Source organism: Chrysoperla carnea, chromosome 1 (genome assembly GCF_905475395.1).
Source record: "Chrysoperla carnea chromosome 1, inChrCarn1.1, whole genome shotgun sequence".
In the NCBI taxonomy this organism is placed as follows: Eukaryota; Metazoa; Arthropoda; class Insecta; order Neuroptera; family Chrysopidae; genus Chrysoperla; species Chrysoperla carnea.
The window spans coordinates 11,227,866-11,288,813 of NC_058337.1; the positions used below are offsets into that span (position 1 = coordinate 11,227,866).

General features: G+C 31.0%; 1 protein-coding gene across 1 annotated transcript; it reads left to right on the top strand.

The window, feature by feature from the left end:
• The first annotated feature begins 8,552 nt into the window (after window positions 1-8,552).
• Window positions 8,553-59,883, top strand: LOC123290730 (acetylcholine receptor subunit alpha-like). The gene is made up of 7 exons (XM_044871020.1): window positions 8,553-8,668; window positions 20,603-20,771; window positions 43,114-43,250; window positions 54,710-54,856; window positions 54,955-55,113; window positions 59,002-59,242; window positions 59,722-59,883. The coding sequence occupies exons 1-7, from the start codon at window positions 8,568-8,570 to the stop codon at window positions 59,881-59,883; spliced, it is 1,116 nt and encodes a 371-aa protein (XP_044726955.1). The 5' UTR covers window positions 8,553-8,567.
• Window positions 59,884-60,948: the final 1,065 nt, after the last annotated feature.

A 60,948-nucleotide genomic window follows, 5' to 3' on the forward strand; every position in this document is an offset into this window, starting at 1 on the left:
GACCGTGAAAATCAGGATGATGTGGTGAAAAAAGAGGATGAAAGTTTATGGATTTTAATAGATAAACTGAAAACTACTTAGCCGATTTTAAACAAGTGGAAACAAATTATTGACTGAATTAATTGTTGAAATACCATGTAATGAGAGTGTAAATTGTTTGTTTTTTTGTTTTTTTCGTCATAAGAGTACATAAAGAAAGATATCCAGACATACATACATGTCACACACACATATAACTGATGTTGCCATATATTACATACTATATGATTTGCGACTAATTTACGCTCTCACGAGTAAACATTTAAACATTTGTTTTATCTCTAACGGTTTACAAGATGGGTCCTACGGATCCAAGAACCAATTGATCCATGTTGTTCATTTAACTAGACCACATTCATGTCCTGAGCACGCTATAAAAATTTCAACTTGATATCTTATTTCTTTTTTCAGTTATCGTGCTGACAGATAGACAGATGACAGACAACTAGAAATTGACTAATTTGGTGATTTTATGAACACATATATCCAAATTTGGTTCGTAGCATGAATATTTTTGAGCGTTACAAACTTGGGAATAAACTTTGTATGTCTTGTTATATTTCATAAATGCATGGTATAAAAATTTCACGTATAGAAAGCTGCAATATCAGCAAGTAACATGGGCTGTTTTCAATAAAATGAGGGTCCCACTATTAAAAACTAAAACCAACCAAATTTTGAACAAAAGCGGGATAGGTAACGGCAAATAAAGTGAAGTTTATAGTAAATAATCTTTCTATTTAATCTTTCTATCGAAGTTGTCCAGCGAAGCGGGAAGTTAACAGCTAGTGTTTTTATATTGCAGGCTATTTTATAAAATGTTTCAAATTTATCATTCATTTTTATACCCTGTATATTTGTAATATATATCAAGGTACACCAAGTTTAGTTCCAAGTTTGTAACACCTAAAAATATTGATGCTATACGAACAAAATTTCGGTATAGGTGTTCATAAAATCACCTTATTAGTTCATTTCCGTCTTTCTGTCTGTCTGTGACCACGATAACTCAAAAACATAAAAAGATATCAAGCTGAAATTTAGAAAGCGTGCTCAGGACGTAAAAAGTGAAGCTTAGTTGGTAAATGAACATTGGTGAATTTGTTCTTGGATCTTGGATCCGTAGAACCCATCTTGTAAATCGTTGGAGATACCTAGAACAAAAATTTAATTATAAAAAAATTAACAAATTAGGACAATATTTTGGTGTCCATTTTCTCCAAAAATATAAATGATATAGATGTCAGGTAGCTTCAACTAGTGACCTTGTGATACATTCTCAAAAAACGAAAAAAAAATTCTAAAAAATAGGAATGATATATATTTATACCATGTATATATGAAATATACATATTATACCATGTATATATGAAATATACATAGTATATTAAGTTTCGTCCCAAGTTTGTAACGCTTAAAAATATTGATGCTACGAACAAAATTTTGGTATAGATGTTCATAGAATCACCTAATTAATCCATTTCTGGTTGTCCGTCCGTCCGTCCGTCCGTCGGTCCGTCGGTCTGTGGACACGACAACTCAAAAACGAAAAAAGATATCGATCTGAAATTTTTACAGCGTACTCAGGACGTAAAAAGTCAGGTCAAGTTCGTAAATGAGCATCATAGGTCAATTGGGTCTTGGATCCGAAGGATCCATCTTGTAAACCGTTAGAGATAGAACAAAAGTTTTAATGTAAAAAATGTTGCTTATAAAAAAATAATAAACTTTTGTTTGAAACATTTTTTTGTAAACATCACTGTTTACCCACGAGGGCGTTAATTAGGTGCAAATTTTATAGTATGTATTAATATAGGAATATCAAAGTGAATATCTTTTGTTATTTACGTGACGTCAAAAAAACAAACGATTGCGCATCAACACTTGCGCATTATATGAGAATATCAGTTAAATATGTCAGATATGTATGTATGTGAAATGTGACAGAGTTATCAACACTGCCTATACATGGTATTTCAACAGTTAACTCAGTCAATTGTTTGTTTTCACTTGTTTTTATATTTAATTTTTTTGTTGTCATTCAATTTTTTTATGTTTAACTTTTTTGTGTGTCACTGTTTTGGTAGCTACACTTATTGGTATTGGAAACATTTTTGATCGTTTGACGTATCATATGTTTCAACTCTAATAACGAATATAAAATGCATATAGCATACATACATGCATTCATACATTTGTCTAATATTATTATTATTATTATTTGAAAGTGTAAAGTTAATATAATTTAATTTACTTGGAAATATTATCACTGATACACCTGAGAATATTTAATTACAAAAGTTTTTCAACTAATATTTATTTTCAAAATTTAAAATGGTGGTCGGTATATAGTAACTTTGACACTGCAACTTTTAAAGGCATTCTTCACGTACGACCTTTATCATGCTTTTCTTTTTATCATGAAGAAGACCGATTTGCTATACTATTGTATATAGAACTAAAATTTAGGCAGGGTGGTCAAAATAGAAACAGTATCTTCCTTCCAAGTCCACACGAATAACTTCCCAACATAAAAAAATAGTTTAAAAAAAATTTAAAACTCTTCCGAATCGAAACGTATCGACCAAATATTATGAACTTCTTTTCGGATCACATTGCCGTTATTACGCTTCGTTCGATACCTCACAGAAATAGACATCATTTTTTGCTCCCGCGAAATCAATTAGGAAAAAATTTTCAAAAAAAACTCGCCCGACTCAAAACGACTCGACCGAATGTTAGGAAATTCTTTTCGGATCATATTGCCGTTAATACTTTTCGAGCGACACCTCAACGAAGATGATATCATTTTTTGTTCGCACGATGTCGATCAGGAACGAAATTTTCGAGTCGCCCGAGTTTCAGGAACGAAACTCGGGCGACTCGAAACGACTCGATTGAATGTTATGAAATTCCTTTTGGATCATATTTCTGTGGACGAAGGAAATGTCACACACACACACACACATCCACACCCACATACTCCTTCTCAAAATAGGAGTTAAAGCATTGTCTTAACCATGAAACTTATCTTAACCTTAAGATATGTTGAAAATTTCGATTTAGAAAATCAGACCCATAAATATAACTTCCTATACTGGGAAGCTAGAAAAAATTTTATCTTTAAAATAGAGTTTCGTGAAAATGATTTTTAAAAAACTATTAGAAAAGTGAGTCAAGATGGCGCACTCGCATGCAAGACTATTCGTACGCAGTTTTTTGCTTCTCAATTGTGATAATTTCAGTACGTAAAAATACATGGTGCCAACAAATATGGAGATTTAGAAAATATTACGACACGACTTTTGTTATTTCGCATCTTTTTTAGTTACAGTACCTAGTGCTCCTACATTCGATAAAATCTACAGTAATTTTGTCTACTTAACTTTGTATGAAAAGGTCTTTTTGATAAAATTCATTGAAAGTTACTGTGCACAAACTGACATAAGTGCATTTTTGAAAAATTCGCCATATTCAATAAAAATCAACTCTCAGTGGTTGGTTGAAGCGTAAACAATTATGTACGAAGTATTCTTAAGGTGCCAGGTTCAATTCCCGCCCAAACAACAAAAAGTAATTGATTTAATAGTTGTGATGGGCTGGTGTAGTTGGCATAACTTAGAAATAATATTATATTGAAATTAAGGCACAAATTCAAAACTTAGAAACAGCACTGAGTTTTGGTCGTTCTTATTATGCTTTCACTGACCTGCTTCACAAGTAATAAAGCAGTGATAATACTTGTGGCAAGTAGTCTAATAGCATCCTCGCAGACGTGAAATTTAAGTTTTACGTGGTACTAAAATGAATTTATTTAAGCTGAAAATTGTTATGCAGTTTGTATAATGCATATAAATAACAGTTATGATTGTCATTCAATTTAGAATGACAACATATAAATAACAGCTACAACAGTCAGTCAGTAAAATGTTAGAACAGGGATGGTCAGTCAGCCCTTATTTGTGAACAATAAATGAATAAGATTCATTTATGATTTTCGACCGTTTATAACCGTTTCGATAACATGTTTCAGACCCCTTTCCTGTCTGGCCGCAGTATGTGTGTACACAACTACTATAACCAAACCGCAAATGATCAGCTTTAGTAAATTTAACGTATTTTTTCGGTCTGACTCTTCCATTAGAACGGTATCTGGATTGTATATGACACAAGCATTTTTGCTGAACTTTTTTATAAGATTGCGTGAAGAAGGCTTTCGATTGAATAAAATATAGATAATTTATATCATTAATTTATAGGGAATTTCCTCTTCAACGATGATGGTGCCTTTTTTTTGTCTATTCACGCATATACGATCAAAATTATTTGAGCGTTTACAAGCGGGGTTAAGAGATACCTGAAATAACGCCGTTTCATTTGAATGTGTTGATTAATATTAGTAAAATTGAAATGTTTACAATTTAAGAAAAGCTTTGCAGATCACTGATACAAATTTTTTTTCGCACTTTCTTACTATTTCTTACAATATCATCAATACTTAAAACCGGAACTTCCTACGCATTTTTATTTTATTAAATTCTAGAATTACTCAACAAGTGTAACTTATTACTTAGTAAGTGTAAGTAATTATTCCTCAGAGAGAATTAATTTACTACTCATAGTTCTTGCGTGATGAATTTATTGGTAAAATTTCATACTATCAAAACATTAATCAACTTGAAAACATCCTGATGTTATAATCTTTCATATTTGTAGGTATAATAATATTATATAGTACTAGCTTGATACCCGCCCGCTTCACTGGACTTAAAAGTAAAAACCAACGCTTTATAGCTTCCACATCTATTAATCTCACTTATGCTACTTGCATAACATTCGAAGGGATTGTTTTATACAGCTAAAATATATTCAGTTTTCAATTTTTTAACTTTAAAAGAGTCATAATTCATAGATTATTTCAGAAAAGATGCTCATAAATTTTTTTACAGTTACTATTTTAAATTTTTGCCTAAATCTTTAATTTATGGTTTAACATGATAATAATAGGTGGAGCCGTAAAATGCCAGAATAAATTTAATTTAAAAAAATATATATCTTTATAAATTACAGCTCACGTGTTATTCGGATCTATGAGCTATATTGTTGTACAGTTTCATTCAAATCCATGTATTAAAACAAACAAGCAAACAAAAAAACAGCCTTACTTTCACATTTATAATATAAAGGGATAGAAATAGAGATTTTGACAAAACAATTGAAGTCATAACAAATTAAAATAGATTGACGTTTAATACGTCATTATATTCGCATTCGTATGGGAGATATATATATCAAGAGCAGAAATTCTAGCATAATAATAATATATATTCCACCAGTCAGAGACAGGTCGTTATGAGTAGATATTATTGTCAAGCATTTTAAATTTGTGTTTGATATAAAAAAATTCTATACTTTAATCCAGCAAATAAAACTCAAAAAACAGTCTGACTCTGGAAAAAACTCCGTGCTGGTAGACTTTTATGGGAGCCAATGGAAAATGTTTACATGAGTTCGATTTAAGCCCATAAACTGGGGCAAAAGAATCCTACTTCCGGACACCATATTTTCTTTATTTAAAAAAACTAAACATTTCAAGAAACCAAATATTTTAAATTGTATTATATAATTGAACAACTCTAAGCATTTGTTTATACTTGACTTTTTTTAACCTAATCTCACCGTTTTCGAGATATAAGCATTTGGAAAAGAACACGGATTTTCGGCGAAAACGCATTATTGGCGAAAATAAAGAAACGTTTATGATTCCGGTCAAAAGTTCGAAGCATTTTTTGGCACTTGACAATGTTCACCAAACCTCACCGTTTTCGATATATAAGCGTTTGGAAAAACGTATATTTTTGCCTCAATTTTAGCTATACATACAAAAAAATATATATATTTTGGCATTAATTATGAATTTTGATACTTAAGTTATAAAATGTTTACATTTTACATTTTTCTAAGACTTTCCTCATTTTTTAAGCAGCCTCTCTTGTGAAAAATTAGCATTTTTACAAATGACAATTATATATCGAAAACGGTAAGAGTGAGCAAATTATCAAAACTCTAAAAACGTTCAAAATAAAATCCAATTTTTTAATGTTAAATAAAGATAATGTGGTTTCCGAAATCAGCACACTTCGAAATCAGCGGATCCCGTAAAAACGTACTAGGAGGAAACGTACGGAGGATTATTTTGGGTTGAATGACTTATTTCCTCGGCTACAACTAATATGTATAGACGTATAACAAATGTTTTGGTAGTGGCACTTTAATTCTCCCATAAGATTATTTTAAAAACGAAGTTTTTAAAATCTAAATGTCACACATAAGTTCCAACCCTTTCATTGTTAAAAAATCTGGAGCAAGGATGGATACACTCAACTTTATCATTACAACTTATATAGTTTTTCCACGGATCGAGTTATGAAAAGGACAATGGACCTTTGTAAATTTTACGACAAACACTATACTTCATTTACGACAATTTTTAATAGGGAATATTCATGTATTTTTTTAATATTTTTAATTCATTGTTTGCATCGTTAGAACAAAGTAAAAATATAAATACTGCTTAAAAATGCTGTAATTCAGTGGAAAAAATATTTAAAATACATCATAATTTTGAGATATTTAAACGCAGTTTTTTGGCGCTTTCTATTGATGACGTATAAGTATGTGATCTGTCAACTGGCGACAGTTCAATGTATGACAATGTACACTTTTAAGTAATAAATGCCATACAGTATGTCAACAAATTTGACAAGCAAGTGCTATGATGTCACGTCCATTTAAAAATTTGAATTTCCCGTTTTAGAAATTTTGAGTTTTTCTCACTGAATTTGCACTTTTATTAATTAATTTTAAGTTATTAAAAATTAATTAATTACTAAAATAATGGTTTATTTGAATTGTCCAGCCAATAAAGTTACGGAAAAAAAATTTTGAACCAAATTTCAATTTCATGAATATTCCCTATTTCCGGTAAACACTATTCTTCTATTCAAGGGCGTCATATAACAGACTTTTAACCGACTCCAAGATATCTTGAAATTAAAATTTTTTATATAAGTATATCATATCCAAAAAATGGTATCAATCATAAAGCCTTTATTTGTCGAAAAAATAACATTACAATATAAAACTCTAAATCTTATCTAAACAAGTGAAAACAAACAATTGATTGAGTTAATTGTTGAAATACCATGCGTAGTGTTGATTTCTTTATCACATTACACATACAAACATGTGACACATACATACATAACTAATAAAGTATAGTACATATGTAAATGACTTTATAGGTTTCTGCATTACCGACCGACATTTAGTGTATAGTTTGTACACATATTATAAAATTTCCGCCTAATTGGCGCCCTCACGGGTAAACAGTGATGTTTACGAAAAAATGTTTCAAACTAAAGTTGTTTAATTTTTGATAAGAAACATTTTTTACATTTAAACTTTTGTTATATCTCTAACGGTTTATAAGATGGGTCCTACGGACCCAAGACCCAATTGACCTATGATGCTCATTTACGAACTTGACCTCACTTTTTACGTCCTGAGTACGCTGTAAAAATTTCAGCTCGATATCTTTTTTCGTTTTTGAGTTATCGTGTCCACAGACGGACGGACGGACGGACAACCGGAAATGGACTAATTAGGTGATTCTATGAACACCTATGACAAAATTTTTTTCCTAGTATCATTATTTTTAAGCGTTACAAACTTGGGACTAAACTTAATATACTATGTATATTTCATGTATGCATGGTATAAAAATCAGTTTCAATTTTTTAGCTCTAAAAATTACTATTTCAACCTCTTACAGCTCTTTTTCGCATTAAAAAATAACATATGTCCTTTCTGAGTTTTTAGACGATTTCTGTAATAAAAACTCTATACATTATTAAATAAAAACTCCAAACTTTACATTATTTACATTATTATTAACTGATGTCCATAAATTGTATCTCCAACACCCTGTGTTTTAAAGTGTCAAAACAAAAAATATAATTTTTTCCACTCCTTAGGCCAGACTTAGTTATCCGCTCACTTCAATTTCTTAGGTGAAGTAAATTATATTTGAAAAAGGACGGACATATTACATATCCCCCATTTCCGTAAAAGATTCCTCACACCCCTATTACATAATGATCACAACATTGGAAGGATTACAGTTCACAAGCAAAACTCATATCTGTCTTTTCACCAAATGGGACATTTCCAGGTGGCCCCGTATATTTTTAGCATAAATATTGCTTCACATTATTGTAAATTAAGTTTTCAATAAAACAATATTTTATTTTCATTGATTTATTTTTGTGTATCATATTGAATGTTTATTTATTTTTTCATCAAAACATCATCATTTAGGATACAATAGCATTAAACCTTACAGATTTTATATGTGTGTGTGTCTACTAGTGTTTTTTTTTAATTTTTTAATTTCAACAACATAAGCAATATTTACTAATATGTTTGTTTCTTCATATTTTATCTTCATTTAGGTGGATTTGAGACACATGGATGAGAAAGTAGGCAGCAATGTTGTGGATGTTGGAGTCGACTTATCGGAATTCTACATGTCAGTTGAGTGGGATATCCTGGAAGTTCCAGCAGTACGGTACGTGTAATATTTTTAAATAATTTTTTAACCAATTAAATTTCATGATGAGTGCCATCACTAAATCTTACATCGTCTTTATCGTAAACACTTGAATTTTGCTCTGTGCTTTCTTCTTCTGACACATTGGTTTTGGTTTTTTTGCATTAACTGCTTCTGTCTAGCATACTTGGTGTTGCACCTTGATCTTACTCTTACACATATACAAGACCAAACAAGACCAAGACCAATGAGTTAGATAAAGATGCTAAACCCGTCCCACTAAATTCGTTAAACAAAGAAAGTCTATACAAATTTTCATTTTAACCTTTGTTAAAAATTTTCCTCATAAAATTATACACAAAAATTTGCGTAACATTTTTTAAATTTCAATTCCAAATCTCAAAAAAGGAACAAATATATTTTGACCAAACCCGCGCATTCGTTTGTTCGATTGAAGTTAGTCTTTTACTGCATGAGTCTCATTAGGTGAATATAGTGTGATTATTTTTATTGAATGTTAACATATTAATTCGATGACAATTTACGCATGTTATTAACGATAGTCAAAGTTTTTATTTTTACATATAAGCCAGTCGATCTATATTGAGACCAACTTTTTTAAGATATACACTTTGCGACCATAGAGGATGGTTTTTTAATGTTATAAAAAAATAAAATTTCAAAAAAGTTGCACAAAAATTTGCCTCGGAACGATTTTTTTGGCAGGTTTTTTGAAAATTTTTGAAAAAAGCCAGTTTTTTTGGGTTTCTTAGTAAAACTATTGATTTTCATTCGACCCTGTACCCTTACCTGTTCTCTAGTTATAAGTAATTGAAGTTCGGTTTGTTTTTAAAAATTGATGGACCGCCGCTGACAATGGAGGGGGCTAGCGACCAAAATGAATCACCTCAGTCCGAAGTATGACTAAATATCTACAAAATCAGCAAATCCAATTTTTTTACTAACTTGCCTGGCAGTAATTGCAGAATTAACATTTATGGCATTCTTCGAAGAGAACAAAGTAAAAAAAAATTTTAACAAAAAGAAAACCGACTTCAAAAGAAAAACTTTTCCAAAGTAAATTAATATGCACTAAAATGTAAAAAAAAAATAACGATAATATAATGTAGTTAAAATTATTGATATTTTTAGAGTCGGTGTCAGCCAACAGAACAGTTTGCTACATAAGCTTTGCTGATACCGACTCCAAAAATAACAATAATTTTAACTAATGCTGTGACTAATTGTCACTAAAAAAGAATCATCGAAATCGGTGGGTTATTCGTCCTCTTGTCTTACAGGATGCCGTTGTCAGAACTGAACCAAAATGAAATGAGACCACACGAGAAGCACCAGCTTTCTAAAGGTTCTCGATGTTGTACGAGTCCGAAAAAACCAATTCCGATGAAAAATTTAATGGCTTTAAGAAACATCTAGATGTAACTTTGATTCTACTCTCCCTATTCTTAGAACATTGAAATTTCATTTTGATTTTTGAATGTCACAGAGAATAATTGTAAAAATTTCTTCAACTGATGAAAGTTAAAAAGGTTCGATTCTTAAACCATTAATATTTCTAAAACAAGCAACCGATCCAAATTCTATTTATTGAAAATTTAAAACGCTTTCGAAACAGGAAAAAAAGATATCAAATGCTTTACAAAAATGGATTTTAAGATAAAAAACAAGTGAAAACAAACAATTGACTGAGTTAATTGTTGATATACCATGTATAATCAGTGTTGATTTCTTTATCACATTACATATACCAACATGTGACACATACATAACTGATAATCAAGTATAGTACATATTATAAAATTTCCGCCCTAATTGTCGCCCTCACGGGTAAACAGTGATGTTTACGAAAAAATGTTTCAAACTAAAGTTGTTTAATTTTTGATAAGGAACATTTTTTACATTTAAACTTTTGTTCTATCTCTAACGGTTTACAAGATGGGTCCTACGGACCTAAGTCCCAATTGACCTATGATGCTCATTTACGAACTTGACCTCACTTTTTACGTCCTAAGCACGCTGTAAAAATTTCAGCTTGATATCTTTTTTCGTTTTTGAGTAATCGTGACCACAGACGGACGGACGGACGGACGGACGGTCGGACGGACAACCGGAAATAGATTAATTAGGTGATTTTATGAACACCTATACCAATTTTTTTTTTGTAGCATCAATATTTTTAGGCGTTACAAACTTGGGACTAAACTTATAATACTATGTATATTTTATATATACATGGTATAAAAAACGATAGATACCTACCTATACATATACATCTATAAAAGTGAATAAAAATTCTAACCCGTATCACTCTTTTTTGTTAACACCAGAAGGATATTCAAGTGAGCTATAAACGTCAATTGTAAGAAGGGATAAACTATTTATACTTTCAAGTTAGGAAAAAGAGCATTTTGGGCTTTTACACATAACGACAGCTTTCATTGTCAAATAGAAATGAACATTTATATTTACTTATAGGGTGAACTTTTATTTATTTATTTATTTTAATTGTTATTTACGAGTGTAGAATTGTTATGCTACTGCATGAAACGTGTTAAAGGATTTAACCTTTTATTTACTTTTTGGTTGAAATTTCTGTCAACTTTCGGTGGAGGATAATACTGGCATCCTGATAAAAAGTATAAATGGGCGAAACCCTTTTTAACAATTCATTTCGGAAATATAACCCTTTAAATACCCAAAATTCGAGTTTCGAATTTCTATAGAAATTAATCATATGAATAGATTATTTAATGTTCAACAAACATGTAAAAAAAAGAGCCGCCTCTAACATTCATGTAAGCTGCACCATGTTGAAATAAAGTAAAAATACTTTCAAACAATTTCTTCATGATTGGAACAAGTAAAGCTAAATATTTGTATTCACAATAGCATGAGATTGAATTTAAAATATGAATTGATTGATACAAAATCACTGAAGTTAAATAAATAAAGTCATTACTTCTATGAGAGATATAAATATTATCGAAGATGATAAATGAGAACTCTAGGATATATCGAAATAAATTTCGATTTTGGCCCCAATTTCCTAGATCAGTTTTTTGTATTTATAAAATACGTATTTTCGACTACCAAGTAGTCATCATCAGTAAGAATTAGCTAGTGATTACTCTTATTATGAATGTTACTCTTTGCTAATTTGGTGATCAACTTCCATCAGTTGACTAGTGCTTGGTCAATGAGCGTGATACTTGCGCAAGCCTATTCGAGTATTTTTTACGTTTAAAATAATAAATTACAAATCAAACCTAAATTAAAAAACTATAAATAAATAATAAAAATACATAATCCTTTATTTTTACAACGTATTAACAATTTTTAGAAATTCAACCTTGATTTTGCAATTTTTATTAGATCCTAATTTGGATCCTTTGTCCAAGTTCATTGTTTCATTACCCAGCTTTTCAATAAAGATACTTTCATAAGCGTCTAATTCGCAAGGATAGGGTACTGATTTCAGGAGCTTAAGGTTTGATCAATTCTCAATGCTTATTCTTACTGATGATGACTACTTGGTAGTCGAAAATACGTATTTTAAAAATACAAAAAACTGATCTAGGAAATTGGGGCATAGAGATAGAACTTCTATCTCTAACGGTTTACAAGACCCAAATGACTTATCTTGCTCATTTACAAACTTGACCTCACTTTTTACGTCTTCAGTACGCTATAAAAATTTCAGCTTTATATCTCTCTTCGTTTTTGAGTAATCGTGATCACAAACAGACAGACGACAGACGACAGGCGACAGACAGACAGACAACCGGAAATGGACTAATTAGGTGATTTTATGAACACCTATACCAAAATTTTTTACTTAGCATCAATATTTTTAAGCGTTACAAACTTGGGACTAAACTTAATGTACCTTGCATATTACATATATGCATGGTATAAAAAGTAGAAAAATATCGCAATTATAAAAGACTTGGAGAGCAAATGTGGCACAGTACATTTAAATTTATAATGAAATAGGCATCTTTAGAATTTATCAAAAAGAGATATCAAGCTGAAATTTTTATAGTGTGCTTAAGGCGTAAAAAATGAGGTCAAGTTCGTAAATGAGCAACATAGTTCAATTGGGTCTTGGATCCGCAGGACCCATCTTGTAAACCCTTAGAGATAGAACAAAGGTTTAAATGTAAAAAATATTCTTTATAAACAACTTTTGTTTGAAACATTTTCTAGTAAACATCACTGTTTACCCACAAGGGCGCTAATTAGGTGGAAATTTTGTAGTATGTATTAATATGGGAATATCAGTTATGTATGTGTGGCTATATAAGAGTGGAAATCTTTCTTCATTTACATGACGTCAAAAAACAAACGATTGTGTCATCAAAACTGTCTTTACATGGTATTTCAACAATCAACTCAGTCAATTGTTTGTTTTCACCTTTTTTTTCTTAATTTTTTATACTGAAAGGTCCTTTAAAGTTCCAACATTTGTTGTATCTCTAACGCTTTACAAGATGAGTCAGTCCTTCCATGAAAGTACTCCCTTAAATTTTTTTGAACAGTGTATAGATTATGTGCCAAGCAATACTGCTTATAATATTTTAACCACTTTGTATCTAATATAATTTACAAAATCTTCACATCGTCTTTCTACAGAAATTTATGACTGACTCATGTTTTGTAACACAAAACACGACAGCTAATGTTTTCCCTCCCATAGTTAATAGCAATCAATGATAACGATGAAAATACTTTTAGATACCTAGACATAAGATATTTAAAAACATACTTACAAGATGGTTCAGGTTTTAGTATTTTTAATATATCAACTTTAGGCAAAAACAGAAACATCTATTAAGCGTAAACTTCACGGAAAGATAAAAATTGTTTTAGTTTCCAAATTGTTTTAGTATTTACCTCTAAAAACAGTTTGCAGCAACCTTTTGCTTGTGCTGTATATGTTTTAGCTTGACAAACATTATACTATTTTACAAATTAAAGAACAGAAAATTCTTCGTCAAAGAAAATTTGGGACTTTTAATACTTTTAAACGAAGAAAATTTAAAACTTTAACAAGTCGGATGAAATATTAAGTTTATTAGTTTCTTTTGCGATTTATTCTAATATCAATATTTAGTGTGTAATTATATATGCCCGGTGTATGCTGATGACTTTGACTTAAATTTTATAGTTGATATAATTTTTATTGGATTCATTTTACTAAAAAAAAATTTGGAAAACGGTTGACCCTGCAGGTCATCCCTGTAACTTCCCGCTAAGTATTGACTCATAACGTGTAAAAAATTTTATCTATTCTGATGTTATATCCAATTTTCAAATCGCGATAATTTTAGAATGAATAAACCGATTTTCACGCGGTTGGTGACATTCGACGCAGTTTTTGAAGCTTCATGAAGAATCTTTAAGTTTCAATTGATAGAACAAAAAATTTTGAGGTTATTCCGGAAAAACGCTTTTTTGGGTTTTCTTTCGTCAACGATAACTCACGAACGAATCAACCGATTTTGACCGGACTGGTGGTGATCAACGTGGTTTTTTGATGTTGAGAGCTGATTAGTTTTTGGAATTGATCGATATAGCCGTTTAAAAGTTATTCAAAAAAAACCACTTTAAAAAAAAATTTTTTTTGCAGTTTTTTTTTATATTTCTCGAAATCTATCGGTTCGAATCGGTCCAAATCTAAGTTTGGTCAAGCCCTTTCGAATGGCACCAACCGCGATCAAATCGGACAAGTCGTTCAAAAGTTATGAGAGGTTTACATACATTAACACACACACACACACACACACACACACCACACACACACACACACACACTCTCATACATACATACAGCCATAAAAACACCCTCGCGGAAGTAGTCAGGGAAGCTTCCTGACACCTTAAAACGTCGAGATCTGATGAAAACTCGATTTTGGCAAAACGGGGTGAAAACAATAACTTCCCTATTTTCTTAGCGGGAAGTTAAAAAAGTGTATGAAAAAACAGATATAACTACAGTCGGCCAACAAAAAATAATCATTATGAAAATTGGGAAAAAAGAGTTAAAAATTTATTTCTTTATAACAAATTGTTTTTTAACTTCCCACTATAGGAAGTTATTGTAATGGGTACGATTTTCAAAATCGAAATTTTCAACTTTACTATAAGTTTCATGGCTAGGGCAAGGCATTAACACTAGTTTGGAGAAGATGTATGTGTATGTGTGTGTGTGTCACAAATACGTACCAGTTTACCCACCCCCTTCGTTCGGCAACTGTAATTTTAGATACTATTATATTATAAAATTATTGCGTCATAAAATTTAACTTCCTTTGCCATCACTTCACGACGCTTTTTTTATTTTTGGTGGCACGTTCTAATTTTTATTTTTATTTTTTGTTATTAAAATACAGCTCATGAATGATACTCGCTGATAATGTTCTTTCTAAATAATGTATTTAATGTACATTTATATAAATGTATCCAGACACTTTCGCCACCTTAGAAGTTAAATTTTCAAAACTCTTTCCTTAGGCTCATCTATAGTGTCAAAAAATCCACATTCAAATTGACATGGTCCTAACACTAGGAATTTTGGTTATGCGTTGATTTGTCAGTCAGTCAGCTATTCTTATCAATTATATACACATATAATAGTACACATAAAATAAAAAAAAAAAAGCGGTCTAGGTGCGAGACCCGAAAGGTCCACACGACTAACCTCCCAGTGGAAAGGATAAAAAAAAATAATTCCCAATTAATAATAAGTGGAAATAAGTGGGGGTTTTTAAATTATTATTTTAATAAAAGACTACGATTCTAATAAAAAAACATTCGCATATCTATTAAACAATGCATTTTTATAATAATTTTTTAAGCAAAATGAGATAAAAATTTAAAAAATTATTTTCACATAGCTTCCGATAATAGAAAAATGGATGATCAATAGTGGTACACAAAAATATTATTTTTCAGTGAATAATTGATCTTTTTTAACTATGTAAATTGTTAATTAAAAAAAATAAAAATGACAATTTTTAAAAATTGTCAACGGGAGTCTATTTTAATGCTTTTTATAAATAGCTACATGGAATGAAAAATTTTCAAATTCATTAACACACTTGCTAAACAATTATCACACTTGCCATGTTCATGCTATTGCATAACTTGTTCATGGGAAAAATTTTTAATTAGCTATTGCATAACTCATTGAAAAATTGCATAACTCATTGAATTTTTTATTTTTTTAAGTGTCGGAAGTGAGCGTGACTTATGTTCAAGCTTGAATACCCCGTTTTCGGTCGTATTTTCAGCTCTCTGTGATAATTAAAATACATATTGATATTCGTAGGAGCTTAAGATAGGGGAGTAAAAATGTTTGAGCTCTTGAACGGGTGAATCGTTTGAGGATTTAATTCTTCATAAGAACTTTTAGTATAACTCCTTCATGTATTCGTTCAACTTATTCACCACCTACTTGCAATCATACTGCGAGCCGGTCTTACCTAATATAGAATACCAACAGATGTATACCTAAGTAATTCGGCAAGTAATTCGGTAAGCTTAATGTTAAATGATCTTTAAATATCAAAAAATATTAAATTTATTTAAAATGTATGTTTAGATAAGCTATGATCAATTCGTACAATATATTAAGTAATTGATTTTATCTCTAACTTTTTTTTAAATTATTAGTATAAATATTTAAAATTTCTTTGTTTAGCAATTGCGGTAAACAACTTTTCCATGAGTATGGAAAAATACAATCATAAAATAAGTAAAAAACTTCACAAAAAGTATTACCGAATCAGGAGAATATTTTTTGAAAAGTTTTTTACCAGTTTTCTCGAATGTTATTGAATTAAGAAAACAAAAAATTTTGTTTTGAAATTGTTGAAAAATTAATCATTATTAAAAAAATAAAATAATGAGGGAAAACATTGGGAATGGCGTTAAAATTAAGCACAGAGTCAGAGCTTTAATTAGATATTCATGCCGGTAAAAAATTATTATTTTTTTCAATAAACAAATAATTAAATAAAATAAAATAAAAACCTACATATCTAATGGACGAATGGAGAAAAAAGAAATTTTTTTATATGTACTTACATCAACGAACTAGCATGATACCCGCCCGCTTCGCTTAGTATTGTGTTAAAAATGTTTATGCAAAATTTTTAAGTAGATTGGATCAAGGAATCACGTAGTCCCATACAAACTTTGGCCCCGTTTTTCATCGCCTGGGGAGTTTCGGAAAGTTCTTCGGAAAATTTCTTATCAGATGCCTACGCAACCATTCAAGTTTCAGGTCTCTACGATCTGCGGTTTAGGCTGTGCGTTGATCCGTCAGACAGCCATTCAGGGCCAAGCATTTTATATCTAAAGATTAATGATGAGTAGATGAGTAAAAAAAGAGTAGAAACTCCTCTTGTTATACTCCCGAGTTAAACTTCGGTGTCTACACGTTCTTTGGTTTAACTTAAGCGATACAGCGATACAGTAATGCCATCTTCCGGTTAAATCGTCATGTGACCGATTCAAATACGTTAAATACTACTATGAATCAATTCTTGTTAGAGTGATGTATGCTCTTATCGTCATGGAACCTACATTCACAGATAATTGAAATTTTCGCTCGCAGATTTCAAGTTAAGAAAGATTTAATCTTTAGATCTCTATCTCTTTTTCAAATATCGTGAACGGCTATGTTTGATTATTGTCAATGAATTTTGATTACAATCATTCTGAACCATCCTGTACACCACTAAAATGTTCATTTCACGCGTCACTTAAATTTTGCGGTACGTTAAGTTTGACGTTTAAGTTTCCATTTTAATAAATTCATATTATCTGCTAGTACCTTCTACTACTATTAATTTTCATCATAAAAAATAACACACCAAGAGATACCAACCGGACCATTCATATTATTTCCGCGATGTTACACGATGGCATATGAGTAAACGAAGAAGAAAGGTAAAGAAAAGGCATTGTTTTATCCTAATTTGTATTAAATAATAATTAAATTCATTCATATTCACACTATTTTTTTAATGCTAAAAGCATGATGTTCTTCTTTTTTATCTTCTTTTTCAAAAATTATCTTTATATTTGCAATTTATTATTTCAATTTTTTTCGAAAAAAAAAATATTGTAAACTATTGTATGTATAGGTTTACTCGAGATCGTATATTCGAAAATGCAAATACCTTTTTACATGGTTTTCTGTTTTCGGTCTTATGTGACAAATTCATATTAATTCTCTGTACAGTTTAATTAAAGAGAATTGAAAAAAATTCACTCTAACCAGGACTCGAGCCCGGACCTCTTGTATTCATGCCAAGGACCTGAATCCATGACATGAATCCAAGAGGTCTGGGTTCGAGTGTATTTTTTTCAATTCTCTTTAATTAAGATTACTAGACAAATAAATATTTGTCAATATTTAGTTTACGCTGTATGCATCATATTCAAATCGCCAATTATAATCGAGAGACTTTGATGTAAATAAATATCGTATACATGATTAAAAGTAAGCTACACAAAAAAAAACTTACTAACTACTAAGTTCTATCGCTAATATTTCGGAGCTCCAGTAAAAAACTTGAAAATAAGTTTTAATTTCCCCTTTCATATGCAAAATAAGTATAATAATAAACTTTTGTTGGATAATATGCAGCATTTGCTATAGTGTGTTTTCCTTCTGCTTAAAGATGTAATATGCAAATTTAAACATGTAATGAAAAACGTTATTTAATCGTGTATTGGTTTAAAAATTTTTTTATATCTACATTATAAAGTCATTTCGTACAGTAATTCAATTTTATTTAACATCAAATGTCTTATCAACTCTTACACCTACAGCTACAACCACTGATTATCTCATCAAATTCAAATTTCTTGATAGATCAATTTATATCCTTATTTTGAAATTGTCTTATTACAAATGTCTTTTTGGATGAATCCTTGTAAATAATATGTTTTTGATTATGCAAGTCAATGGTTGTACGTACAGAAAAGACTTTAAAGGTATATCATAAATATTTTATGATAATGTTCTTTCTACCAGATTCATAATGACAGGCGGTATTTATAAGACCAGATTTTTCACATTTTTCGAAAAAGATAGAGAATTTTTCCCGCTTCAAATTTGATTAATTTTCAAAAACATTTAAATAATTGAAACAAATCATTGATGTTGGTTTAAGATACGAATTAGGGTCGACCTTCACCCATCTGTTTATCGAATGAAAGTTACTTATTATAAAATACAAAATGTTAACAAATTATTTCTCCAATTTAAAAGAATCCGCAATTGAATCACAAAAAAGCACGGTGAACTTGAAGAAAGCGTTGGCTTGCTTTTCAACTCTGACAGAACAGTTTGCTACATTAGCTTGGCTGATACCGACTCCAAAAATAACAAAAATTTTAACTACATTATATTATCCTTATTTTTTAACACTTTAGTACATTTTAACTTGTTTTGGGAAAATTTATCTTTTTGTTTACTTTCTTAAAAGTTTTTATTTATTTTGAGATTTTTAGTGAATCTGAAGTACCTACACTTACTAATTTGTCACTAAAAAAAGAATCATCGAAATCGGTTGGCGTGATGTTGAGTTATTTGTCCTCTTGTCGTGCATACTTAATGCAAATTTAAGACTTTTATGGTTTTCTTATGGATGCCGTTGTCCTAACTGGACCAAAATGAAATGCGACCACACGAGAAGCACCAGCTTTCAAATAGATAAAATTAGCAAAATCGGTTCACCCAGTCGAAAGTTCTGAGATAACAAACATAAAAAAAAAACATTCGAATTGATAACCTCCTTCTTTTTTGTTTGAAGTTGGCTAATAAGAGAAAGAAAAAAGTGATCATAATAAGCAAAATATTTGCCCTTTGTACAGGCGTGAACTTAAGTTATAGATTTAAACAGGCTAAATTTCACGAAAGTGGATAAAAAGGGATGTGAAAATCTCTATTTTCTTGATAAAATGACGCTTACGAAAAACTATTTAAACAAATTGTTTCTTCCATAATTATGTTTATTTTGGTTTTTTATAAGAGTTTGAGCATAGAAATTGACCGATATATGCTACTTTTAGGTGTATTTTTTTACAGGTCTCACATAAAACTTGAAAATACATTTTATCGAAAATAGTGTGGTGATACAAAATAAAGTTTTAAAAAAAAAGATTATCAGTCATGGGGACTGTTGACGTAGATGAAAACTTAAAACTTTGGAATAACTGACCTTCGGCCTTTGGTCTGACCGTCGGCCTACCTGGAGCTTTCGCATATAGCTCTAATAGATACCTATTCACAATACTTGAATAATAATAAATAATACTTGAATAAGATTTAAATAGCTGTTCACAATTCTAGATAAATATGGTGGGAGCGCATTTAAATACATTTGAATAATAAGATAAATGCAATATAATTTTTCTATGCGTTTCCACCATGTATTTCATAGGTTTGAATTTTTTGATGACGCGAGTTCCATGATTTTTGTTCATCCAAAAAGTGCGCAACGTATCAAAAAAAGTTTTCACTTCAAAAACAAAGGGTGGTTATTATTCGGTAAAACTTTTGTGCATGGTTTTTTTAAGTAAGATATATGTAAAATCACGTTGAGTAGTGGATAGCATAGGTACAAATTGCAAACTTACTTTACCGGGAAAAATACTAGCATTTAACGAATCAACGTTAACAACGAAATTGTTCTAAATACACTTACAATATACTTCATTTTCTCTCCGACTAAATATTCATTGAGGGAAAGTTGTAAGACATCTTGGCCACACCTTAAACTTACACACTACCAAATTTCCAGCCGTTTTAAAATAAAGGTCAAATACTGCGTCTGGCTCTATCAAGTAAAATTTTATGATAAGAAATTTGTAATTTATGAATTTAATTAAATGAAATTTTTATTTTGTTTCACAGAAATGAAAAATTTTACACATGCTGTGATGAGCCTTATTTGGATATAACGTTTAACATAACGATGCGTCGAAAAACATTATTTTACACTGTGAACATCATCATTCCATGTATGGGTATATCGTTCTTAACGGTTTTAACATTTTATCTACCTTCAGATAGTGGAGAAAAGGTATGTAACATTTTAGTATATTATGTAGATATTTTAAAATTTCATTTTTATATAGCTAGTTCTACTTGGAAAATCAGATCAAAACATAAATAACATAATTGATAATATTTGGTATAGGGTTTCTGGTTTCTTGACCTTTTTTATTTCGCAAAGCAAAAGAATTCTCGACCAGAATTTCTCGAGTATCTCGAGAAATATTAAAATTTATAATAAAAGACATGTTATTCTGAAATTTTGCTTTATTACAAATTAGACTGATAGATGATAAACTTAATTCAATAAATTGATAAATTTTTAGTAACCGCAAATTTTTTCTTATTAATTAACAAATCAATAATAAACAATAAATTGAACAAACTATACTAGGTATATGAAAAGTAAAGAATAGAGCAGTACTTAAGGTAGTACTATCGGTAGTAGACTTTGCATTCAGAATTTAATGAAACTTAGCATAGTTGTCCATTATTATATCATAATTAACCAGTTAAATTTTTAGGGGCCTTCAGAGAACTGAAAAAAAGATATTTTAACATTGATCCTTATGGGAAATCACAGATTTTATTTTATATCACAAAACTGGACGTTCAGATTTTTTGTTCTAAGGTTCTCGAGAAACATCAATAATTAAATATTTGAATCATTTATAGAATCCATTAAAATGAATCATTTTGACGAGTGAAGCCATGTTAAAAATATATGCTAGTTTAAAAACATATCTTTAAAAACATACATTTTATAATTGAATCAATTTTAGGAGGCAGGAATCTCAATTACCTGATTGATAAATAAGCATTCCATTTGATTGAACAATTAAATTTATTTATTTATTTAGTTATTATACATCAATAATTTTTCATAACCATATTCTACATATTGTCCAATAGAAATGTAATTTTCCGACAAATTGGCGTATAAATGCAGAGTTTTGGTTTAAAAGGATGCCTATAAGTATGTTTTAAACATTAGTCATGAAAAATAAATTTTTTTTATTTATTTATATAACATAAATATATTACATACATAAATACAAACAAAAATCATTTTTCGTTTTTTGTTTTTTTTTATTCAAATTCAAGCATTAAATCATTGATAGAATATATTATTAATTGCGTAATATATTTATTTTAACCATATTTTACGTTTGGCATGTTTAACAAATGAGGCGCTGTAGCAAACCATTAAATTTTCCAAATACCATTTTGATTTATACATTTTTTAGTTCAGATTCGAATTCCGAGAGCTCGAAAATGACTTTGCTGTCTTTATCTATAATTTTTCTTTTTTATACGTTTCCCCATTTTGGAGGCTTAAGAGTCGAACCTCCGAAAAGGAGACTCAGTTTTTCGACTAAGAGGGCTCAAAACGGTTAATAACCAAAACGTAATTAACAATTACCGAAATAATTTTATAATACTTCGTGTCTTTTAAACTTTTAAACTTCTTTCTTTGTTGGGTATCGTAAATAAAGCAAATGAAAAGGGAATTACAAAAATAAATATAAGTTATATGTTTTAATTAACAATAATTCTGTTATAAAAGTGCCGGGACACTAAAAATCAAACTAACCATTAAAAAATAAAAAACTCTACTGAAATTAAATAATGGCGATAAAAAAACAAGACGAATTGAGTATAAAAACTTAAATTAAATGAAACTAAAAGCAAAGTAAATTCTACCTCGGTTTAACAGACAATATTATGAGCTGAAAGCCTAAGTTAAATTCCCGCATTAAGTTTAGTGGCAGGTCGTGCGCATTAATTTGCCCTCGGTTTATAATTTACAATTGAGTCTCGCCTGCTCCTAAACTTAATACGGGTATTTAACTTAGTCTTTCAGCTAATACTAAAATCTGTTAAACCGAAGTATATTTTACTTTGTTTATATATTTAATTTCAGTTGGGTTTTTTATTTTTATAATTCTTTATTTTTTTGTCCATAAAATTATTAATTGATACCAAGGATCTATTCATATGTAATGATTTAGTTATGTATAAAGTTTGAAAACGAGCGACTGAAAAAACAGCTTCATGATGAGTAATAAGTGAATGATTTATATATATAAAGGCAAAGTTTTTAATTACGACAGAAAATCATAATTTGTATATTCTGTATGGTTTCTATAAATATAATATAATATGCAAAACAATTTTCATAAACAAAAACTTTATATCGTTGTCCTCATAATAATAATAATCATCATCATCATAATAATAATAATCATAATAATAACAATAATAATAATCATAATAATAACAATAATAATAATAATCATAATAATAACAATAATTCTGGAATTTCTCGTTTCTAACTACCAGGCAGCTCCTGCTACTAAGCCTGATATAGTGCTCCAGGATATCTCATCTAAGACTATGTACGTCATCGAGTTCTTTGCGCCTGCAGAAACGAACATAGTCACGAAGCAGGAGCAAAAACGGACTAAATATCTAGATCTCTTACAAGAACTACGACAACTACACCCTGGCTACCCAGTCAAAATGGTTGTCCTCATTATCGGTTGCCTAGGCGGAATTCGTCCCACTCTCGAGACGAATCTTTCTCAAATTCCGGTCTGCAGGTCTCCTCTTCGCCACCTTATCTCTTCTATGCAGAAGGCTGTCATTATAGGCACCCTTCGTACATTGAGATCGCATCAGACTGTCTTCAAGTAACAGCCCTTGAAGTTTCTTTTTTCTTTCTTTTAGTAGGTTCCACACCGCTGCGGTGCAAGGACGGAACCTGCTTGACCAGGACATTAGACAGACTTACGTACCACCGACTCGGAAAACAGACGGACCAACGGACGTCGCGTGGACTGACGGACGTACAGACTACACGGCCACAAGTCAGTGAACTTTCTTCAAAAGACGTAGCTGCCTTGTGAAGATTTATGTCTCTCAAGGAGATGGGAGGCTCTGGGGTGTAGATCCTGTATCCTCTCTCCCTCCTTGGCAGGCATGAATTCGTTATTATCAAATTTTAAATAACAATAATAATAATAATTTCTTACAAAAACTACGACAACTACACCTTGGCTACTCAGTCAAAATGGTTGTTCTCATCATCGGTTGCCTTGTGCGGAATTGATCCCACTGTCGAGACGAGTCTTTCTCAAATTCCGATCTGCAGGTCTCATTTTCGTCACCTTATCTCTGCCATGCAGACGGCTGTCATCATAGGCACCTGTCGTACATTGAGATCGCATAACATTTTCTTCAAGCTCTTGAAGTTTCTCTATTTTTCTTTTTTTCTCTTAGTAGGTTCCACATCGTTGCGTGCAGGGACGGAGCCTGCTTGACTAGGACATCAGACAGACTAACGTACCTCCAACTCGGAAACAGGCGGACCAACGGACGTCGTATGGGCTGAAGACCTCAAGACTACACGGCCAGCATACTTTCTTCAAAAGACGTGGCTGCCTTGTGGAGATTTATGTTTCTCAAGAATATGGGTAGCTCTGAGATGTAAACTCTCTACCTTCTCGTATAAATTCGTATTTTTAATTTTTTCATTATTTTGGTCTTAACTCAGAATTATTCAAGCTTATTGAAATATTTGATCATCACACAATAAAATTGTCAATTTGTCCACTTTTTACATTCCATAGCACATAGAAATTATTAAATTTTTTCCTAGAAACTCATTTAACAGTGTGTAAAATTACGTCAGCTAGAACTTTTATTTGAAACTTATTTTCATTTAACTCATGGATTTCAAGTTAGTTGGATAAAACTGATTTTTTTAGATAGAAAATCCACTCTTACTCCCTTACTGGAAATGTCACGATAGACACCGTCCTATGAAAATTACTGTTTGGGTTCATAGAACATTCGTACTAAGCGGTATCGTCAAATAAAAAAAAGCAAGATCGATATCGTTTCCGCGCTTATGACCCTTACTATGCTGCGCTATTTTTACAGGATCAGTCGCAAGGACTCAAACACATTATAGCTATATTTGGTCTAAGCTGAGTCAAAGGCTTTGTTTATACATAGACCAAACCTATCTACAGTGAATTTGTGCCTTAAAAGTTTTATTAAAAATAGCAAATTCTTTAAAACATTATTCATTCTTAAAACACGTCGTTAACGTTTTTGTACATAAAAATTATATTTCTATGAAAATTTTTTCTATATAAAAATAGCATGCTTTTAAAAATATTTTATTATACTTTTGCCGTGAAAAAAATTTTCAACCACAAGACCTCCATATGAATACAAAAAATAACAATTCGACACTGATTATGACATTGTAGATACTCACTCTCGCAATGACACACTTGAACACGAAGATACTCATCATATACGATGGTGAAGGAGACAGATAAATCGACCACAGCGCTTTTTTCTAACTACTTATTTTCAATTGTTTACAATCATGTAAACGGTAGTTTACATGAAAATAACAGACTATTCAGTTAGTATCTAGTTAGTATCTATTCAGTTTTGGCAAAAAGGTTCATTAGTGAAAAGCAAAAGAGCGTACAATGGGGTTGATAAGATTTTAAACCAATTAAAGCGGCGCATTCTGCAGAATCCAGCAATGTTTTGAGAATGATATTTTGATTTTAGAAAAAAGGATGCGTAGCAAAGTGTGGCCGCAAGAAAAGTAGCGTTCATTGCTCACCTGTCTGCACTGTATGCGGTCATTACGTTAATCACCCATTACTTGATGAAGAAGCAATTTTGAAGTTGTAACGATATATATAATTAAATCAAGATAACTACTACCAGAAATGCCTGAATTAAAACCTAAGTTACAATAATGAAAATTAAAATCAAAGAAATAAGTTCGACGATATACATCGACATGACATTGTCGTTCAATAAATATTATAAATGTAATTATACTTATATTAAATAAATTAATTATCAAGAAATGAAATGGTTACAAAGTCAAAATAATGATGAAAATTAAATTTTCTTATTTTAATTATTATAATTATATTGTTATGATAATGAAAATAAATATAACTAATTATATTTTATTTAATTAATATAATTTTAGTACAAATAATAGTTTTAATCATTCGTTATGAAGCATTCTGTATTCGCTAGTTATATTTCTAAGGAACCACGATATCTGTGACGTCTAAATTTGATATCAATGAGGTCTTACTTTGTTTATAGGTAAGAGGCGTATAGAGGTAAGATATACTATTATATGATATAGTTTTGTCGGTGATTATCGACGTGTCCTTATATCGTCTACAAGCCTCGTTTTGTCATATGTACATTTTTAATTCATAATAAAATGTCTAAAATCAAACGTTAGCTACTTTTATACTTGACCTCGGGGTATATTTCTGGTAGACAATCGCGCTAGTAGTTATAACCGGGCATAATAACCGATAATGGCACCTTAAGTATAAGCCAAATTCTCGAAAGGTGGCTAGTCACGAAAGATGTGCTTACTGTAGTGTTTGGTGTGCCTAATTTGGTCTTGATTAGCAATCATCAAACCTCCTGTGTCAAGAAATAGCCCCCCGAAGCTCAGCTAGGCGTGCGACGCTAAAATGTCGATGCCATTTATTACGACTTTGAAGAGGAATCTCTCATGCAAAGATTCCCCTTTCCATTGTCTAATTTTTCTACGTTTTTTATTAAAAGTGAAAACCTTGTTGGCTTGTCTTATAATGTACATATGCCGTCTTTTGTTTTTTATAAAAGTACTGTCGCTTGCTGTTAATTGTGCCAGTTCCTGATAACCAACCCACACTTTGTTACTGCCGTGTCAATCTTTCTGTCGCTGATTTCGGGTAGTGGATGCGGTAGTTAGTTTTCAGTACTCGAGTCCTAGTTTCGATGCTTGTCAAGTTCGTTAAAGTTCATTTAGTTTCTCCGAAAGAGTACGCCACTTACCGAACAGATAAGGTTGGTACTTACAGAATAGGATAGGTTGGTTAGTTGAGGGTGGTCACATTTTTTTTACCATTAAGACGAATTATGTGTACGCGCTTTTGTGGCTGCTTTAGATGTTGAATAAACCCCAAGATAGTGGTATGTCCCACCATCTTAGACGAATTCCGCCTTAGAAGTATTGCACCCGGCACTTGTTGAGCCCGAAGTCTTTTCTATATCAAGTGTGGCCTCCTCGGTAGTTCCTAACTGGTGTTCATTAGCGGCGTAGATCTTCATCTTTATCAGAACTTAACCGATTTTTAATGACATCTTTATTTTAAGGTAAATGAGATACAAGTACCAAAGGAAGACTAGTCGAAAATAGAAGACCGCTTTAAATTAAAGTTTTCCTTAATAAAAAATTAATATTTTTATTTGAAAAAATGTTTTTTAAATATGAATAGATTCGACAGAAATTGAATGTGAAAATCTATCTATGCATGCAATTGTCTGGCAATTTTGAAACTCTATTTGATCATGGGATAGGGATTTTTGTTAATATTTTGTAGCTACACTTCAAACTTTGCGAGTGCGTGTGTCAACTTCTTTACTACAAATTGAAAGCTTGTAAAATATTTTAGCATATTCTCAAAATTCATGGCAAGCTGAAACAATGAAAACATTTTCACTTTCCTAGGCAACCTACATGCCGGATTTTGAGGTTATTTTTATTTGTTGCATTTTTTTTTTTGTTTGGTTTTACCTCCCAACCAGCGAACAAATCATAACGTGCGATAAGGAACATAGTTCCAAAAAAAACACCCGGTAGAATAAGGAGAAATTAAAACGAATCTTTAGAATAATGAACATTGATTTTTCATTTAGAAAACTCTGAATTACTTCGTATATAGAGGCAATAAAAAACCATCTATATAACAGTTATTACTATTATCTTCAAAAGTTATATTTGAATAAAAAACACAACGGCTGTGTTTTTTTTTTTTCAGAAGTCATGAATTGAATAAAAAGTTTTTTTAATGGCATTTTATTGTATCATTTCTTCGTACCAAAGTATGCAAACTTATTTTTATGTTTGTTTGTTCCATTAACATATGATGGCATATTTTTAATGATAGACGTGAGTTGTGTTCACAGTTTCCACCGAGAAATTAAATAATTATATTAAATTTTAAGTTTTTCATAAATGGGGTGTTTGTTAATAGAGAACTTGCGTTAAGTTTTTTTTTGCCACAAATTCATATTTAAAAGAAAGAATAATTCATCAAAAGTATATTTAAGTTATTTTTGTTATACCATGTACATATGGAATATATCACAGTATATTAAATTTAGTCCTAAGTTTGTACCTAAAGCTTAAAAATATTGATGCTACGCTAAGAATTTTAGTATGGGTGTTCAATCACCTAATTAGTCCATTTCCGGTTATCTATCCGCCTGTCCGTCTGTCCACTGAAACATTTTTTACATTTAAACTTTTGTTCTATCTACAACGGTTTACAAGATGGGTCCTACGGACCCAAGACTTAATTGACCTTTGTTGCTCATTTAAGAACTCGACCTTACTTTTTACGTCCTGAGCATGCTGTAAAAATCAGCTTGATATCTTTTTTCGTTTTTGAGTTATCGTGTTCACAGACGGGCGGACGGGAGGACAACCGAAAATGGACCAAATATTTTATGAACACGTTACAAACTTGGGACTAAACTTAGTATACCTTGATCGGGGACACGGTAGTGCCCCCGCCAAATCGAGCGCGAAGCAAACACTGCCGTACCATCCTTTACCTATTTGAGAATCTCTGGATAAACCCAGAACGCAGAAAGGTATTATCATCATCCAGTATTTCGTCATCCAGTAAGCTATAATCACATACTTAAAATCCAAAATTTCAAATCTGTAGGTCGTTTAGTTTCGAAGTTACGCGAAAGCAAAGTTTCGCATTTATGACACTCACTCACTCACCCATGATCATCAGAATAGAACTAGTACTTTCCATAAACTCAGAGAGCTGAAATTTGGTACAGAGGTAGGGAAAACTAGGATAATCGAAGATGTAAAGTACCTGGTGATCCTGAAAAAAAATAAATCAATATGCTCACGTTTCTACAAAAAGAAGTGAAATGCCACCAAAAACATTCTGTAAAAAACTAGCCAAGTCCCGATGGAGCTGCTTGTTTATCTCTAAAAAGTAATGAAATCTAAACAAAGTCGTGCCAAGTCTAAGGTTCCTTACTGCGATTTATTGATTATTATAGCTAATGATTTGTGATTTGTCCGTTAAAGGGTACACACGGGTACAAAACCAGGTGCTCCATGACACCATTGCACCAATCTAAAACCACGTCAACGTCCACGGCCAAGTCACACAACATTAAGTATAATAATTAAGAAATCGCAGTAAGGAACCTTAGACTTGGCACGACTTTGTCTAGGTTTCATTACTTTTTAGAGATAAACAAGCAGCTCCATCGAGACTTGGCTAGTTTTTTACAGAATGTTTTTGGTGGGATATATATTACATATACACATGGTATAATAATTATAAAGAAATGGTTGGCATGCTCATTTTTGCTTTGTTTTCGAATAGAAATCGTTTTTCCAGAAAATGGTTACCTTGTAAATATACTAAAATTATCAAATAAAATATTGTGGATTAGTTAGTCAAGGTAGAATCTCATTGAAAATGCACCAAATAAATAATATATCGTACATATTTCAAGTTGCTATCAATGCAGTAACATTTTCCAAGCTGAGTATGCAATTTAAAGGAAATAAAATAAATACCAAATAAGAAAAACAGATAATCGTCTATTTTCAAAAAATGTATGGTTGTAATAGTCATCGCGTTACACAATGTATGAGATGTTATTATGGGTCATTTGTCATTTCCACACGATCTACTTCTACAACTAAATTTTACCATTATTCAATGGAAAATTTTCACACAAATAATGTACATGGGTATGATATATGTATAGGTAAGAAACAAACAAGTTGTTGATGATTGTTAAACGTCAGACCATCGACTTTCCAGTTAAGTAAAGTATTAAAATTATTTATGGATTTTAATGTTGGAATTATTGTAAAAAGTTTGAATTGATTTATAAAGAAATTGACCATTTTCTCACAAACAAAGTTCAAAAATCTCAAAATAAAAATTTTGATTTAATTTCCAAAATTAATTTAATATGTTCAGGCTCCGCTATGAAAATCAAAATCGTAAAAGTGAAGAACAGATTTTTTATTTTAGTAAACTCAACTTTAATGAAAATTTGCCCTACTACAAAAGTAAATTTATATCCCTATCCCTATCCCTTTATATTATAAATGTGAAAGTAAAGATGTTTGTTTGTTTGTCACGCTTTCACGCACAAACTAAGAATGGATTTGAATGAAACTTAACAATAATATAGCTCATACGTCAGAATAACACATAGCTATAATTTATAAAAATATATTTTTTTTTAAATTAGAAATTAAATTTAATTTGACATTACCATAAATTACAGATATCGGTAAAATAGTTCTGATATACTCCATGAATTATGACTATTTTACATTTAAAGGAATAGAAAACCGTATATATATTTTACCTGTGTAATCAATTCCTACCATTATTTCGAGTGTCAATCCTAGTAGCTTAGTTGGTTAAGGCGTACCCAATTCCACTCGCGGTATGCCTAGGGTAGCGGGTTCATTTCCCGCCGTCACAACAAAAATCAATTTAATTAATAGTTGTGATGGGCTGGTGGTATATGCATGAAGGAGGTGGACTCAGCCTCTGAAAATTTTTGAGGAGCTGATAAATGAAATTATCAGCGAGAAAGGTGGTAAAACACATATCTGGTATCACAATGGTCTCTATAGCCTAAGTGTGTCCTTCGTGGACAGCCAATATAACCTAATCTAACCTAACTATTACTTCGAGTGTTATGGAAAGGGGATAGGTGAGAGCAAGAGAGGTGAAGGCTATAACACAGTGGTCTCTATCAATCTTTACTTTAAGCCCAGCGAAGCGGGTGGATATCACGCTAGTTGCATATTTACACTCTACTTTCTAATGTAGAAAAAACATACCTTTTACGAAAATGTGAGCTAGGAATAAGTAACATACCTATATTAATAATTTCTTGAGTATCAATTTTTTTAAATCAATATGACGGTAGCATTTTCAATTCAAACTAATCGAAGGAATACTAACTGCAAAAAATCCGGTTTTTTGTTATGATTAGTGTAGCATTTCCAAGAGTGTAACTGATTAGAAGAGTGAGAGTGGTTATCCTGGGGTACGAAACACTTAGACAACAAGGACCGTTGTGATACCGAAAAAGGGATGCACCTTTTAAGCACATTGGTCTGCTTAAAAACGGCAGCTCCTGCAATAGTCGTGATATTTTGTCAGGCCCAGGCGTTCGTATTTTACTAATATTAGTTGAAAAATTTCAAATTGTGAGCTTTTTTGTCACTTTTACCACACTAATGACAGTGTCAATTATGGCGTTCATAATCCAGTAGATATTTTTAAGCAATTTTCACTCTTATTTTAAACTAACCAGGAAATTTAAAAGAATAACACTAGTTTAACATTAAGATCATCGTGTTTTTATAACATTTAAAAGCCATGTAGTACGGACGTTAGTAACAACAACTTTTAATTGCAACCTGACGGGCAAAAGGATTATGGGTTGAAGGTACATACCCTAACATTACTTCAACGTGGTGTCAAATCTGGTGATATTAGGTTAATATTATTTGAACAAGGCGTCGGACGACGTTCCGCAGAATCAGTACATTTCTCATTGAAAGCAGTACATTTCAAAGCTTAATCCAACCTCCCACCCGTAGAAAGACAATAAATAAATAATAGGGGCCTCGTGGCCCTATTTTTGGGTCACGAGGCTCCGGATGGTCACCAAAAGAAGCCCTCTTCTTAAACATTCACAAACATTCACATGTGAAAAAAAGTTCTTAAATGAGTAAATTGGAATTTTAACAACTTTTTCAATAACAAAATAAAAACAAAATGAAAAACACGACACAAACGAAACAAAACATAAACGAATTTTGGTTTTGACGCTTTTACGATATTTTATTGCATTTTCTTACATTTCCGTCATACCAATTGCATAGTTGACTATTTGACTAGTCACGTGACAGCCGAACCACTTTAATTCAGTGAAGGGTAGTCATTTTGATAACATACAACAAACATAATGTATCAATTCTAGCTAGACAATCAAAAAATTCACAAGTATAATAGATATGATAAAAGTTTGGTCTTCAATTTTCGGAGTTCTAACGGCCACTTAGTATAAGAAAGTTAATATATTATGTAAGTCTGTGTGCATATATTATTACTTTACTATACGTAGTTTTATATATTGAATGAAAGATGTATTAAACGATGAAAGGTACCAACCAATAAATTTACATAACAACATTTTGTATGATACATTATTATACATACAGGAACAACAATAATAACAACAACAAACCATCATCTTGGTTAAAACTTGAAAAAAGTACTTTTTTGTAGGTGATTCGTACATTATTTATGCAAAGTGTCGTAGTCGCAAAAAAGTATATATTACATTGCATATATGTTTTCAGATTATACATTTTAAATGAAAACAAGTGAAAACAAACAATTGACTGAGTTAATTGTTGAAATACCATGTATAGACAGTGTTGATTACTCTGTCACATTACACAAACATACATGTCACACATATATAACTGATAATCCCATATTATTACATAGGTACTATAATACATAGTGTTGATGCGCAATCGTTTGTTTTTTTGACGTCACGTAAATAACAAAAGATATTCACTTTTAAATACACACACACACACACACACACACAACTGATATTCCTATATTAATACATACTATAAAATTTGCACCTAATTAACGCCCTCGTGGGTAAACAGTGATGTTTACAAAAAAATGTTTCAAACAAAAGTTTTTTATTTTTTTATAAGGAACATTTTTTACATTTAAACTTTTGTTCTATCTCTAACGGTTTACAAGATGGGTCCTACGGACCCAAGACCCAATTGACCTATGATGCTCATTTACGAACTTGACCTCACTTTTTACGTCCTGAGTACGCTGTAAGAATTTCAGCTCGATATCTTTTTTCGTTTTTGAGTTATCGTGTCCACAGACGGACGGACGGACGGACAACCGGAAATGGACTAATTAGGTGATTCTATGAACATCTATGACAAAATTTTTTTCCTAGCATCATTATTTTTAAGCGTTACAAACTTGGGACTAAACTTAATATACTATGTATATTTCATATATACATGGTATAAAAAATAACACGAAATGATCTCTCGTTGTTTAAAGTGAGCCATTAAAGCCATCTAGTAGTATGTTTGTCGATAGGTGGCTTCCACGTGATCGAATAAATGGTTGAACTTGTGATACGTAGCAAAAACATTAATTTTACTGCTTATGATCTATGGTAAAACAAGTTTCTACCTACAATTTTTGTATTCTTAGCTACTGCGCCTTTTGCCTTTTGGTAGTCACAACTCCTAACACTGCCATCTCATTCAAAGTAACTTTTTTAACGATTTTTATTGGATCATAAACCAATAAAACTTTTGTAAGGTGTGTTGTCAAGGAAAAAATAGCCGCAGGAACTTGCAATTTGGAATAGATTTTGGGGATATTATCAAATGAGAAAAGCCAATATGAAACTTTAAATACCTTCTTGCAAATGAAACCTAAATTAACAAAATTGCAAGTGGTCTTAATAGATTTATTGAAAAATACTTATTAAAATTTTTGTACTTTTCTAAACTCGAAGTTAAGAATAACATGTCTCATCATTTCAACCCTCAGTACAAATGATTTTGAGAAATAGATTCCAAAAATAGAAAGTGCAAGTTTAAAATGAGCTCTTTACATAAGACAGACAGGGAAATGTACGTCGATACTTTTCAAAATTTACTGCCAGTAAGGGATTCGGTCCCTCCCACCTCAAAGAAACAGTTAGACCAATTAGTGGAAACCCTTATTACGGCATGCAATGAAGCTACTAGAGCATCATGTCCAACAAGGATAAACAAGGGGAAATCAAAACCTCCATGTTGGTCTCCCGAAATGGACATCCTAAGAAAAAATTGCCGACGCTTATTCAATCAAGCCAAAAAACCAATGAGTAGAACGCTTATAAAGCCAGCTTGATCACTTTCAAAAAAGCATTAAGGCTTGTAAAAAGGACCGCTTGGGCACACTTTTGTGTCCAGTGGCTCCAGAACATCTGGAAGACCCTATAACTGGCCAAAGGACGGAATCAAGCTTTAGCACTCGGGAGCATCTAGTGAATCAACATTTCCCTGGCCAAGAGCAGCGGGAATATGATGGCTTAGAGGCTACATCTAATTCGTATAACTTCGCCCAAGCGCTGATCGATAAAGAAAAGATCAAATGGACTATTTCTGTGTGTGAGCCATATAAATCTCCAGAATTAAATGGCATCATCCCAGCAGAAATGCAAGAGATCTCTAATAGAATGACTCCATGGCTGGAAGTCATCTACAAGGCCTGCATAGACTTGACTCACATTGCCAAAAAATGGAGACAGGTCAAGGTAGTTTTTATACCCAAAGGGAGACGTGCCTCACAAAGAACCCCCAAGGACTTAGTGTGCCAGGTGCCAGGTAGTGTGCCAGGTACAATATGGACTAAGTGTGCCAGGGTTTATCCTGGCAGAAATATTTTTTGTCAGGATTTTTTTATTTTTTACTGGTGTGACAGATGCTTTGGTCAAGTTTTGAGCTGAAACACCGAGATATTTCGAAAGTAGAACTCAAAACGAAAATAGTCTCTGACAAATTAATTTCCATATTTCTGCCAGTGTAAATCCTGACACACCTAGTACTAATTGTACCTATCTATTAAATAGCATTGATTCCATGAGTGAAATTTCGAGATTCGTGTAAGTGTAGCTGTTACTGTCCGGGGCTCCCCGTTTATTATATATTAACAAAACATAGTAGATACTTTTTACTTCTGTAAACTAAGCGAGCAAAACTAACGACCTTTAGTGGTACCTAAAGTTGATAATATCTATTTTAAAAACCCCCAAACCCCCACAACCCCTCCCGTGCGCAAGGGATGGGTTTTAGAGGGTCAAAACCCCTCTAAATAAATTTTGCACTGACAATATAGTCCTGTAAATGCACCCATTTATAACACTCGTTTCCACTGACGAATCAAATATTGATACATATTTTGAGCTGGGTACATTCTTAGACTTTGTCTTTGAGTCGAGTACTTCAAAAAGAAAACCTGGATCTTGGCGAGGCTATCAAACTAACTGATGCAAAACATATTTTGCTTGAAAAAAGAAGAAATGTTGGATAAGAGTTCAGGAAAATTTTCAAAACTATAAGCGATATCTGCGATGAATACTACATAGAAGTGCGGAAGCCAATATTGGCGTCATAACAGACTCAATGCTCGAATATACACACTGATTCAGTTAAATTTTGAATCATCGCAATATTTTATCAAATTTAGATTGCCTTTTTCTCAATAAAATGAAAAATTTTGAAGAAAAATCTTGCTCGACTTTTTGAACTAGAATATTCAATTTTGTACGGAATTTTACCTTTAGCGAATACGCAATGCTGGATGGGGTGCCAAAAATTCACTCGAAGCACTCTATATTTGCAATAAAGATGTGTTTCTGAAAGTCTACTAAATAATTTACGTTCTGGCAGTTTTGTCTGTGACAACCGTGACGAATGAACGCTTCTTTTCAACCTTGCGTTGTCTCAAAACACACCTTAGATCGAGAAGGTCTGAAAATCGGCTGAACGGTTTAATCCTCGTGCAATATACACTGCGTTGTGGAGGTCGATGCACACAGAATTTTGGAAAAGTTTTTTTCTGTACCTCGCAGAATTCATTTATTGAAAAACAGTGACTGAAGTTCACATTTTGACCTTATTGAGTGTTATCTTACTCGAAAAAAAAATTTCTTGTTGGGCCGCCTTTTCACTAGTTCCAATTTAGATCACCTGATTGCTTACAATTTATCAATAACAAATTTTGAAACTATTATTTTAATAATTACGTACGAAATACCTTTCCCGAACTTTAACAAGATCATCAGTATTCTCATTAAAGACTGGTGTTTTTATCCTATAATCTAAAGCCGTTGATTTTAGATCACTATAAATTTAAATTGCCGTCTCCAACACACAAATGGACATCGAATGGATGTTAGAAAACGGTTACTTGTATTAATGGTTGTATTAATGAATAATAAACTTAAAATAACAATAACAATGATGAATAAGCATCCTAGTTGCGATTCTCTGATGTTGTAAGTAACTAACTGAGGAGCAAGCATTCTTATCATTATTGTTGTTCCGTTCACAACACACATTCATTTACAAAGTACTCATTTGTTCACTTGGTGTTAGAAAGTTATTGTGTCTACCCACGAAGTCGAAATTCAGAATTATATATTACCATTAAGTTTTAAGGTCTAATGTATAATAGGTTAGGTTAGGTTATATTGGCTGTCCACGAAAGACACACTTAAGCTATAGAGCCCATTGTGATACCATACATGTGTTTTACCACCTTTTCCCCTGATAATTTCATTTGCACTACACCAGCCCATCACAACTTTTAATTAAATTATTTTTTGTTGTTACGGCGGGAATCGAACCCGCCACCCTAGGCATACCGTGAACGGAATTGGTGACGTCTCGTATTTCTCGACTCTATGGCAAACGGACTTTAAGCTACGCGATGCATAAAAAATTTTCAACATCGCTTCGTAGGCTCTACACAAAGGTGGACTCGCATCAAGATATTACCAAAGTAAGAAATTTAAAACAATAGTCTGAGGCATATCGTCTCTATCAAAGATATCGAAAATATACGACTTTGCTAATTACAAGAAAGTGCAGAAAGTACAGGAGAGAAAATTCACAAGTACAAGAAAGTACAGAAAGAGAAATGTACTGACTTAATGTCTTTTCAAGTCAGCAATCTAAGCAGAATTGCATCACCCCGGTAAGGGAGAATGTATTCAAGTTCTGCTGAACCATGTTGTGCGATAAGTTCATCCTTTTCTTGCGTTTTGATAGGCTTGCCCGTTCGAGTCGTTTGCCCGTTAGTGATATAGCCTTTTATGACTAATAATTGGTGATTGATGCAAAATCTCGAAAATATTTGATATCTTAGTGCACAAAGGAGTGCACCAGTGCACCTTTTACGTTCGTAAAAACAAATCAAAATGGATTTAGGGATTATCAAAATAGATCCTTCCGTTGAAAAGTCGACATCGAATGTGAGAACGAAATCTTGCTTAGTAGTAGAAGAAAGAAATATAATAATTTAAGCATTGATGAACATTTTGTAAGTCAAGTCAAAATGTATTATTCATCATTTTTATGGAAACATTTATAATATTAACCTGCATAAACATTTACATAGTGTTAATTGCAGTATTTATGAACAGATGCTATTTTTCTCGCAAATGAATCCGCACGTATTTCTATTAAAATGATGATGATAGTTTTTCCATTTTGATATAAAAAATTGAACAAGGATCGAAATCAAATTTCGAATCCGATCTGACAACCACGTAGCCACATGACAGATTTAAGCAATATGTTTCAAATAAAAATTACTAGCTCGATACTCGCCCGCTTCACTAGGCTTAAAAGTAAAAACCACCGCTTTATAGCCTCCACCTCTCTTGATCTCACTTATCCCCCCTCCAAAACACTCGAAGATATTGTTTTATACAGCTAAAAATAGTTTTCAATTGTTTTAAGTGTATAATAATTCATTGAGTATATCAGAAAAGATGGTCATGAATTGTCTTACATTTACTATTATAAATTTTTACAGAAATCTTTAATTTATGGTTCAAAATGATTATCATAGATGAAGCAGTAAAATGTCAGATTAAATTTAAATTTATTTTTTATTTTAAATATATCTTTTGTAAATTATAGCTCATAAGTTATTCTTTTGTATGAGCTATATATTGTTGTACAGTTGCATTCAAATCCATTCAGTAATTTTTGCGTGAAAGCGTAACAAACCAACAAACAAACAAACATCCTTACTTTCATCTTTATAATATATAGAGATATCGTAGTAAACAAACTGTTCAATCATTTTTTTTTTTTAATTTTAAAAACAAATATGTGAAAAGATATTTTATCTGAAATTGATTGGCCTGACATTTGCAGGTTTCACACACTACCACACAAATATTGAGTGATCTGTATACAATTTGTCTACCGTAAATACTAAAATATAGGATGGAGCGAAGAATTGTGCGATTTTGAAAATGCCTTAAAAAGAGCCTTATAATTATCAGACTAAAAGCATTTAAGAAAACTAATTACTGAAGAAAATTGATTGTATTAAGTAAACTGTGTTAATTAGGTAAATGTAGTTTAATTCCTTCTAATGAACTACGCCCATCTTAGCGTGGAAATTTTTACAGGTGAGTTTCAAAGTTATGCACTGCATCCCGTAATAATTTTCGAAAAGCCTAAAAGCAATGCTAAGGTATCTATCGCTCCATTGTAACTGAATGGATGACAAGAAAAACCATATTGACGAAAAATATATTAATTTAGAAACGCAATACAATTTTCTTAAAAACAGAATTAATTTTCTTTCGTTCGTAATTTTTTTAAATGCGTTTTTTTATAAAATTGAGGGTGGTCAAATGTAATTTGTGATAATGGGAATATTCATGAAATTTAAATTTGATTCAAATATTTTTCTTCCGTAACTTTATTGACTGGACATTTCAACTAAACCATTATTTCAGTAATAAATATCTTTTTATTACTTTTATTTGAGGGCATTTAAAAATTTCTAAAACGGAAATTCAGATTTGTATACGGACGTGACATCATAATACTGGCTTGTCAAATTTCTTGACATACTGTATGATATTAATTACTTACAAATTATATTATATTTCATTAAATTATACTGTTCTACGGTTTTTTATAAGAAAACTTAATAATAACGAGTGTAAATTCTGTGTTGTAAATTCATTTTTTAGCATGTAAAGTATACTTTGAACTGTCACCAAATGACAGATCCCGTACTTATGCGCCATCAACATAGAGCGCCAAAAGACTGCGTTTAAAAATCTCAAAATATACTGTATTTTAAATATTTTTTTACACTTAATTATAGCATATTTAAACAGTATTTATATTTTTACTTTGTTATAGCGGTGTAAACAATGAATTAAAAATATACAAAAAATACATGAATATTCCCTATTGAAGAGATTTCATTTTACAGCATTATCAAAACCACACGCTTCTCTGCGTCACCCTATACAATGAAAACGAACTAAATCGATCAATCTTGACACTTGAAGAAGAAAATGTGAATAACATTTTAATTATAGAATGTACAGTTAATGTATAGAGTGTCCTCATTCTATTTTATAAAATAAATTAATGTTTTGAACAGAAGATTGATTAAGAGGGAAAAAACTTTGCTTTTACTTGACGATTTTTTTAATATTTGTTACGGGATAGTATTCGCTGTGAGTGCAGGTTTATATAAAAGGCATCAGTAATACATGCGAATGTGAAAAGATGAGTTCGTCGGAGTATTCAATAAATAAAAATAATTAATAATAAAATAATTAATAAGTATTCATTCCAACGAACCTAAGTTTGGGAAAAGTATACCTGGTTCTACAAGATACGTAGCGGGCTTCGTTGTACAATTTATAAATAATACAAAAGAAAATTTTTATTCACGTCAGTCTGTTTTACCATGAAGATAGTTCTTCCTAAAGATTTTTTGCGTAGTTCGTCCCGATATTTATAAAACTAGATGACTACAATTTATTTTAACTATTAATTTTAACTATTAGTCGGCGGTTATTAATCTTAACTAACCTGCAGCTTCAATTCATTTATAGCTCGGAACCATATCTGAAAAATAAATATGGTGGGAGCACAAATAAATACATAAGTATATAGTAAAGTAATATAATGAATTAAGAGTCAGGCCAAGAAGCTTTTAACGATATCTCATTTGTCAAATTATGATAAGTAGTTTAGAAGCTAGGTGCGATCTGATGAACATACATACCGGTCAAACACATAGCCCTCGCCATTGTATGGTCGGGGTAAAAAGTATTTTCATTCTAGAGATTGAATCCGCATGGAATATCATGTAAAAATATATGTAATGTTTTATCATCCTTTTCACTCTATTTGTAGGAATTAACTCGTGAAGCTTAAAAATACTTTCAACTAGTCCATACGATGCTAGACCTCCAAATAACTCAATTCAATTTTTCAATCAATAACTTTGAGCTCATTGGTCATTGTCATCAGGTGTGTTACGAATGGTCTTATATTAAGAATTTTGCCAAAGTTTAATTTATACAGAATCATTTTGATAGAAACAGTGCACTTTATGTTTCATTAAAAATTCACAATATGTGCAGGCATGGTATTTTGTTATCCCTGGTCCTGTTATTCCCTACCAAGACTTTTAAGAGTAAAGTCATGTCAGCTTGAAGATGAACTGTCGAATAAGCCGATAGACGCGTTGTTATGGCAATCGAAAATTTAAGATTATTTATAAAAGGACAAAATATTTAATGTTTGTTGTCCTAGCAAACTACACGTGTCACCTACTTTAATGAAAACTGTTTTTTTTTACCTCCAATGTGAGGTGCGCATTTTAGTCGTTGCATAGTTTGCTGAGTTGGATTAAGGACAAAAGTTGCAAATTTTGATTGGGGACATCTAGTTCTGACATCAGATTGAACCAAGTTTTCTGGGTTGCTTTGATAGTTAATTTAGATCCTAAAAATAGAAAGAAAAGCACTTTAAATTAGAAAATTGATTCTCATCAAAATTATTGCATATAATTAGAAGAAAACACACTTGCTAGAGAAAAATGCTCTAGCTAAAAATTGTCAGAGGCGATAGAGTTCATTCACCTGTGTCCATCACTTTAACCTGAAATTCTAGTTTCAAGGTCATTTAATCCTTATCTTCAAATTATCTTGAAAATTAACATAGACAAATTACCTTTATTGTCCTTGATAACTTAAGTTTAACAAATTTTTCTAAAACTAGAGTTTTAGAAAAGACTTTCTTTCGATTAACTGCAATAATGACATATTTTTAAGTCGCCATTTCCTCCGAAAGCTATCGACTTTCGAAAAAATGTTTTAAATAAAAAATGTTAGTTTTTTTATGAGGATCAACTTTTTAATTTAATGTGTTTTTTTATTTCATACTTTTTAGAATCGAAAGTGGTTATGAGAACAACCCGAAGAAGTGGGTCCAATTTGATGTCAGAGCGTGATGTCCCCCATCAAACTCTGCCACTTTTGTTGAATTTATTTTTTGATTGGTTAACTTCAAAACGAGCTATTAGCCATAATAAGATAAATGGTTCACGATGTAAAATTTGTTTTCGTGTTTTGCATACAATTGAGGATATTCTGAGATATGTGAATTTTTCAAAATCACTAACGTAAACATATCCATGAAAAATAATATGACAATGAGATGCACTTAACACTTGCATTGCCTTGTCAGGCAAGGATTGGGCTATTTTTACTTTTATCAATATTGTTGAATATCCGATGGCAAACATCGGTTCTTTGAGTTTATTGCATTAGCACCTCTTCAAGCTGATGTCTCTTTTTATTGACCCTTAAAACGAGCCCTTATAAAGTTCCAAACGGCCACAAATAACAAAGTAACATGCCTGCAAATGTTATGTATTTTTAGCCACGCAAAATGTATCGTGATTTTATTTTTGCAAAGTGTACATCTGCTTTAAAAAGTAAAACATGGAAATAGCACCATGTTACCAATTAAGTTGTAAACATTTTTTATTTATTTGTAATATTTGCATTCATTAAGTGGCAACCAAAATTCCAAAATAAAACACGAACGACATATTTCTCGCGTGAATGATGATAAATTTTTTTAATTAAATTTTCCTGATAGTATTTTATGTGAAAAAAAATATGCGAAATTCAAATATAAAAACTTTTTGATAAAATGTACACAGAAAAAAAAGTATGTAATAAAAAAAAAAAAACTCCTGATAATATTGATAAAAAATATATAAAATAAAATAAAGTTTGTTTTTTGCTTACGAAAGCTCATAATATTTAATATCTGAACTAGAGGAATGTTTATGTAATGTTTTGATTTATTGGATACAAATATTATGACAGGAACAAAAACCTCCCTTAATTTAATCAATAAATTAAAATTTTCTTATCATGATCTGCAAGATAGTAGGCTTTAAAAGGTTTACGAAATATCTAAAAGGAAAAAATTAATGCAAATTGTTATTGGGTTATAAAAATTTCGTAAAAAAGTCGTTTTTGGGAGTAGTTAGGTGCTTTAATCAGTTTTTTACATATTACAAAAAAACTATGCATCAAATAAAAAAGCTTAATTAAAAGTTTTTTAGCTTAATTAAAAGTACTTGTACACATTTTCGTTTTTTTTCCGACTTGCTAGCTTCAAAATTGACAGAGGTGTGTCAATTTTAAAATGAAATTTTTTTGCTCATTCAATCGAATAAAATAGTATCGATCTTGGAAACCGTTAGAGATAGAACAAAAGTTTAAATATAAAATTATTCCTTTTAAAAAAATTAACAACTTTTATTTGAGGCATTCTTTCGTAAACCTCACTGTTGAGAGCGCAACTTTGGTGTTCATTTTCTCCAAAACTATAAAAAAAGGAGTGTTATTTTTTTTCAGGTTCAACTCCTAACTCCTAACTAGTGGTCTTGTGAAATATTCTAGAAAAACAAAAAAAATTCTAGGAAATACTTTTGTATTTTGTATTTTCAAAGCTTACTGAAATATTTGAATATATACCACTATTAAATTATCAATTTGTTCAGTTTTTACATTCCATAGCGAACTAGTTAAAAAATCAAAAAATAAACTTTTAAAACAAGGGTTCTATGGAATGTTAAAACTGGACAAATTGATTATTTATTAATGGTATGTATTCAAATATTTCAATAAACTTAATAATTTTGAGTAAAGAACAAAGTAATGTAAAAATTAAAAATGCGAATTTGGTCGTGAAAATCTGTACATGGATATAAAATAATATTCTAAGCTATCTTTGTTCTAATATCTCTACCCATCTCTGACGCAAGGATCGAAAATATTAAGAATCCTAGTCCTATTTATCAATTTTTAGTAGGCTGAGTTTAAAGTTCTGATTTCGGATAAGTATCTTAAAAAAATGTTACCTATCACTTTGTATGACTGCAAAATTTCGAATCGATATTCCCTTAAATAACGAAAATGTGAGAGGGTCTTTATCTTAAATGCGACACACTGTATATATATATTCTAAAATATAATAAATAAATAAATGTATTATTAATTTACAAACAATATTTATTATAAATTTATAATACTTTGTTTTAATTTTACAGGTGACGTTATCCATTTCAATTTTAATTAGTCTTCACGTGTTCTTTTTACTGGTTGTAGAAATTATACCACCCACATCGTTAGTTGTTCCATTGTTGGGGAAATATTTAATATTTGCTATGATTCTTGTTTCAATTAGGTAAGTTTCTTCATATTATATTATATTTGGTATCAATTAAATTAGAAAATGTTTTTCCTTTGTTATTTTCTTATGTTTAAAGTTGTTTTTATTATTTACAAACAGTTTATGCCATAAAATTTCCAATCCGCGTTAGTTTTTAAGTCATTATCGAATAAAAGATATTACGTGCAAGTTATAGTACCCTTCCTTTCTGGATCCTAGTAATTAACCCGTTAGCTCTCGTATTATGAGCATTTTGATCCCGCCTTTTGAAATGTTGTATGATGTGAAACTTTTTTATCTTCATTTAATTTTATTTATTTTCTAATTATGAATTTTTTCACCTATCTACAGTTTACAGTTTTTAAGTCCTTCATAAATTGTGACAATTTCTCTCATCACGAGAGTAAAGGTGTAAGAAAAAATAAAAACATTCATTTCGTGATTTTTCAGGCCTGTGCATGTATTTTCGTACCAATTAAATTATTTGGATTATATCTCTGCTCTAATATTTTCCCTCTCAAACATCATTCAATAATCACGTAATCAAATTATTTTTAAAATAGATAACGCATTTTTAGATAGCTGCGAAATTTTTGACGCATGTGCAGAACGCGTAAGAAAAAATATCTCATCAAGCGATTAAGCATTACCGAAGGATTGACACGAGTGCTGACGGGTTAAGAAACTAAAAGTACTTTTTAAACTTTTTTACAACTATACACATAGTGGAGAAATTTGGCCAATTTTCAGTTATGTGAGATTGACTTGTAATAACGATTTTTGAAACCATACTTATAAAAATAGCCATGGTAACAGTTGATCAAGTTCCTTTTCACGATAAAGTTTTCATAAATCTCATTTCAACTTTCCATAGTGAATAAAAAATTAAAATCTACTGAATTATATTTAAAGACCTCATAAAATTTTGCATTCCACATTTACAAATAGAACAAACTTATGTATTCTGCCATTCTATTTTTAAGTCGAATGTCGGTAAGCGTGAGTAAATGTTTGGTGAGATTGACCTTAATTTTCATCGACTTTTATGTAATTCATTTCCCAAAGAAGAGATCTACTTATTTCCATGCCAATTTCCCAAACCTCTTTTGTAGCTCAAAATTAGTTAATTTTCGGGAAAAATTTTTATTGCGGAAGTCTAACATTTTGGATCCATATCTTCTGTTGGGTGCACAGACTTCTGTTAGGTTCGTTACATGGAATGCTTTAAGTTCGTTCAAGATGGAATGCTTCAAAGAACGCTACGTTCAAAATTTCTCCATTCAAAACTCATGTTGAAGTGAATTATTTGTAAATTATCTAAAAAAAATTCACTTATCTTGCTGCAAATCATAACAAAACTTTCAAGATATTTAATATAACACATTTTTGAATAAATCAACTGTGTCAACACCCAGCGGGGCTTGAAAACTTGGATTTATATTAGAAACAGCTACACAATTTTCATATAAGACTTTTCGTTTTTAAATAAACGTAAAAGGTAATTACCTGTCGTCTGGATTTTATTTTAACTTCCAAATGTTAAAATATAAAACAAAATATATTATTTCTTTCACTAATTAAAAAAGCATGGTTTTAGAAAATGTTTACAAAGCAAAAAATTGGTGGCGAAATGCATTGTTCATAATCAATTTATAAAAAAATATATATAGCACAGTAAAGGTTCTTCTTCGTTTCCATGTTTATTCATAGCGGTGACGGTGTTACATCACTGAGGAGACGTTACGTTACGTGATATTATATGAGTATTTCATTTTACAAATTACACTTTTGTAAATCTTAGAAAATTGTACATAAGTAGGTCAAATTCCTTAGAATTGTGTACATTTTTACTCTCATTAATTATGTGTCTAAATATTTTCAACGAAAAGGCGTACACTATACTGTCGTGATGAATTCGTTGTCTTAATGTGTATGAACAAGCAATTAAGTAAAAAAAACTATTCAACAAAGGGCAGCTTTTATCTTAATGAATTAAAAACTGGGAATTATATTTTCATTGAGCCATCTACAATCTTTATGCGTCGTCTTTACTGCTATGCGGATTTTTATGGTCGAAGAGAAGTCAAACTAAGATATTTAAAAAAACCATATATTTTTTAAAATTAGTTGTATAAATCTTGCGAATTTTGATAATGAATTCGATAAATTTTTACAAATGGCTAATTTTTTTTTTAAATGTTTCTTTTGTTGTAAAAATACAGAAAAGGAGTTTTCCGGTTTTCTTGAATATCTCTGCTTCTATTAATCGAAATGAGGCGAATAAAAAAAGAATTGTTTGTTAAGAATTTCTGCTATTTGACCTTACATGCTATTGAAACCTGAACATAGTAAAGAATATCAAAATCTCGAGAAAGCTACTGTAACCTCACATTTTCAACTTCCTTTGATATTCGAAAATTGAAAGTGGTAAATTTTAGCCCGATACACAGCCGCAATTTTGAGAAAAACAAATTTTTCTGAAAAATTTCAACAGCTTTTCTGTTCATTCAACAGTTTCAAATGAGCAGTTTCAAATGAGCCCTCCACTAAGGGCATGACTGCACGCCGTGCGCAGATGTTGCGAGGTTATCGAAAAACATACGTCAAACACAAAATGAAAACAATCCATTTTTTCCTATTAAAAACATTTTGCCTATCGCTTGAACAAAAAGGAGGTACCAAAATAATCAGGAGAATTTCCTGAACAAGATGCATCTAAAAAATAGGTTGAAAAAAAAAGTTGTGGTTGCTTGAGTTAAAAAAAAGTAAAGTGAATAATAAAAACAATGAAATGGAAATTGTTAACAAATGATTACTAACCAGTGGCGTAGCAAGGGGTGGGCGAGGGGGTTCATCATGTCGGCGTGCTACTCACAAGAGGCGCCAACTGGTTCGCAAAACAAAAAATTGTTGGATATTTTTTTTTATTATACTTAATTGATATCTGGAAAATATATTTTAAAAGTGCCAGCGTAATATAACAAATGTTAATTCGTAAATAAAAAGGAAAAAAAGAAGCACTAATAGTCTAAATCAAACTGTGATAATATATCCATAATAGAAAAAGGACGTCTTTTCTACTGGCAGGGCTGACTCGACCTGTGTCTGCCAGCACTTCTTTATGGAATCTACGCTGTGTGGTTACATAAATTATCTCCTTTGTTGATTTGTGTGATAAAATATGTAATATATTAGATATGGTCTTGAATCATGAGCTCCGTGAATAGGCAATAGAAAAAGCAAAGTCTCTTGTTAAAAATGAAATTTTGATGCAACAATAAGAAAACGCCGCAAAATGCCCAAAGAAGTGGAAAGAAATAAATAATAGGTATCTTTTTAACTAATTCTAGATGATCATATACATTTCCAAATCAAGTCTTGTTTTCTCAACTACATTTTTTGTCTCAAATTTAAAGCCTAGCTTAAGCCTATGATTTTAATTATTTTACTTTATTTATTTATTCATTGCGAGTATATTTGACATATAATATTATATGGTTTTCGAAAGAAGAGGAGCGCTAAGAAAATATTGTGCCCCGGGCACGCGTTAAGCTCGCTACGCCTCTGTTACTAACTAATGTATATCATACAAGAACAAAGGATTATATAATTTCACTTGATATATTTATTGTTATTAATAACATTGATTCCTTTTCAAATAAATTTTTAGACAAAATGAGAAATATAATATCGAATAGAAAGTTACATAAGTCCTAATAACAACTTTATAAGGGTTATAACGTATAAATGTAGATATTAATAATTAAATAAATTTCAATCCTTTCCGTCATAAATTTTAATATATCATAAAAGTTTACCTCATAAATATGTACTACCAGAGATTTTCATATTACTTTGAGAATGTAAATATAAATATATAACATTTCAAAATTAAAATAAGTTGAGGGTAACAACAATTGACTTTACATAATTTAGGTCCGATTTTACAAAGTTTTAGTGAAAGCATATGAATGGTAAAATTAAATGGATTGTAGTAAAAATAAAACGCTTACCTTAATTTCTGGAACATACACCCATATTCACAGAGTAAAGGGATAGGAACAACATGGAATACTATGGATGCAAATGTTTGTTGCAGAAAGTTTTTTTCAAAAGATCATTCGCCGACTGTTAATAGTTTAGATTTTTTCTGGTTACGCTTATCCTGTATTCACGGTCTAACCTTAAATTATTTTTTAACCGACTTCAAACAAAAAAAGGAGGAGGTTCTCAATTCGACTGTATTTTCTTTAATGTTTGTTACCTCAGAATTTGCGACTGGATGAACCAATTTTGAAGATTATTTTTCTACTTGAAAGCTGATGCTTCCCGAGTGGTCCCATTTCAATTTAGTCCAGTTCTGACAATCCAGTCCATACATGAGACATCGAAGAAAAAAACTATTCCAAAACAAATTAATATACACTAAAAAGTAAAAAATAACGATAATATAATGTAGCTACAATCATTGTTATTTTTTGAGTCGGTGTCAGCCGAAGTTAATGCAACTGTTCTGTCACAGTTGTCTCCTTGGCTGACACCGGCTCCAAAAATAACAATAATTGTAACTACATTATATTATTAAATAAAGAGAATTGAAAAAAATACACACGAACCCGGACTTCTTGGATTCATGTCAAGGGCCCTACCAGGCCATTCGAGTTCTAGACACAGAGTGCAATTTGAACCGATATCTTGAACCGCTTTCTATATTCGCCAAAGTAACCATGTCCTCTCAGCGCCTGTGCTATATAAAATTCTACTTCTCCATGCGATGTCATGTTCCATTTAATGCCATTCGGTATAAGTCTCTTTGTCCAAGCAGCCTTTCCGGTATTTGTCCCCAATCTTTCCTGCCATCATTCTTTGTAATTATTATCAATCTCATCGGTGGTTTCTCTGTACCATGCTAACCGTTCACGCACTATCAAATCAATCGGTGGAATTCCTGCTAGTACCAGGGCTACCTCCGTCCAAAAAGTCCCAAAGCCAGAACAAACCCGAAGAGCAATCCTTCGTTGCACTTTCTCCAGTATATCGAGATTGCACTTGATTGACAGTTCATGGCCTCATATTGGACATGCATATAGCATAATAGAATGGGCCACACCACTAAGAATCCTTCTTGACGAGATTTTTCGTCCACCAAAACATGGTATAAATCCTTACAGTTTCATAGCTGCCTTCTCCGACTTTATTGCGAATGCTTGGATCTGACGACTTGGATCTTCATACGAAAACTTATCCCAAAAACAACTCCTAGATAATATATAATTTTCTTTTTTGTGTCAATCTCTATCCCATCCGTATTAAGATGAACCATTGTAAGCCTCCTTCCGTCGTATAAAAGAACCGCCTCACATTTCTCTGATGCAACCTTTAGCCCCTTACCCTTTACTGCTTGAACTACATTAACGATAGCAGTATTAACATTTCCAATTAGTTCTTCTGTAGTTTTCGCCTTTATTGTTAGTACAGTATCATCCGCATATCCGATAATACTGACTCCTTTACGCACCTCAGTATCCAGCACACTTTCGTAGGCCACGTTCAACAGTATTGGACCAAGTACGGAGCCTCGCGGTACACCCGACGTTATGTTAATAGTATGTTCGCCCACTATCAACTCGCTTTCTTCGCAATTCAGACATAATTACCGATCATGGTGCCGAGGAAAAAGCATTCTTAATGTCTAGTGTAACTAACAAACAAAATTTACTGTTATAAGATAAATTAATGCCACAATTTTTGACAACAAAATTTTGATAATGAATTAAATAAAACATTAAAATTATTGTTTTTATTTTAATTTTGGTCACCGTGTCGTTTAAATATCGCTGTACAGTGTGCTAATGTGCAATTCTAAAAAAAAAAGTTAATCGCAGCTTGAGTATATAAAATTATATGTACAAAATTTATATGAGAACACAAACTATAAAGTTTGTATAAAAACCTAGGAAAACTACCGAAATTATAAAAAACAGTGGTAAGCAAATATGACAAAAAACATTAAAATGTAAAATAAAGCAGGTAACTTTGATATTTTTATTCAATGAAAAAAGTCTTACAGGTATTCGCTCCGTGCGTGAGTTTCGTTTCCATGGTAACGATACACTACTCTAATTATAGAATTGTATGGACGCATATATAATTGTATGGATTGCATTTAAGACTTACATTTAAAATTTAATATTCTTGTTTCACAAATTTAAATAAATAATTATGATAATTTACATTTGAAAAATAATATTTGTTCAATTTGATTTCTTATTTTCACAATTTTTAATGCATTAAGTTTAATTAATTCGTTTTTTTCAATAATTTTAATTTGACATTTCTATTACATTAACATGTAAAGAATTGCAAATTAGTCATAACAGCCCCCTTTAACTCCAAAATTTTTCACTTAAAGCGCTGGCATCGATTTTATTGTCCCTACCATGACTACGCACACAACGAATAGTTCACATGTCTTTTACGCGTGGTGTCGTCCCATAAACATCTGAATATGTAAAAACGTCATAAAATTGTTTATTTTGTATTTCAGGATAAAAACAATAACTTTATGCCAGAAAGCCAAAATATATTCACTTAAAGACTTCATTGTCAATTATATTGTGTTTTGATTATAATTTTATACAAATAAAAATAGAAGCAGATGTGTTATACATACAGTACATACAAAATAAACACGTAATAATAATGGTAGGTACAAAAAAAATAAAAAGGACGCTCAGAGATAATATTGTTTAGTTTGATATTATATAACATAACACAACAGAACAGAGTATTTAAACATTTATACATAAAACCATACTTTTTATGTGTGACTTTAATATGTATCTTTACTTGTATATTATTTATCTTTGGGTAAGGATAGAAGGTGGTTTTACATTTTGAAGTATGTACATGTCATAGAAGATTTTATTTAGTTTTTATGCCTCTTTAAAAAGCGACATATCATTATGAGCTAAAAGTTCTTTACTCTTTTAATGTGAATATGTACCTACCTTCATACAGTTCTTGATTATCAGGCTTTTGTCTCATATAAGCATTCACTCTTTTTGAACGTAAGATAGGGATAGAATTTGTTGCTTTCTTTTCTCAATTAGTGTAGTACGTTATTCCGGGAGTTTTTTATTTTGATCAAAAAATAAAAAACACTAAATAAATTTTTTATTTTAAAAAATCACCGAACCCCTAGAATTAAAATATGAACCAAATAATCGACTTTTGAACAAACCTAATCAATTAAATACTAATACCGATCTCAAAATTTGAACGATCAGTTAACATCTAGCTTAATACAAACATTTTGTCTGTTTGCGTAAGGTGATAGTGTTGCATTGTTAAGGTTTTTTTTAGTTTACAAATAAGTTTATCATATTTAAATTTGTAAAACTATTGATTGGAATGAATAAATAAATCATTTTAAAGCTTTTTCAAATTATTTTCTTTAAATTATGTTCTTAAATCAGTGATGGTGAACCATACTACGGAAGTCTAACGAAATTATGGAAAATAAGAAATTATTATTTTTAACTTGGTGATCTCATTTTAAATTGGTGTTATAGTTATTAAAATATTTTATACCAATAGAAGCAGTAGATACTGTAGATTTTTGTGAGGTTATTACGGGACATGTTTGTTTTCCGGTTTTATAATTTGTCTAATTAATTCTAAAAGATTTGATTTTTATGATAAGCATCTACTGTGTTTTTAATTCCCGAAATAATGAGCAGGGTTGAAATTTGATTTGATGAGTATCACATTGTAAAGGAGAAAATTGAAACTGCGTTTTCAATGATTATTTGTGTTAAAATAACTTTTACTAGTTGTAAAAAATCAGGAAATAATAATTTCTAGTAACTTAATTAATTTAATAACCATAATATATATAATACTTGTGATTTATTACTATCATTATTCAGCTATATAATATTTATTTTTTTCTTATTTTTAATTATTAAACATTAAAATTTTTTGTTTTTTAATCAAATTTTATATAAAAATACTCAATAAACTTACTTACGTTTAACAAAACAATTATTTTTAATTTATCAGGTTCAAAGCCAAATTTTATCACGGAATTAGAGACAAACTAGAAGTCAAGAAAATTAACTTTAATACTATAAATTAAAGACTAAGGCGTGAACAAACGTACCAAACTAATTGTTAATAAATCATTTTGTACGACAAACATTCATTTTTATAGTGGAAATATTTATATTAAATTCAATAATTAGCTACAAAGTGCATAATGTCTAAACATCCCATAATATGGTACATTTACAATTATTTCATTTACAATGAGAAAAAATCGTATTTCATTTTTAAGATCCTCAGTCCTATTTGGTTATTTTCGTATAGGTATAGATCAAACCAACTGTTCAGCATGCATGAAACAAGAAGTGCAAAAAAACAACATTGAATTTCACGAGAGAGAGTGAAAAAATATGTTTAAAGTTCTAATCAATGATAAAGAAATTTAATTATTTTTTGAAGCGATATTGCGGAAAAATACACGAAAAAGTTTTTTGAAGAAATATTAATTTTGAATAAAGATAACATAAAATTTAAATCAGTTATTGAAACTTTCCATCAACGTCATCTAATATGTACTGAAAATGAATTATCGATAAGTCAGTTGTCAAGTCAATTATCGACCAATCAAACAAACAAACAAATCAAATCTAAGTTAATATAAAACACAGGTATTCTAATCTTGCAATGCATGATGAGAAATGTGTCCATGTTTGACATATCAACTGTCAACTAAAATACTTTCATGCTAACTCCCATAATAATAACAAATATTTGTATAATATTTGAGAGATATCTAAAGTATTCTTAATACCGAGAACAAGTAAATTAGGAATGTTGTTATAATATTATTTCAAAAATCTAAACAATTTATTTGCAAACAGTCTTTGTAGAAGTACACATATATGCACTTCGAGAACTATAAACAACTAGATTTTGGTTCTCTGATTGCACCGTTATATGTTCATAATGATTTTCCATAGCTAGTGAAGACTTCTTCGGCTTTTTTCAACAATTGATATACTGGCCCACTAAGATGTTTAAAGTGACCACATTTGTTGCATTTGTGCATTCAGAGCTTGCATTTCATAAGTGTACTGAAGAATTAATTGCACTTCCGCATACTTCGCAATCAAAGGACGAAAAAAAACTGCCCAACCACAAAGCTAATATAGTCCGTATATTTGAATTTCTGTTAATCTATATATATAAAAAGAGAGTGTTTGTTTGTATGTCCCCGATTTTCCCTAAAACTAACCATTGACCTTCGGTAGGGGATTATGTCATTGGGTAGCCCTTAGGCTCCCATTGTGAATAAGGGAGTTTGGTGGGGGTGCATTGTGAATAAGGGAGTTTGGTGGGGGTGGAATTAAAAATGATCTAGGAATTCATAGAAAATAGATTAAAAATAGTTCTAATAATTTTCAATAGATGGCGCCACTGTCAATAGTACAATTTTCACTAGATGGCGCTACTGGCGCAAATGTCTTTCGATTTTTCTCGAAAATTCTGGAATGTTCCATGGATTTCTATCGAATTTTCTAGAATTTTCTCGAACATTCTGGAATGTTCTATGGATTTCTATCGAATTTTCTAGAACTTTCTCGAATATTCTCGAATGTTGTATGGATTTTTATTGAATTTTATCAAACTTTCTCGAACAATCTGGAATGTTCCATGGGTTTATGTCTAATTTTCTAGAATTTTCTCGAACATTCTAGAATGTTCTATGGATTTCTATCGAATTTTCTAGAATTTTCTCGAACATTCTGGAATGTTCTATGGATTTCTATCGAATTTTCTAGAACTTTCTCGAATATTCTGGAATGTTCCATGGGTTTCTATCGCTCTTTCCCTTACTTTTCCGTACACACAGAGAGTTTAACAGCTAGTTCACAATTATTAAGGTATTTTGACGATATATTCTGTTTCATCAACTAAACAATGTATCAATGTGTCAATTTTGAAATAAGTTCCAGAAAACACATTGTCAACATTTTTGTTATTGTTGACGTTTGAACAATAACAAAAATGTTGACAATGTGTTTTCTGGAACTTATTTCAAAATTGAAGACTTAGAAAGTAAAGGACTATACCTAAAAGCTGTTAGGGTCGTGCTAGAAGATAGAAGAAAAATATAAACCATAAAAAACAACATGAAAATGATAGAAATTGAGTCCAATAGCTGATTTTTATTAAAAAACTCCTTTATGCATCTCCCATCCCTTTCGGGGATCTGAAAGGCTCAAAATGAAATGGAGCATTTTTTTTTTGCGAGTTAAGACTTTTAATGGCGTATAAAAGGGTTTTTAGAGCTGATCTGGACTTTTCAATAAAAAGGTTTAATTTGTTACCCCTCCTCATCTTTTAGCCCACATAAGTAGTCTTAACTAGCAAAAACATGATCTAGTTCGTTTTGAGAGTCTTTCAGACCCCCGAAAGGGAGGGAGAGGTGCATAAAGGAGTTTTTTAATAAAAATATCTTAAATTTCGGGTTATTTTAGCATTTTGACCATTTTAAAATCCTTTAAAAATATACAATTTCCTTTACGATGTAAACACCCTTCACTCCAATGGCGCGGAGGGGGGGAACTCAAGTTCCGCTTTAATTTTTTAGGATACTTTTCTGAACCAATGCAAAAAACCGCAAATCAATATACCTACCAAACAAGTTTTTCGTAAGAATAGAAAAATTCTAGGTTCATTTATTGTACCAAGAACAGTACAATGCGAATGATTGATTACATACGATTTTCTCTATAATGGTGTATATGTGAGGTATCGCAATCTTGTATGTGCATAGAATATTGAATATTCAAATTATGGATCATATCTTTTATTGATACCAAGCTTTAATATATTGGCTATAAAATAGTAATTGAGAGTTATAATTTACGACGTACTTCAATTGTAGTGTAGTACCTAGAATTAAATTTAAATTTGCATACATGCATTAGTCCAGTGCATGTAGGAAAATCGAAGAGTGGTGGCCCAAAAGTTTTTGACACCAGATTGATTAATTATTCATTCAATAGGGACCTTAAATCTTAATTTTTTTGTCGCTATCTTGAAAATTACTGGAATAAAACTAAAAAAAGGCTGTTATATTGATTAAAAGTTTGGGCAGCGAAACTTTGGGGTTTTTCTTTTCACATCAAAATAAGTATTTTTTGAAATTTTTTACTTTTGCGGAGTGGTGCAACATGTCTTACCAACAAAATCGGAATCGGAATTTTGAAATGGACTTTTTATAGGTCATTTTTTATAGCCCAATAGAGATAGTTTCGGTGAAAAAACTTAACTTAGATTTTTTAAGCAGATCGACTTTTTTATTGAATTATTTTTCTGGGCTATTTACCTTCCTGATAAGTAAAATACTCGATTCTTCTTAATATAAATACTCTAATAACATTTTTACATTATTTTTTCAGTATATGTGTAACAGTCGTCGTATTAAATGTACATTTTCGGTCTCCACAAACACATCGTATGGCGCCTTGGGTGAAGAGGGTATTTATACACATATTACCAAGATTATTAGTAATGAGAAGGCCGCAATATTCTTTTGAAACAAATAGGTAAGGAAAAATATGTTTTTTTCCCTGCAAATTTTCTTATGATATAGTTACCAATTTTCTACTTTTAATAGGCTACTTCTTCGAGGTGCATTACGCAGTGGTACAACAGGGAGAACGACAGCAAATCAAGCAGCTGGAAAAAATATGGCTGCATGTTTCTATCCATATCAACCAACGTCGCAGAGTGATGATGATTCTTGTAGTCCAAAACGATATTCAAGTCGAACACCCTCGAAAGAAGATTTGTCACCAGGAAGGTAAATACATTTATAACCAATCTATTTATTCAAATTACTCCAAACAAATAATAAAAAATGGCTAAGTTTTGTGTTGTTTTATAGTGCATAACTTTAAAAACCTCGAACGAGAATCCATAAAAGTATACATTTTAAACAATGTTGATGTTACAGTGAAAACTTGTATCCGGTCAAAACTACTGTTAGCTGGCGAAATTAGTCAAAAGTACTTTTGACTGCAGACTTTCGACAATAATAACTTAATTTTGTTTACTTTTACTTCAATTACTTTATCTTCAATTAAAGTTAATAAGCTTGAAAAATAGTTTTATCTCCATTCACAACAATTAAAAGTAAATTCGGCTTACTCTCTAGCGAGTTTATAACTAGAAATCTAAAACAACTTGGCCATTACAAAAAACGACTCGTACACCATTCAACAAAGTCGTACACCACGGTATGAGTGAAGGTTTCTAAAAATGCACTTTTTACATTAAAATGAGACACCTTCACGTTTAAGGAAGGGAGAAAGTTGGGGAAGGGGTAGGGGGTAGGATTGGGGCCATAGTTGTATTAAACTGTTGATATTGACGTGCGATTAATATAATTAACACGATATGATGGTAATAAATAGTTATAGGGACAAAACCTTCATGTTTCGCTTACTTTTTTACATTTCGAGTAACTTTGATCTACCTTTGATCAGCTGTATCTCGGGCACTAATGAGTCTAGAAAAACCTTTTAAATACCAAATTTTAGCCAATTTAATGTTCTACAACTTTGTAACCGAATATAGAACACAAAATTGGCTTAAGTAAGGAGATATAAGCGAAAAATTGTAAAAAGTTCGACAATTTTGGTGTTTTTGCTCCTCCCCCTCAAGTTAGCACAGGGTCCTCAAGGTCGAAAACTTATTATAGACATCCTAGAGTACCCTCAAATAGCCTGTAAAAATTTCATTAACTTCGGAGTACTTTCCAGGTAGAAAGTACATGTCTACTGGAGTATGTACATTACGTGCAATAAAGGATTTCAAAACAGGCGCTTCTTTTGTAATGCGTATAATTCAAAAACTACTTGACGGATTGTCAAGCTATTTTTTTTTTTTTTTTTTTGTAGCTAATCTTAACAGGTTTTATTTAAATAAAAAATTATGTGACCATATCAACGGATATTTAGTTGTTATTTTCACTAGAATGAAAAATTTTATGGAAAAATGACATATTTTTTTTAATATTCGGCCGTCATCTTTATTTATTTAAATGGTATGTTTTTCTTTTGATTAGAGATGTCAAGAAGAAACGATTGACACCTCAATCACTTAAATCGGTGCAACCGTTTTGATTATATAAATGTTTTAAATTATACAGACGCCATTTTGGAAAAGGTCCGCCATCTGGAATTCCAATGGATGAAATTTGTGTTTCCTCGGATGAAATCATTCATATTGGTCCCTTGTATCACTGTGTAAAGTGGCTTGCTTTTTTTGCATAAAATGCAGCTTCCGATGAAAATATCACCGTAAGCCCTAAGGCTATAATTGTACACAAAGATACCTCATTCTTATTGGTCCCTAGTATCACTGTGTAAAGTGGCTTGCTTTCTGCATAAAATGCAGCTTCCGACGAAAATATCACCGTAAGCCCTAAGTCTATAATTGTACACAAAGATACCAACATAATGTTTTAAAACGAGATAAAAAAATATTTTATATTTAAAAAAAAAAATTATTTTCATTTTATCACTCTTTTACATGGGACTGAGAAATGTGACATGATTGTAGAGTGCGTACATTGAATCGTACACATAAGCGTCAACTTTTTATAATTAATCTCTTACTGTGAAATAATCTTTGTACCAGTGGTCTTTAACATTTCCAATCTAGTTACTCTTTCTTGAAGGGAATGGGCAAAAATCAAATATCAAGTGTATTGGAAATGAATCAAGGACAGAGGTTGTCATTTGTCGGCTTTACTATTTCTCATATACATTAATGATTTGAACGCTTGGGTGGAAGATATACAGTTTGACAATCATCTCCCTAGCCATTTATAATATACTAGCGACCCGCCCCGGCTTCGCACGGGTGCAATGCAACGTTGAAGGTGCAATGCATAATAGATAGACATATACCATCACGGACTTTTCTGTAGACCTTTTCAATGTGTACAATATACATTATTTTGATAAAACTATTTACCATAGCGGCGCCATCTATTGATTACTTACTCAACCCAGTCGAAAGGTATCGACATCTGTTAGAATCATTTGGAGTTAACAGATAATTGTGACTGTCAAATAATAACAGACAAATAATTAGCAATAAATTAAAATTGCGACTATAATTTGAGATTTAAACTATCCTATCTCTCAAGTTGGATCGAACTGCACATGGTGTGCGAATTTTATTATAATCGGTTAAGTGGTTTAGGAGTCCATTGAGGAAAAACATTGTAACACGAGATTTATATATATTAAGATGAAGTAAGAAGAGTATAATATATAATATGCTTGAATAAAGCATGAAAGCTGTCAATAAACACACCAAACCGACCTGGCTTTGTAATTGCTATTGTAATTGTAACACTTCTGTATTGTTTTCTTTGTTTTATTCATAAGAACGTCTTATTTCATATATTATACTCTTCATTTCAAATACACTTGATACTGATTTTTGCCAATTCCTACGCAACAAGTTGCACTTTTGTATATTGACTGTAAAGCGAGGATCATATCTTTATTTAGTCCTATTTTATATAGTTTCAGCTATAATAAATTCCTATCGACTTTATCAGCCGCTTTTTCAATATCTATGAAGCAAGTTTGTTGACGTTAGAAGTAAGTGTCAATCCGCGATAATTTGTTTGATCTCGAGTATCTCCTTTTCCTTTGTGCAGATTAACTATCAGTCGAGAAATGGAACGTTATTTTAAGATATTGTAGAAATAAATAAATAATTTAGTGGACGTCTATGATTTGACAAAGGACAAACTAACAAAGTTTTGAGGACAAAAAAACCATATGTGAGCTTCTATGTGTATATTCTCTGAGTTATCTTTTTAAATATTGAAGAAGTTTATTGACAGTACCTTTAACTTAAATAAATAACAAAGTCGCTTTATTTTTCTGCTATTTTAAAAATCAATTGAAATAATTTTGGTATTCATAAGGGCTTATTATTAATTTTATACATTTCAATAAGTTTCTACCCACTGGAAAAATGCTATACAATTCTTTGAAAGTTATTTCTTCTTTTTCCGTTTCTTACTTTCATTGTGAAAAATCTTTCTGATGAGTGAGATTACTACAGATTACACCATTTCTATTTATCAACTTTCCACCTGCGTGGTTATACCAAATTTAATTCGATATTCAATGGTAATTATACCACATTCAATTGTATTATTTTAAAATATATTGCTTTTATTTTTTTCAGGATCTTGTATAAGACAAAATAATTTAAAAGAAAGTTTTTAACTTAAGGGGACTGATCACCTTGAGATTTTTTTTTCTTATATAAAACGGTTTTAAACCATTAGTATAATACCCACCCTAAAATTTCAGAAAAATAAATAAATATGTTTTTAAGTTATTCATATAATTTATATTGAATATGTATCGTAAATTATCGGGTTTCATTTTCTTCAAATTTTTGTCAGCTTCACGTTTATAAAAATGTTTACCCTGTTAACTCGATGCCAAGCTTATCGATTCTTTCTCGATTGTCTTTATTTGTTCGTCTTGAGTTTCTTCAAGTATTGACTGGTCAAAATTTTGTTTTTTTTCTGTTGTTGTTAGTTTTTTTCAGCGTTTTGAAGTCAAATTTTGGAAAAAAAAATCGAACAAACAAAATTTTCATTTTTATTATGAATCAAACTTTACATAATTTTTTATTTTTTTATTTCTAGTTTAGTAGACGGTGGACCTTTTGGTGGAAGTTGTCAAATTCATGGACCAGTTGTTGGGGTACCACATTCAGAATCTGAAGATTTAAGTATGTCATGCGGAGGAATTGATGATGAAATCAAAAGTCCAGTTTTAAGAAATCCAGCTTTTTCACATTCAAGATGTCCGCCAGAAATTCATAAATCATGTTTTTGTGTACGTTTTATTGCGGAACATACAAAAATGTTAGAAGATTCAACAAAGGTAAAGCAATAACGTAGAAGATTTTTAATTTTTACCAAAAGTATTTTAATTTTGAACCCGTCGACTCTATTAACTCAGTTTTTTAAAAAGGGCGTAAATTCTTATTTTAACTAACATGAAAAAACTAGCTCTGGAAATCTGATATAGATGAAATATGGCAACCAAAAATATAGGTATGGCCACGAGCTCCCAAAATTAAAATAACTTTTAAAATCGATAATTATTTTAACATTATATCCGGATAGAGTGCCAGTTGTCAGCTTGATACTCGACCAGAAAATGTTTCTTAGGGTACCTTTTAAATATTTCCGAATAAAAAACGTCAATTCTTGATCTTTCTTACAGAACCTACAAATCAGTTCGCAAATCGTCGTCCGTCAGTTATTGTTCTTCCCCGTGCTATCTAGTGATATAATAGGCTTTCCAGAAGGAAATCAAATACTTTTGAAGTTATTTCATCTCAATTAATTATGTTTCAGGTAAAAGAAGATTGGAAGTATGTGGCAATGGTATTGGATAGACTATTTTTATGGATATTCACATTAGCTGTATTTGCTGGAACAGCTGGAATTATTTTACAAGCACCAACATTATACGACGATCGTATACCCATTGATGAGAAATTTTCAAATTTTGGGTGACGGCAAACATCATAAGGTGATCTTCGTTCACGACGAACGAAACCTTGATTTTCTAAATTAAAGGTCACCTTATGATTGATTCCTTAAATAAACAAACAGACTGTATAAAAACAATGATAATATGAAGAAAAAAAAACACGATTCTTATATACAATGCCTTTTTTTAAATAAATCAATTTAAAACATAAAAAAATTGTCACGAATAATAATTTATAAGATCATCATATCATCATCAAAGCGGAAATTTAACAAAATCACATTTACAATATTGTCATCGCAAAACGTATTTTGGAAAAGTGTGTGCAAATTTTTGTGTGAATCTAAGTGTTGATAGATGCATTGTACTTTAGTAGAAAGGACGATTTTTTAAATAACTACCGTAAATATAATTCGTTCAGTCGATAACCATTAGTTGGGTTATAAGAAAAAATGTCGAAATGAAAATAAAAAATTGTATAAATTGTAGATATAATTTCTAATTTTGAAGATAATCTTGAATCAAAAACAGTGGCAGAAGTAAAAGGAAACGTCAAAGCTTTCATCTATTGGATTTAAATGTTATTTCGGAAGCTGTAAGGCTTGTATCAAGTGGACATTTTGTGTGTGATATTCAACTGCATCAGTTACACCTGTATGTAATTTACATCTGCAATTAGATGTCAATTACATACAGTTGTAACCAGCCAAACAAAGCATGCAGTTTGGATTTAAACTGCATATTGTTGACACTCGACTGTAATAAGTAGTAACTACAACGGCTAAGAACCTAATATATAGACTGTATTCATTGATTAGTGCGATTTTGACGCTAACCTCGCTGGCCACAAGTTTCGAGCTGACAAACATATCGATCTTGCTAAGTCTCTCACAGCTTCTTATTGATAATTGTATAGAAGTTTTTCTGCAGCGATTTCGTTGGTGCTAACTTCAACCTAAAATTCACCAATTTTCTGCTCCCAATTTCGCCAGCCAGGCAGCCTCCACATTTATTTTCTCAATAAGGTTGTGAATCTAATGTATTCATCAACATTGCTTCGTCTTGCCACCTGTAACGCTATGCATTTT

What these genes read in the sequence shown, in the direction of transcription:
- LOC123290730 (XM_044871020.1), top strand. Translation starts at nt 8,568, where the DNA reads ATGGATGAGAAAGTAGGCAGCAATGTTGTGGATGTTGGAGTCGACTTA. An exon ending in CTGGAAGTTCCAGCAGTACG is followed by an intron (nt 8,669 to 20,602) that starts GTACGTGTAATA and finishes TTTGTTTCACAG; the next exon opens with AAATGAAAAATTTTACACAT. An exon ending in ATGATTCTTGTTTCAATTAG is followed by an intron (nt 43,251 to 54,709) that starts GTAAGTTTCTTC and finishes TTATTTTTTCAG; the next exon opens with TATATGTGTAACAGTCGTCG.